Source organism: Camelus dromedarius, chromosome 16 (assembly GCF_036321535.1).
Source record: "Camelus dromedarius isolate mCamDro1 chromosome 16, mCamDro1.pat, whole genome shotgun sequence".
NCBI classification, from domain to species: Eukaryota; Metazoa; Chordata; class Mammalia; order Artiodactyla; family Camelidae; genus Camelus; species Camelus dromedarius.
Window position 1 is genome coordinate 25,292,647 of NC_087451.1, and position 66,537 is coordinate 25,359,183.

Consider the following 66,537-nt stretch of genomic DNA (forward strand, 5'->3'; position numbering starts at 1 on the left):
ACCGGCGAGGACGCGGGGCCGGGGCTGCACGGCGCTCCTGAAGCGGCCCCGCAGTTCTCGCCCGGCCGCGGGACGAGCTCAGGCGGGCTGCAGCTCTGCTCTGAGACTCCTGTCAGCTTCCGTGGGTCCGAATCCTGGAAAACCATGCTGGGGGGGCTGAGGCGCAGCCACTGAACGCGGTGCTGGTTGAATTTGCAATCACGGCACCCAAGAGGAGGGAGTTCACTGAAAAAGGCTGGAGGCGCAGTGGTTTACAAGTCGACCTCCGGGCGCACCGGGCGGCCCCCCAGTGCAGGAGGAGCCCCAAAGCCCCGTGCCCGGTGGGAGCGCGGCGCTGGTGGAAGGTCCGGAATCCCTAGGTCCCGCTTTGGTTCCTGACCAGGCCTGAAAGGGGCGTCGGGAAGCCTCCCCGGGAGCAGTAGGAAGTCGTGAGTTCACATCGGAACAGTTCCGGGGGCTGTTTGTGGGCCTGGACTTGGAGGACTCTCAGCCGAGGCCCTGCCCTCTGGACGATGAGCTGACCTCGAGCTGCCCAGCACCGCGGGGACCCCAGGGACATCCTGACCCCACGTGGTGAAGCTGCTGCAGACCCGTGCACTGAATGCCTTCTGGTTGGAGGGGCAGAGAGCATTTGCCCCTCGTTAGAATGGGCCCTGGGTCCCTGCCCCTCCTGCCATTGGCCCCTGGCTGGAACCCTGGCTCTGTTGCTGCATCTCTGAGTCTCCATTTCTTCATCTGTGAAGTGGGAGTCCTGGAGGCCCTTGTGTGCTGAGGTGTAAGGCACCCAGCACCTCAGCCCTGCCCCACACCTTTTCCTCCCGGGCCTTTGCCGCTGAAACCCCGGGAAGAGGTCAGCCTAATTGACTGCCGGGGGCCCAGGGCTCTGTCCTGTCCTCCCTGGCGCTGGGGCCAATGGGCTAGGCGGCAGGACCGCAGGGCCCGTCCCACAGGTGGCCGTGGAGGCCCCTCCTCCGGCCCCTTACTCATTAGCCAGGCTGCAGGGTGACCCGGGCCAGCTGAGCGAGGCCGGCCGAAGGAGCGCTCAGGCGTGGAGGGCAGCTGGTGGCGGGGCTTGGAATGGACAGTCTCCCAGACACGGTCCCCCCAGACCAAGGGCGCCTCTGCCCTGCCCTCCGCTGGCTGGTCCCTGTGGGCTTCGGGGCTGAGGCGTGGACACTCTTTGTCCTTTCCGGACCCCTGGTAAGGAGGCGGGGTTGGGGGACTGGCTGCCGTCCAGGCACGACGCAGGGGGCCGGGGCACTCACAGGCTTCCCCAGAGACCCCCCCCCCCACCTTGACCAGGTCCGGGTGGTGCCAGGGGCCGACCCCTAGAGCCTGGTGATGCAGAACAGCTGTCCCGGGACAGTCCCTGGGTGCAGGGGGGTCTGGCCTCCCTCAGCAGCTGGCGGTCCCCCACAGAAGAAGCAAGCATGTCCTTCAGAAGCCCACGGGAAGTCTGGTCCACTGATGCAAGGAGCCTGGGGGTCTCCCTACGGGGCGTTTGTAGGGGACGGGGGGCCTCTGCCTGTTTTGTTTCCAAAGGAAAAGTGGTTTTTGGTACTTTTTTTTTTATGACCGTAAGGACTAACGTGTGCTTCCTGTAAAAGTTTCAGACAAAACAAAAAGTTAGAAGAAACTTATTTCTAATCCCACCACCTGGGCGGGGCCGTTCCTAAGGCTTTGGTGTGTGCGAGTCCCTCTTGGTTGGCGGCCTGACGAGACGGCCACAGCAGCCACATCCCGAGCGTGCCCGCTCCAGCCTCTGCGCTGGGTGCGCCTCACGCAGGGAAACTGGGGCTCAGGTTGACGCGGCTGCTGCCGGGGGCGGGGGCAGGGCCTCGGCCACATGCTCGCTTCTCTGCTGGGGCGACTCCCTGGTGGCTGCGAGGGGCTTTTGCGGGTCTTGAGCTTGGCCCCACAGGCCCTGGAGAGCCTCCTGTGTGGGTCGGGGTATGGGGTGTGCTGGCAGCTGGGACAAGACCGGGCAGGTCCCTTGACCCCGGCCACCGGCCTCCAGTTCCTCTTCCAGATGCTGAACTTCATGATCTACGTCGTGAGCTCCATGTTCTGCGGGCACCTAGGCAAGGTGGAGCTGGCAGCGGTGACCCTCTCAGTGGCCGTGAGTACAGCCGGGCCTGCAGGGACCTCTCCCTTGGGCTCCTGGGAGAAGACACAGCCTGAGACCTGCCAACTGCAGTCACAGCCGGACCTCAGGGCCTCACACACTGCAGGCACCCAGCGTGTACAGGCAGGGCCTGGCCAGGAGGGTCTCTGGGTGCTGAGTGGCCCCTCAGGTGCAGGGTTCCCCCTCGGCTCCACCTGACAGCCTGTGTTTTCTCCCATGTGGCTCCAGTTTGTTAATGTCTGTGGAGTTTCCATCGGATTCGGCTTGTCCTCGGCCTGTGACACCTTGATGTCCCAGGTAGGTGGGTGTCCAGGAGCTGGGCAGGGGCAGAGCCAGTCCCTCAGCTGCTGCAGAAGCGGCAGGGCTGGTGGCCCACCGAAGCCGTCTCAGTGTCCCTGGATGTGGGAGCCTGTCGGTAGGCTGCGGGGGCAGTGGGGGTTGGACAGGAGAGCTGTCCAGGAGAGCTCACCCCCGAGGACCACGTGCCGTCAGGGACCAGACCCTCCCCTTGAAAGTAGTCTGGGCAGATGGGCAAGAGTGTCATGGGAGGGAGGACAGCCCCTGACCTTGGGTGTCCATGCTGAGGGTGCACGGATGGGGCCTCCCACCCCTGGGGGCCCACAGCCCAGCGGGGCTCAGGGCCCGGGGGTTCCGGGCTCAGGGAGGGTCTGGGACCTGGGCTTGGCCCTGGCTCCCTCTCACCCCAGGGAGACTTAGCTCTTGAGCCCCTGTGGCCTGGGCAGCGCCTCCCATGTCGGGTGTCGTTGGAGGACAGGCTGAGCCCACGCGGAGGAAGCCGCTGGGTGTGATGGAGGGGCCGCCCAGCACGGCGCAGGCACAGCCTAGCCGGGCTCACAGAGGGCGGGGGAGGCAGGTGCCGGGGCGCAGACGGCCTGCCCGGCTGTTTTCCAGAGCTTCGGCAGCCCCAACAAGAAGCACGTGGGGGTCATCCTGCAGAGGGGCGTGCTGGTGCTGCTGCTCTGCTGCCTCCCCTGCTGGGCGCTCTTCCTCAACACCCAGCACATCCTGCTGCTCTTCAGGCAGGACCCGGCCGTGTCCAGGTGCCAGACTGCCCCCCACGGGACCCCGGGGACCCCCTCCCCTCCGCCCCCAGCTTCTCCAGGGCGGAGCTGTCACAAGCCCATCTCCTCTGGGGACGTTTCCGTGGTTTGGGGATTCTCCCGCACAGCCTGCTGCTCTAGCTGTGACCAGCAGGGGGCAGGCAAGCGACCAGTTTTAATTGAGGAGGAAAATCAGGGATCGGCAGGGTGCTTGCAGCCGGGGCCTGTGGCTGGGGCCTGGCGGGTGCTTCTGAAGAAGTGAAGTGCGCACCACCCTGCGCTCCAGGCAGGAGAAGGGGCTGGGCTGACGTCTGATGAGTTAGATGGCTTGTTACTAATTTTAGATGTATCTCCGCATGGGCACCCCTTGTTTGCTTTATATTATGTGCAGTACATCTTGTTCTTTCTTAATACGATACAGCCTTTCCCCCCTTACAAACTGCGTGTCCCCCTGAGTCTGGGTTCCCCAGCCCAGAGGCCACGTGGTGGGGTCCCTGGGCCCCGCCTCCTGGCACCTTCCTCGCACACGGCAGCAGTGCCCTGCCTGCTGAGGCTCCACTTGTCTTGGCCAAGGCCTTCGGGGTGAAGCCTCTCCTCAAACCTGGGGTACCCAAGGTGTCCCTGGGGCGGCCGCCCAGCCCCCAGCCGCGGGGCGCAGGCTGGGCCGCTCAGAGCTGTGGTTGTCGCGCAGGCTGACCCAGGAGTACGTGCAGATTTACATCCCGGCGCTCCCGGTAAGTGCCTGTGTCTGCTGGGGTGCTCACACTCCCCTGGGTTCTGGCTTGTTGCCTTTCCCCCCATCAGCTGGGGAAGCCATCAGCCCCCATGCCAGTGACTGGAGAAAAGTTCCTGTTCAGGTCGGTGCAGTTATTGAACGTTTAAAAAGCAGCATAACACATTTTTCTGATTAGAAAACTGTTTACTGGAGAAATTCTGGAACGCATAGGGAAGAAAAAGCTCAACTTTCCTGTAACTCTACCACCCAGAGGGAACGCAAGTGAATGTCTCTCTGGGGTTATGTCTGTTCGTAAACACACAGGCACACGTGCAGTTTGAAACGGGGCCGTGTGTGTAGGCTGTTTTATAATCTTCTTCCCTTTCAAACATGTCGTTAGTCTCTGCATGTGATTCAATAGAGAAATCTTTGTGAACGTCTGCAGTGACTTCCTCGCGATGCACCATCGGAATTGGAGATGCTCTGTCCGTGGTTCTTGACCCCAGTCTGTCCCAGTGCTGCCCCCGCCAACTACGCCCTCTTCAGCACAGACTATTACGAACATTTCTTTCCGATTAGAGATGCTGTTTCCTCGCTCATCTTATTGCTGACGGAGTTGAGCGTTGTTTCTTGCGTTTATCGATCACTTGTCCTGTTTCTGTGAACTGGCCACATCCCTCGCTTGTTTTAGTGGAGTAATCTTTTAATTGTTATCACTCTTGTCAAACGATACCTCAGCCCTTTGTCATGTACGTCACAAACGTTTTCCAGCCCTTCACTTGTCTTTCAATTTTGGGTATTTCTGGCCTGGAGGATTTTCAGTGCGGACACGACAGACCCTTAGACCCCACCCTTGATGGTGTCTGAGCTCAAAACCACTTAACCCGTCACAAGATTATAGACACGTTTGCCTGCATTTTCTTTGAACCCTTCTATGCATTTAAGACTTTCATCTTTCTAACAAACTTTTTCTAAGACTATTGAATATTCTCTCCTTCCTCTATTTGTTGGCAAGAGGGCCTTGATTTTTTTCTAACGGAGGGACTGGGGATTAAACCCTGGACCGCGTGCGTGCTAAGCACGTGCTCTACCCCTGAGCTGTACCCCTGCCTCTTAATTTATTACCTACTGAGCAAGCAGCACATATCTTCAGACTGGTTTCTGAGACTTCTGGCCCAAAGCAGTGGTCTGCACATCCACCCTGAGTCCGTGCTGCACTGTTTGACTTGCTGGTGCTGAGTGGCAAGTTACCACGTGGCGGGGCTGTGTCTCCACCAGGGCTCACCTTCCCACCTCTGACACCCCCGTGTCCTCCACAGCACAGCCCTGGGCACGGAGCTCTTGAGGGGGGAGCTGGGAAGGGAGGGGCTGGGGTGGATGCCCCGAGGGGACACCAGGCCTGGCAGGGTGAGCCCAGCCACACCGTCCTGTCTGTCAGGCCAGTGCCATTAGCCCTTTGGGGCCCAGCCAGCTCCAGATTTCTCCTGTATCAGTGGAAGCGCCCGGAAAGTCTGGTCTTTTTCCTCCGTGCCTTTGACTCCTCAGACCAAGCGACAGTATCTTATCAGACGAGACCACTGGGGCTGCGTCGGGGAAACAAGTTATCCCTGCGGCAACTCCTTTATCAGATAAACAAAGTCCCTCCCAGACGACAGCGCTGCAAAGCTTAGTCGATAAAGTAGTAATAATGATGATAGTAACGACCAGTGACCCTCACATAACGTTCACCTGACTCCTGGAACATTTAAAAGTGCCAGGTACTGTTTTAAAATCACTTTGCGATGTTAGCGTCGCATATATATGTACGAATGAATATTAAGCACACACACGCTATTACCCCCTTTATAGATGAGGCAACTGAGGCACAGAGAGGCTAAGTAACTTGCCTAAGACCACACAGCTCACAAGAGGCAGGGCCAGTGTCTGAACCAGGCTCCTGGATCCCGATCCCTGACGAGAGGTGGTGGGCTGAGGGGGCGGCGGGGCAGGGGCGCAGGCCCTGGGCCAGGCTTTGATGGAGGACAGGAAAGGCGACCCCGACACACACAGGCACACATGCCCTCTGTCCTCCACAGACCCACCGCTCTGTCCCCAGCACCCACCTCCAGGTTCTTGTCTCTGCCGCTGAAGCCGCCCTCTCCCTGCCTCCCTCCCTGCCGCTGGTCCCCTCCCCAGGGCCTCCCTGGCCAGAGTCAGCACCCAGCCCGCCTGCGGCGCGGCGTCCCTGACACTCTGGCCAAGCGGTTGCCCTAAACTCATCTGAGAAACGTCTGTTCCTGCTGGTTGGGTGTTGTGTTGGTAGCTGTTGATTTGTGTGCGTGTTTTTATTTTATACAGGTGAATTTTCTTTACGGCCTGCTGGCAAAATACTTGCAAAATCAGGTACAGGTCCCTGTTCTGGGGGAGGGGGCCCCTGGGGTCCCTCCTCTGCTATTCCCCTCCGGACCTCTGCAAGGAGCTGTGTGTCCCCAGCCCCTGTCCAACCCCCCGGGTGCCCAGCGAGCCCCCCTGGCCCTGACCCCAGGTAGTGAGGCCGGTTCTCACCCATTTCAGGGCGTCGTCTGGCCCCAGGTCCTCAGCGGCATCGTGGGCAACTGTGTTAATGGCCTGGCCAACTACATCCTGGTTTCTGTGCTGGGCTGGGGGGTCAGGTGAGCCCTGGGGCTGGTGGGCTGCAGGGGCCGGGCCGGGCCGGGAGCACGGCCCACTAAGCACCATCCCTGAGCGGGCAGGCGGGTCACTGTCATGGCCTTACCCATGACAAGGACAGTGGGGGTGGCCCTTGCCATCCAGAAGTGGGGGCTGCTGGGCCCTCAGTTTCTGGGGACTCCCCACCAAGGGGATGGGAGAGGTGCCACAGCCCCTGGGCTGGTCTTCCAGGAGAGGCCGAGAGTGGGAACCTGGCAGGTGGCCCCCAGGACACTGGAGGAATGATGCCAGGACCCTGGTGGCTCCTGGATGAGGCTGGTTCGGGATGGGGTTGCGGATCAAGCCATGCCTGTGCCCCTGTGTCCCTCCTCCCCGTGCCCCCCACTCCAGCAGAGGAGTCCCCTTCTGAAGGGGGCCGTCCTTCTACCCAGCCCTGCTCTCCCTCCTCCTCCAGGGGCTCTGCTTACGCCAACACCTTCTCCCAGTTTGCCCAGACCGCCTTCCTCTTCCTCCACATCGTCCTGAAGAAGCTGCACCGGGAGACGTGGGCAGGTGCAGGGGTCGAGTGAGCGTGGGGTGGCTGGGCCCCCAGGAGGGCCCTGGGGGCTACTTCGCTGGAGTCCGCTGGAGGAGCCTGTCCCAGGCGCACCTCCACTTCCCTCGGGGCCCCTCCACTTGGCTGCACGCCTCTGCAGCCCCTCCCTCAAAGGCCCAGGTCTCCCCACCCAGTGTGCGGGCACGGTGGACCCGCGCCCAGGGAGCTTTCTGGCAGGCTCCCTGGTCTCAGGGTGGAGGAATCACACGGGCAGAATCCTGGGCGGGGGCAGTGGGCCACATTCCTTATCTCAGATGACACCTTATCTGCCCCTTTTATTTACGGAGAGGAAGCACAGACTGAGTTTAAGTCATTTGCCCCAAATGCCAGAGCTGGTGTATGGTGGGGCCTGGACGCGGACCTTCCCCCAGGCTCGGGCTGCAAGCTTTCAGCCCCTGACACCCAGCCCTGAGAGCGGGGCCTCCGCCTCCAGGCATTTCAGGAACAGCTCTCCTGGTCTGGGGCGGAGACGTGGGCGGGGAGGCCCTGTGTTTGCATAGCCCTACTTGCCTTGCGAAACCTGGCGTCCTCGGTGTCATGCCACCCACTCCACAACCCTTCAGGGAGGGGGGCAAAGATGAGAACTGAAATTTTCTGATGAGGAGATGGGGCCCAGAAGGGGCAGGGTAGTTGCCCAAGGCTCTGCAGTGTCCCAGGCTCCCAGCCCCAGCCATCCAGGCGCCAGCCCGGCAGCCTCCTCGCCCCCGACCCGACCCTGCCAGCACCTGAGCGGCTGGCCTGCCCCCCGTGAGCACCCTGCGAGCTGCCAAGTGGAGGGGGCAGGGCCTGGGGTTGGTGGTGGGTGGGCGCAGGGTGGCCAGCTGCTCAGCGGGGGGCCTCTGCTCCTAGGCTGGTCCAGCCAGTGCCTGCAGGACTGGGGCCCTTTCTTCTCGCTGGCTGTGCCCAGCATGCTCATGACCTGCATCGAGTGGTGGGCCTACGAGATCGGCAGCTTCCTCATGGGTACGTGGAAGCGCAGGGAACCGCCTGGGCAGCCCTCTCCCCAGGGTGGGCCACTCACCCGCCCGGCCGTCTCCCCACCAGGCTGTGGGCTCCCAGGAGGCAGGCCTGGGCCCCGCACTGCCCGGCGTAGGCCTGGCACTGAGTGGGCGCTGCTGGCATGTGAGCAGGTGCAGGGCGTCACCTGGACGTCTGTGCTCATCAGCACTCTCGGCACAGAGTCCAAAAAGTCAGGGCTGAGTGGCTGGGAGAGACCTTGCTGTCCACCCCGACCCCCATTTACAGATGAGAAAATTGAGCCCCAAGCCCAAGAGAGACCGTCAGAGTCACACCCTGGCAGGGCTGAGACCCGAACTCAGGCTCCCTGAGCTTGGTCCGGACTCCCCCTCCCTCGCTGTGCCCCCCACACACAGGAAAGACCTGACCCTGACCACACGGGGAGCGGCCTGCGGGAAGTTTCACAGCAACGGGGCAGGTCTTCCCCGAAGGCTGAGGCCAAGCAGGAACTTTTCTTGGAAACTGTTTGCCCCTTGGCCCCAGAGTGAGGGGCGTCCTGTCTGCGCAGGGCCGTCTGCTCACCGTGTGCTCCCCGCAGGCCTGCTCAGCGTGCTGGACCTCTCTGCCCAGGCTGTCATCTATGAAGTGGCCACTGTCACCTACATGGTGAGGCTCCTTGGGGGCGCTTCCCCGGCTCACCCCTCACCCAGCCCCCTGATGGCCTGGGGGTCTTGGGGTGGGGAGACTGTCCCCACAAAGGCTGCCTGTCTCCTGAGGACCCCTGTGCCCAGGAGGCCCAGGCCCTGCCAGACCCCTGCACGTGTCCCATGGCCGCTCTGCCGAGGGTAGCACTGAACCCACGATGCTCACATTTTTTTCTTTTTGAATGAATTAGCACAGTTTCAAATTGGGAGATTTCACCCCGGACATGTGAAAAATGGGACATCCCGCGTGGCAGCGAGCCCACGTCCCTGCACGGCTGGCTGCTGGGCTTTGGGGGACAGCGCCCCTCACACGGTGTCTCCTCGCCTCCACGGAGTGCCCACAGCCCCCCCTCCCCAGAGGTGTGGGTTGTCCCGCGTCACCGTCCCGTGTGTGTCTGCCAGCCTCTGGGGCACGCAGTCTGTGGCCCCAGCTTTAAGCAAGGGAGTCACAAAACTCTACGTGGACAAAACTGATTTATGAGGCGATTCTTATTTTTACAAATGGTTTCCACGGAACCTTTTTTTCCCTTGCAGGCAGCTTTTCTGGCATGCTTGAGACCACATTCACCTCTTTAAAATGCATTTACTCATGAGTTTTTGGCAACGCCTTGATTTTGGTTGCAAGGCCAGTCTGCCTGTGATGTCTGACGGAACAGTGGGGGTGGGTTCGGCTGGAACCCCCGCCACATCTCCCAGCCTCAGGCCTCACTGCCCGTCCCCAGCAGTCACAAACACCCCGTCTCCTCCTGCCGCCTTCCTTGCTCTTGGCCCAGGGGCGGGTGGGGGCTCCGCCGACAGCACCGTCTTGTCTCTGATCCCAGATTCCTATGGGCCTCGGCATCGCCGTCTGCGTCCGAGTGGGGACGGCCCTGGGAGCCGCAGATACGGTGCAAGCCAAGCGGTCAGCTGTCTCGGGCCTCCTCTGCGTAGGTGGGTGGGTCGCGGCCTTCCAGACCCTTTTGCTCCACCTGCCATGGGGCCCAGAGCAGCCCGTCGGATGGGCCGCACATGCGTCTCCCGCCTGCTGGGCCTCTTCCCGCTCCTCCCCTGCCGCAGGTGCTGGGCTGTCAGTTTCCATCACTTAGTGTGACCCTGGGGGGGGGGGCGAGCTTGCCCTCCCCGCATCCCCAGAAGCCCGGGCCCTGCCTGCCCGACCCCGCGCCTGCCTCTGCCCTCTGAGGCTGACAGATCGGAGCCGCCCGTGTGGAGAGCAGAGCTGTCGGGCTTCGCCCCGGGGGCTGGCTTGAAACACAGGTCACAGAGCCCCGCCCGGCCGTTTCTGATTCAGTGGGCTGGGATGGGGCCTGAGAACCTGTCTTCCCAAGCAGCTCCCAGGGGATGCTGGTGCTCTGCAAAAGCATTTTCTGCGTGGTCCTTCCTGCGGGGCCACAAACGAGAGCCCTAGTGCAGGTGAATGCGGGGCTCGGCTGGCCCTCCACGGCGACGCCTTTTGTCTCCTGCAGTCGGCACCACACTGCTCGTGGGGACCCTGCTGAGCGCCCTGAGAGGGCAGCTGGGGCACATCTTCACCAGTGACGAGTAGGTGAACGTCCTCTCCCCTCACTTCGGGGGGATGCCGGGCGTGTCCCTGCTGGTCCTCAGAGACCGGTCGCAGGCCTGGCTCCCTGGCTGCGCTCCCACTGCGGGGAAGCCAGCGTCTCGTCCCTGGGCCGGGGCCTCCACCCCTGGCCTGACCATAGACAAGGCGCCTGTCGAAGGGTGGTGCACAGCTGCGGGGGCTCCCGTGGGTGAAGAGTGTCGTTCGGGTTGGCGCGGGGTGACCACCTTTACTCCGAAAGCTGGGGGGAGCGGTGGGACAGAAGGGCCTTTGTGAAGGGGCTCTGCGGGCATGGGCGTGGCTCGGCTCCCCGCGGGAACGCTCTCTCCCGTGTCTCCCACAGAGACGTCGTCGCCCTGGTGAACAAGGTCTTGCCGCTCTACGTCGTCTTCCACCTGTTTGAGGCCGTCTGTGTGAGTCCCACTCTGAGCCCCGAGCTCGCGGGCCGCCCGAGGCTGGTCAGGGCCGGGGGCATTAGCCCGGCAGTGCACAGAAAGGGCTGACCCTAGAGTAAGTGCCCAAAGCACCTGCCCATCTGGGTCTGTTATTACTCAAGGCAATGACCCGGCTTCTCCTCTGCGATGCCAGCAACTCAGAGACACCGGCAGTTTGGCCAGATGCTAAACGCTCGCCGTGTGTAAGTCCACGGACCCTCTCCTCCCTGCCTCCTTGGGAGCCGGGGCCTCGGCGCTGACCCAGGCCCCTCCCGGTCAGGAGCAGCCACGCCAGGTGCAGCGCAAAGGGGCGTTTCTGAGGGCTGAGTCAAGCCCGGGTACAGGAGGGCTGCCTTTCTGCCCCTCTGGTCGCTCGAGGACAGGCCTCGGTGAGTGCAGTGGGAACTGGGTGAATTCTTCAAGGCAGGACCTTAAAAAAGCAAACACTAGGGTCTCTTTTGGTAAGCAGGACTTGAAGTCCTGCCTTCTGCTTGACATCTCGGGTCGCGTGAGCTCCCCAGGCAGGTACCCCTGGTGTTAAGTCCACATCTCCGCGTGGAGTGTGTCTTCACCAGCACAGAACGCGGAGGCAGAACCCCTGCCAAGGACTGCGGTCAGCTCCTGTGAAAAGCAGTAACCCCGCGGGAGAGGTGGTGTTCACGGAGGGATCTTCCGGCAGTCCCAGCGCGCCCTGTCCCTGTCGCCGTGTGCTCTGGGGCTGGCCTTGCAGCCTCCCGGGCTCTCGGAAGGCAGCGTGCCTGGAGCGCACTTCTGATCCTGTGCTCCAGGCTGGGCTTTGTCATCAGAGCCTTACCTTCTAACGCAGAGCATTCAAGCAGCTGCCTTACGGATTCTGTTCCTGCTTTCGTCCCAGGACACTCGTGTTAAGGACACTAGTATTACTTTTTCTCAAGCTCTGACTTTTTCTCAAGCTTTCTCAGGCTGCAGCTGAGAACTTCCTCCTGCAACTTCAGGTGTTGGGGGAGCTTCGCCCCTCTGCCCGCTCCCAGGGCAGCTCCTCGGTGCGCCCTCTGCCCACCGGGCGGCACGGAAGCCACTCTGCAGCTCGTGGTTGTGAGGGGCGTGGTGCCTTCTGTGTCTGTCTCCTCCTGGCTTTCCTCCCGGCTACGTTATTCTTCATTTATGCTTCCCATGGACCTAATCTTTATATTTTTAATACCGTTCTTGAGTTAGAATTTACATGCCATAAAATTCCCTTATTTTATTTATCAAAAAAATTAGGAGGGGGAGGTAATTAGGTTTACTTATTTATTTATTTATTTATTTATACTTTTTAAAATGGAGGAACTAGGGGTTGAGCCCAGGACCCTGTGCATGCTAATTAAGCACATGCTTTACCACTGAGCTATATCCTCATCTTCAGTGCAGAATTCAGTCATTTTACAGAAATACGTACTCGTGCAGCCAGCACTGCGGCCCCCTTGTAGAGTACTCTCCTCACCGCCCCCCCCCCGCCCCAGTCCCCTGGTGCCTGCCCTGCCCCCAGCCCCTGCTCCCGCGGCCGGAGCGGCAGTGCCCTGATCTGCCCTCTGCCAGCGGGAACTTGCTGTTTGTGAACACTGCACAGCAACGCGGTCTTCTGGATCTGGTTTCTTTCACTTAGCGTAATGTTTTGGAGGTTCCTGCACGTCGTAACATTTTTTGGGACTTCATTCCTTTTCGTGGCTGAGCAACAGCGCATTGTGTGGCTCTGGCATGTCTGTCTCCCCGCTGGTCCGTCACGGGCCATCTGAGCTGTTTCGGGCATTGGCTTTTGTGGCTACAAGCTGCTGGGAGCGCTCCCGGACAAGCCACCGTGTGCACGTGGGTTCTCATTCCTCTTGGCAGAAGCCTAGGGATTGAGGTGTCAGGTTTAAGGGTGAGTTTATGTTTAACTTTCTAAGAAGCCACCGAACTTTTCCCAAGTGGCTGGCTCATTTGGCGCTCCCTCCGGCAACAGGACGAGGATTCCAGCGTCTCCGCTTCCTCGCCAGGTCCTGGTAGTGCTTGTCTTCAAACTTTTTTTTCTTGAGAGACGTTCGACCTTATTAGTAATCAGTAACATTCAAATTAAAGCAATACTATATATCATTTAATTCCCATTAGAGTGGCGAAAATTAAGAAGTGCAACAAAATTAAATGCTGGTGCTGATGTAGCACATGAATGTTATATGTATATGTTGTATTATATACATTGTTTATAAGTTACGTAAACACTATGTTACAACTTGGCGTTGTCAGGTAAAGTTGACAACAGGCCTGCGTTATTGCCATTGAGGTATATGCTCTTTTTTTTTGTTTTTCCTTTAAACACCTTCGTTGTGGTGTGGTCCCTGTACAGCAAACTGCATTTATTTCAAATGTGCAGTTTGATGAATTTTGATTGATGTATACGTCTTAAGACTTTTTAAAAATAGATTTTAAGAGCAGTTTTAGGTTTATAGAAAAGTTGAGAAAATATGGGGCTCTCATAAGCCCCCCCTTCCTCCCCTCGTTTCCCCTGCTGTTCACATCTTGTGTTAGTGCAGCACGTTTAAGCTGATGAAAGAACATTGATACATCGTTGTTGAGCAGAGTCCGCAGTCCACGTTGGGGTTCACTCCTGGTGTGTGTTCTGGGGGTTTTGACAAATGGGCAACGACAGGTACGCACTGTTTCAGTGTCACACGAGTAATTTTCCTGCCATAGGAGTCGTCTGCTCCACCTGCTCATTCCTCCCCTTCCCCCGGTGTCGCCCCTCCCGCAGCCCAGCCATCACTGACCTAACCGTCCCTCCCGATGTCTTACAGTTGGAGTTGCACAACGTGTTGCCTTTCAGATTGGCTCCCTTCGCTGAGTAAGCTCCCTCCGCTGGGTCTTCCAACGGCTCCTGTCTTTTTAGCGCCGATACTTCATGGTCTGGATTTACCGCATGTCGTCCACTCACATGCGGAAGGGCGCTGTGTTTGCTTCCAGCTGGCAATTATGAATGAAGCTCTGAACGCTATTGTGCAGGGTTTCATGCAGACATAGTTCTCAGCTCTTCCCGCCACTGCCTGGGTGTGCGATCGCTGACTAGTGTGGAAATACTGCGTTTAGCTTTGTAGGAATCCGCCCCACGGCCTCCCGAAGTGGCTGCGCCGTTCATCAGCAGCCAGTGACAATTCCCGTTTCCTGTCATCCTCGCCAGAACGCGGTGTCATCAGTGTCTCAGATTTGAGTCCTCCTCCTCAGCGTGTGGTGGTGCCTCACTGCCGTTTTGGTTTGTAATTTCCTGGTGACGAGTAACGTGTAGCATCTTTGCCTGCCCTTAGTTGCCACAGGGACACCTTCTTCGGCGAGCCGCCTGTTCAGAGCTGTTGCCATTTTAATGTCGGGTTGCTGTCTCACTGTTGCGTGTGAAGCACTTTCCTGTGCTTTGGATACCAGTCCTTTATCACTGTGCGTTTCGCCAAGATTCCTCTCCCAGTCCGTGGCTTGGCTTTTCGTCTTCGTGCTGGTGTCTTTCACAGAGCAGCTGTCGTCTGCTTTTAGTGACGTCCAGTTTGACAGTTTCTTCTCTCACAGCACATGTGTTTGGTGCCATGTCTAGAAAGTCATCACCAGGCCCGAGCCGCCTAGATTCTTCTCCTGTGTTGTCGTCTAAGGTTCATCTCACTTTCTTTGTGAAGGGTGTGTGGTCTGTGTCTGTATGTGTTTTGACTGACTTAATGGAGGGACTGGGGATTGAACCCAGGACCTCGTGCAGGCCAAGCACGTGCTCTACCCCTGAGCTACACGGCCCTTCCTGACCCTATTTCCAATTAAGGACACATTCTCATCTTCTGGGGGATAGAATTCAACCCATGACAGCCATCTTCTTAGTGCCGAGTTGTCAGAATTCCTCTCCATGCAAGTCCTGGTGGGACACATGATCTGCAAGCCTGGGCTGCGGCTGGACGTTCATGTCTTGTCTTTTGAGCTGCAAAGGCTTGCGCTTCTCTGCAGCCCAGCTTCCCAGTTTCTTCTCCTTTATGGCTCACGCCCTGGCTGACGTCCAGGGTCACAGAGATCTCCTGCGGGTGAGTGTCAGGCCCTAGACTCCGCTGTGGCGCATCTCTGTGTGAGGCGTGAGGTAAAGGGTCTAAGTTACTTTTTCTGCTTACGGACATCTGTTCTTGGTGGGTGAGAGGTCAGCCTCTCCCCAGTGAATTTTCTTGGCATGTTGGTCAAAAGTCAGTTGCTCATAAATGAAGTGGTTTATCCCGAGATGCGCAGTGCGGTCCCGGTGTTACACCCCTGTCCTGTGCCAACACCTCCACGGCTGTATGGTGAGCTTGGAATCAGGAGGTGTAAATCTTCAGCTTGGTTCTCTATCCTTCGATTTCTTTTTCTCTCCTAGGTCCTTTGCGCTTCCGTATGTACTTTAGAGTCAGCTTGTTAATTTCCACTCAAAGGCCTGCTGGGGTTTGAAAGAAACTGTGTTGAGTCTGTAGAGCACTGTGGGGAGAGCTGTCGTCTCAGCACTGAGGCCTCCAGTTCGTGGACGCCGAGCGTCTCTCCAGCTGTCTAGATCTTTTTAAATTTACCTCAGCAATGTTTTGTAGTCTTCAATGGACAAATTTTGCCCAATTTTTGTTAAATTTATCCCAGAATACTTTGTTCTTTTGGATGCTATTTGGAATGTATCTCTTTTCTTAAAAATTTCTTTTTTGGGTTGGTCGTTGCAAGTTTATAAAAATGCTGTTGGTCTGTATTTACTGATCTTCTATCCTGTGCCCTTGTTGAACTCATTCTAGTAGGTTTTTGGTGTGTGGATTCCTTAAGATTTTCTACACGGAGGACCATGTCATTTACTTCTCCTTTCCATCCGGCCAGAACCTCCCGTACAGCATTGACAAGAAGTGGCAAGAGCCCGTCTTTGCCTCGTTCCCGAGGCTGGGGGAGGGCACTCCGTCTTTCAGCATAAAGACGTCATCTGTAGATCTTCTGTAAATGCCCCTTAGCAGGTCAAGGAAGGGCCCTCCTACCCCTATTTGTTGTTAACATTTTCTAATGAATGTGCAGGATTTTGTCTAATGTTTCTTCATATCTACTGAGATAACCCCGTGGTTTCTCTCCTTTACGCTGTTAAAATGGTGTAATTACATTAACTGACTTTCAGATGTTACACCTTGCGTTCCTGGGATAATCCCCTTGACCTTGGTATATACCTTTCTTTTCTGTACATTTCTGAATCTGGTTTGCTAATATTTTGTTAAAGATTTTTGCATTTAAGAAACAGACTCACAGACACAGAAAACAAATTTACAGCTATCCAAGGGAGAAGGGGGTTGGGGAGGGATAAATTAGGAGTTTGGGATTAGCAGACACAAACTACTATATATGAAATAAACAAGGTCCTACTGTACAGCACAGGGAACTATACTTAATATCCTATAATCAACCATAATGTAAAAAATATGAAAAAGAATATATGTATATACATGTACATGACTGAATCATTTTGCTGTACACCAGAAAGTAACACATTGTAAATCACCTATACTTCAGTTGAAAAGAGATTCTGTGTTCACGTTTGTGAGGGACACGGGTCTGTGTTGTAGCCTCTCCCGGTGCTGCTCTGAGCCGGCGCTGGCTCCCGGGCAACGCCGCACTCGCAGAGGGACTCTGCGTGCTCCCTCCCACACGTGTTGAGCTTGGGAAGGCCTGGGATGATTTCTTCCTTAAATATTTGATAGAATTCGCCAGTGGAGCCATCTGGCCCTGGACTTTTGTCAGAAGATTTAAAATTAAATTCATTTATTTACTTGTTACAGGTCTATTCACTTTGTTTCCTGTTGGGTCAGTTTTAGTGATTTGTGTCTTTCTGCGGATTTGTTCACTTGAACTAACCTGTCTGAACCTTTGGCGTGAAGTTGCTCCCAACCTTCCCTTACAGCCCTCTTCTTCGCGGTCAGGAGGAACGCCCCTTCCTTACTCCTGATTTTGGTAATTCGTGTCTTCACTTTCCTGTTTTCCTGGCCTTATTTTTACCAAGGTCAAATCTTGAGTGTTTTTCAGCTTTGCGGCTCTTACCAAAGACCTGGATCTTTTGGTCTCCTGGGCTTCCTTTGTTGCTCCCTGTTGTCTGTGTCCACCACTGTCACTGTGACCACCACTCCCACCCGCCCGCTGCTTTATTTAGGAGTAGTTTGCTCTGTTCGACTGGTTTCCTAGGATGGAATGCGAGGCTGCCGAGCCAAGTCCTTCCTTCTTTCCTAGTGCAGGCATGTAAAGCTACACATTTCCCTCTGAGGATTGCTTTAGCTACATCTAATAAATTTTGACACGTTTTTCCATTCGAGACATTTAAAACTTTCTCTCGTGATTTATTTTTTGACTCGTGGGTTTAGAAGTGCTGTTCAATGTCCAAATACTGGAGTGTTCCTGGATTCCTTTCTGGTAGGCTTCTCTAATCTAACTCTGTTGTGGTCAGAGAGTGCATTTTGGATGAAGTCAGTCTTCCTGAACATGCCGAGACCTGGCTGTGAACTAGGACAGGCCCGCCCCGAGAGCACCCCTTCCCCAAGGACTGCTGCTTTGTTCAGTGACTCACGTGGACTGTTTCTGTGAATCCTGCCTCCTCCACAGACTGCAGCTGCTGTCTCTGCCCGTTTTTGTATTTTGCTTTTTTTCTTGTTTTTATTTTTAAATGTAGCTTCCTAAGGGGTCACCCCTAGGTCTGCATAGCTCAGTGTTCAGCCAATTACTGGGAGTTATGTTCAGGCAACTTGACAGCTGGTAGGGCTTCCATTCTCTGCCGAAGGATCCAGGTGTGGGCTGGGGCACATTCAGAGTCTGGCCCTGCTTTTTTTTTTTTTTTTTTTTTTTGAGAATAGGAAAGGAGTTTATTAGGGGTTTGTTGCTATGGCAACAGTGGGCCACAGAGATGAGAGGTGCCTTTGTGAGCCCTAAGGGCCAGTTTAAGACGGTCCTGGATCATCCAGGTGGCCCAGTGTACACACAAGGGTCCTGAGAAGTGAGGGGCAGGCAGTGGGGGGCTGTGATGACAGAATCAAGGGTTCAGAGCAATGCCTTTGCTGTTTGGGGCCCACAAGCCAGGAACTGGCAGCTCCAGAAGCTGGAAGAGGCCGAGGAGCAGACCCCCCCGGGGGCCTCCAGAAGGAACCTTTAGCGCAGGGAGCCCCCTTCAGCCTTCTCGTCTCAGGACTGTGAAGTCATACACGTGTGTTGTTTGAAGCCGCTGGTTTGCCGTAACTTGCTGCAGCAGCTGCGGGCGAGCAGCGCGCACACTCTGTGAAGGTCGTCCGAGTTCCCGGCCGGAGGGTGGGTGGCCCCCAGCCTCACCTCCCTCCCAGACCGGGCTCCAGGGCCACTCTTGTGTAGCTGGGCAAGTGGGCCCGGCCCCAGCCCCTCAGAGGGAAGGGGGACGAGGGCACGGCCCAGTTCCAGCGCCACAGGCGCGAATGAGACCCGGTGGCGAGACCCCTGTCAGTCTCATTGTCACCAACCCCTCGCCCCGTCTGCCTCCCCCACAGTGTGTCTACGGCGGGGTCCTGCGGGGAACAGGCAGGCAGGCCTTCGGGGCCATCGTGAACGCTGTCATGTACTACGTTATCGGCCTCCCGCTGGGCATCGTGCTGACCTTCGTGGCCGAGATGGGAATCACCGGTACGTGGCGTGCAGGGAGGGGGCGAGGCCGAGCGGTCGCTGGACACTGCCATTGTCACCTTGTCCTGCAGGCCTCTGGCTGGGCATGCTGGCCTCTGTCCTCCTGGCCGCGGCTGCCTTCGTCACCTACGCCGCCCGGATGGACTGGAAGCAGGCTGCAGAGGAGGTGAGGGGCCGCTCCCCAGGAGGCCTGGGGCCCCGGCAGAGACCTGCGGTGGGAGGTGGGGGCGTGGGGGAGCCACAGAGGGGCTGGACCCCAGACGCTGCCAGCTCCAGTTACAAAGAGAAACCGCGCCAGACACTGTCCCTGGCCACGCCCGCCGGGGAAGACCAAGCAGGCAAGGGGCTCCGTCGTACTCGTCTGAACGCAGGTGAGCCCCGAGGGTGCGCCCCGACTGGAAGGTGTGATGACGCCACCCTGTCCGCCATCCTCTCGGAAGAACTTTTCAAACAGGGCAGGCTGGTGTTTGCTTCCCAGACACAGAAAGGGCACAGCCCAGTCTCAAGGCTGAGCCCGAAAAGGGGTTCTTAGACCCCAAGTCGCAGGGGATGGTTTTGCCCTCGCACGTGGATCAAGCTCTCTTGGCATCTGAGACAACGGATAGATGCAGATTTAAAACAGCACCGGTGTGAGGCCCGCTGGGAACACAGGCAGACCTTGTATTGCCCCACAGATGCCGCGCTCTTTGTAAACTGGAGGTTTGTCGCGACCCTGTGTTAGGCAAGTTTGCGGTGCCACTTCCCCAACACGTCAGCTCATTTCCCGTCTGTGTCGCATTTGGCTGATTCTTACGACACTTCAGGCTTTTCCAGTATCGCTGCGCCCTTTATGGCGATGTGTGATCGCGGATCTCTGACGTTACTATTGCAAAAACGTACCTCCCACTGAAGGTGCAGCGATGGTTAGTCAAGTATTTTTTAACGAAGGCACGTACAATACTTTCTAGACACAATGCTGTTGCACACTTAACACAGGAGGGAGCAAACCTAACTTCAAGATGCCCTGGGAAACCGGAAATGCACGTGACTTGCTGTATCGTGACGTGCGCCTTTGTGCGGTGGCCTGGAGCCTCCGAGGCTGCCCGTGTGTGGACATGGCCTGTGTTAGCCTGCAGGGCTTCACAGGCAGGCGTGGCTGCGGCCAGGGCTGGACGGGAGGCGGCTGGCTAAACCAGGCATGCTCTTCCTCCTTTAGGCTCAGAAGCACGTGGGGCTGCCCCCGCCTAGTGCCGAGAGCACGGCCCCTGGGCCTGGGCCCGAGAAAGCTGTCGCGTCTTCAGGTAACACCTCTGCTGGGTTCTGACATTGCCCCTGGCTGCCCTGAACCATGCGAGCCCCAAGCTGCCTTTCTTCCTCTGCGCATGACAGTGACGTCTGTGCTAATCAGACAGGCACCTCTGGTGTGGACCCAGGGCCTTGGTGATCAAGTGCTGGCCGGGCTCAGGGCTTTGCTGCCCCAAGGCCCTCAGTCATCTCAGTGACCTCCTCTCGTCACCAGCTGTGCCCTGGCCCGAGCAGTAAGGGGCCCGCTGACTCTGGGAGCTTAAACTGTCGCGAGGGAACGTGGGCGGCAGATCGACCGAGCAGTTAACACATGCTCTGGAGTCATGGGTGAAGGCTGCCTTCGGTGCATCACCAGGCAGATCCCTTCCTCACTGATTGCTTTATCTGTTCACCAGACTGACAGTTTAGGGTGCCTTCCCGTGGCACCCCTCCTCTGAGCCTGCTGTGGGGAAAAGGAAGGCCTTTCCCAGCATGAGGCGCGGCGTCCACTGAGGGTCGCACAGCTGGGCTGTTGAGTGTGGCCGCATGGCTGAGCTCGTGCCTCTGTGCCTCTGCAGTGGCTTCGGGCAGCTGCCTGGGTGTGACCCTGACGACATACTCCAGGCCCGGGTGCCAGCTGGACCTCTTCAGGACTCCGGAAGCCGCCCAGGCCCTTGCAGCCCCTGCCAGCAGGCTGCCAGCCAAACAGCTGGCCCTGCGCCGGGGGGCTGCTCTGGGGGCAGCGCTGGCCACACTGATTGTGGGGCTGCTCGTCAGGGCCCTGACCGCCAGGCCCTAGCAAACAGCTCCAGATGAAAGGAAGGAGGGCGGCCGCCCCCACCCAACACCCCCGGGCCCTGACACAGGGGCTGGGGGCAGGCGGGCCCTCGGACCCCTCCGCAGGAGCAGACCTCTGCCGGCGCCTGTGTGGCACGTGCACTGAGGCCCGCAGACCTGCCCTCCTCCTCTGGCTTGGACTGCCCGCAGGACATCAGCATGGGCACCAGACACTCCTGGGGTCCTAGTGTTACTCACTAACGTAAATGGCTTCAAATCAAAATTGCAAACGCCACTGTTACATTAAAAATACGTATTTCCAGGCAGTCTGCCACCCTGGTCTGGTCACAGCCTCTGCGAAGCTCTGCCTACGGGGCCGGCGGGGCCGGCGCATGCCGCCCAGTTCGCTGTGACCCTGTGCGTCCTGCCCCTGCACCCATGGGTCCAGGCCTTCACCTTTGCTCCAGTTCTGTTGCATTTTCCCTTGTCATAGGCCTTGAGAAACACCTGTTTACAGTAGCAATGATAGAAACAAGGGCATTTGGCTGTAGCCCCGGGATGGAATCTGAGGCTGATCCAAATCCTAGGATGCTCGAGGCTGGGACTGGTGACTTCAGGCAGTGGGGGCAGTCCCTTCAGTGTCCATAGCTTATAGCTTTTCACTATACACATTCACTAAACACTTCCTGACTGCGGCAGGAGGAGAAAAGGAAGCAGAGTGCAACCCCAGCACTGAAGAGTCAGCAGCGTGGACCCAGCCCCAGGCCCCGCCCACAGGCAGAGAGGCCTGTGTCCTTGTCAGCAACACACCTTAGTGAGCGTGTGCACTTCAGGGACAGAGCAGACAAGCCATGCCGTGTGTTCTAAGGTTGACAGGCACTGAGGAAAAGGGACTCCCCGCTCAAGTGCACTCAGCAGACAACACACGGGAGCTCCTCAGTTATAGACCCCGACTTGTGACGTGCCGTGTGCTTCACAAACCCCTGCAAGACGGGGTCGGTGCCGGGGCCAGCTTGTGTGTGGGATCTTACGGGCCTGGTGTCCTTGCATGCGTTTACAGGAACACTTGTTTTAGAGCAGCAGATGGGAAAGAAAGAGTTGTAAAAAACCTATTTACTATATAGATAACTTAAAAAAACTCCACAAATAACTAAGTAAATCTTGTGAAAATCTTCTTAGCTAAGAATTTAAAATGAGAACGCATATTTTAAAGTTGACCAATAGATAAAGGCAAAAAATGGATTTTGAGTTGGAGAAAACTTATGCTCAAAGAACTGGCTCCAACAAGGCATATCTGAGTAAGAATATTATTACAGTTCATGCCAATTTTATCAAATATATTTATTTATTTTGAAGCAGAAATATACTAGACAAGCCAATAATTTAGTTTAACTAGAAATTATAACGTACAATTTAGTATACCAAACAAAAATTCCATCTTGACGTTTAAGACATTTTATGATCGATTATTCTGATAGCGAAAGCCATGTTTAAGCAGCTTTTCCCTAAACTAGCCTAGTGATTAATTCCTGACACCTCACCCCGTGATGAAGACGTGACATGCTTCAGGCAGCGGTAATGGAACAGATTCATTCCAGAGCTGATTACACGCAGTGGAAGGTGAGCTATGTTCTCTTGCTGAGTGTTCAGGGCGGGGAGGGTGGGCCCTGCAGCCAGGAGACCCCTCCCCCTGCCCCCCGAGGCTCTCAGGCTGCAGTGGTGACTATCCAAGGCCTCCTGGCCACGATGGGAGATGGTCCCCTCGGTAAGTTCTGTGGACCCAATCTACTCAGAAGCTTGCTCTCAAGTTTAAAAAAGTGAAATTTACTTCCCTTGTGCTACAGAAATAAGAAACAAAGATTTGTCCTTGAAGACCCATTCGCAACTTTAAGGCGCTATGAAGGGTAGGTACTGTTATAAGTACCTTGATTACAGCATGAAAAAATGCCATTTAGGTTTTAATAAGGGGCAGAATTCTGCAACTCCGGCACCATAAAAATGACAGGTGACACTTGCATGAAATTGGCAACTGTCTTCCAGGAGACCCTAGGACTTACAAGATGCTTTGAGGGACGTCAGTCACAGTGGACCCCACAACAGATGGTCACAAATACAAGGCAGGACGGAGAATGGATGAGAAAGGAGGGCTGCCTCCTGCAGGACAGGTCAAGTCCCAGCAGGTGAGGGACAGGGACCCACGTCCCCACCCCCCACTCCTAGTCCTCGAACCTCAAGCGGGGCTGGAAAGACCTCGCCTCACATCCCTGGACAGCTGAGCTCTGGACGGCTTCACAGAGCAATGCCAGTGGGGGGAGGGGTCCCGTGTTCCGTGAACTGGAGTGGAGGAGTCACGGAGCAGGTTCTGGAGCTGGGGTTTACCCAGCACACTCTCCTCCCCAGCCCAGAGCTCCAGGATCTGGGGAGCACCGTGGAATGCGGATCCTCAGAGCGTCCTCGCTTCTGGTGGGGCGTGCTGGGGCTTGGCTGAGATGGCAGGTTTGATTAATGGTGAGTGGCAATGACCTTTAGGTTCGATTACGGTGCATTTGCAAACTTTCTATTTTTGGTAGGATTTAAAAATCATTGGCTCATTAATTATTTAAAAGAAGAATAATTCAGTAGAGACGAGGAGGTGGAACAGGATCGCTCTTCAGCAGTGTCCAGCCTGCAGAGAGCAGAAAGGAATCCAGGTTACTCTGCTGGATTAAAAACCCACCCAGCCAGCCCTGGAAACGAGCCCACTATCGGGACTCTGACAAACACGTCCCGTCCTAAGTGACGCTAAACGCGCTGGAGAAACATGGCCCACGGGTCCCTAAGGAGTCTAAGTGGGGTGGGGTGGGCTGAGGAGGAGAGACTGCACCGCCCCCCGTGCCCCCGACAACAGTAACAAGGCAGGTGGGGCTGGTCGGGGTCTGGCCGGCACCAAGGAGCGCCGTCAGAGTGGGGACAGGATTGAGAATACTTTTTTACTGTCTTGGCATTGTTAAGCAGGAGGTTCAAGTTTCCACATGAAATCTGAAAACTGATACAAAATTCTGCTTCTCAAATTTCCAAGTAGCAATGAATTTAATTGAAACCCCCCGAGGCTGAAGAGGCGAGCCACAACCTGAGTTCAAAGGTCGTATTTAATTTTCAAAGGGCGTATGACATTTATGCATTTTAAACTTTAATGTTCCTCAGCGTTTTAAAGCCTGCACAGTGCCTCCTGTAGCTTACGACAGGCTTCACCGGGGCCTACTTTGTTTCTGTGTATACGTTTATTTACTTCTTATTGGAGCACAGTCGATCTGCAATGCTGTGTTAACCTCTGGCGTACGGCGCAGCGCTTCAGTTGTGCACGTACATACGCAGATGCTCCCCTTATACTCTTTCCGCTGTAGGTCAGACAGTGGACCTTGCTGTTTTGCACTTTGAAATGCACACAGAAAACTCTGCTCAGATTCTACCGTGCTACCTTTAGACTGATCATCGCTGCTTTCAATTTCCCATTTTAAAATGTTCCAAAGCCATTCCAGTTCTGGTAAACTGAAAACTAAAACCACATCCAAGCACAAAGCTAAGTAACTAAGAGCAGAAAAGTAATTACAGAAAACTGTTTGCAATTTTAACCAATAAAAATTTCTCAAGTAAGTGTTAAATTTAGGTTCGTTTCCTTTAAAGGAGATTCGATCAGAAGAGCACAGGGGTGCAGAGAGCAGCGCAGAGCAGCAGCGGAGAGGAGAACCCCAGACCTGTCTTCGCCTCACACTGAGCCCAAACCGCCGCAGCAGCAAGGGGGGCAGGGAGCTGGGTGGGCGCCGGCCGGGCCGCCGGGTGCCCGTGCCCTCCTCCACAGAGGGGCGGGCTGCGGCCGGCGTGGCCTCGGAACAGGCCCTGCCCACAGCCATAATTAGGTCAGCCTCAGAGCTGTACTTTCTTGTTTTCAGCTAAATACGCGTTTTTATAGGCTGCTACTTCCCAGACACTAACAGAGAAAGGCTTGTTTGCCAAACCCTTCTCGGGACTCTGGGCAGGCCATTCTGCCCCCCCCCGTCTGGCATGGGAGTCACCTGTGAGGCCTTCCTGGGAACGTGGCCGGTCTGGGGAGCACGCCTGCCTGGACCACTGAGTTTTCCATGAGGCTGAGAAATTCCATCCTGACCAAGAAGATGCCTGAGACCAATGTCTTAGGAAAAGAGCAAGACAGGCAGATAGTGACCAGTGACCCAAGCACACCCCTCCTCTCAGGAAGACGCAGCAAAAAGAACAGAAAATTCTAAATCCCACAACATGTCCTGATTCACTAAGCTTGCTACTTGAGCTCTTAAGTTGAACTGTTCTTAAAAACCAAAACAAAACAGAAAGTGACTTAGAGCTTTTTATGATTATCCTCAAATTATGGAACAGAATGGAGACTAGGTCTGAACGGGCCAGCGAGCACTTCCCCCAGGACGGCTGGTGCACACGGGACTGTCCGTTTCTGGAAGTGAGCTGTGCTTTGCCCGGACCCAGCCACCGTGCCTGCACATTTCTCAGGATTCCAGCAACCCACCTCACCCTGAAAAGCTGTGGCTAACCTTTAACACTCCTTCCAGGCCCAGGTCCCAGATGTCTGACAAGCAAGGTAAACACCCTTTTCTCAATAAGCTGTAAGCCTCCCAGCGTACACGAGCAAACAACTAGAAGGAAGCGTGCCCCCTGTGGGCCCACGTCACAGAAGGGAGGGAGGCAGGAGCCCCACCTCCTCTCAGCAGATGGAGCCGGGCTGACAGCGCCCGGCGGGCGGCCCCGTCTGTGAACCACCGGGAAAGTCACCAGGGCCCTTCTCTGCAGCCCAGCCTGGTATCTCTGAGAAAATCCAAGGGACTTCAAATGCAACTGGGACCTCCGGTTCCACCAGAGCTGTAATAACTGCAGGGTGAGCCAACCTCCTTCCAGATTTTACACAGAATACGAGATAAACAGCTGTTCGCATTAACTGCTTGGATCTCGCTTCTCTCCCAAGCCTGTTGTTCATGGACGTCATCAGAATCCTCAGCGTGTCTCGCTGGCTGGCCGGGAGCTCCAAGGGCACCACCGCCCCCACCTCATCTCAGCTGCCGTCACCCAGGGCGTTCTCCAAGCCATGGGGCCGCCAGTAGTCCTGGGGACACCAGGTGTCTCAAGGGCCTCGCGGCCTGCCCACGTCTAGGCACAAAGACAAGCTCAACGTGGCCATCAACTTGGGAGGAAAAACATTCAAGCTGCTTCTGCCAAAGCTGCGTCCCCACCGCGCCTGACACCAGCACCCTCCCATCCACGGCGCGGCCTGTGGGTTCATGCACGTCAAAGAGCAAAACTGAAACAGACACCAGCAGTGAAGGATGCTCAGAGTCCCACAGGCGCGGCCTCCAGGGCAGAAACGCTCAGCCCGGGGCCGCACATGGCTCCAGAGGACCGGGCTGCTGGGCCGCAGGGCTCGGCTCTGCCGCTGGGGACAGAAGCCCAGAGATGCTCCCAGGGCTTGGGGCTGGCCAGCAGGCTGCAGCTCACCGGCCCGAGAGGCAGCAGGAGAGAACTGACTTATAAAAGCAGAGGCGCCCCTAAGACAGAAGAGACGTGGCCGGCAGCCCCGGGACTCACCTTGATGAGCACGGCCACCACGACGCCCAGGAGCGTGAGTAACAGGAGGCCCAGCTTCCCTCTGCTGAACCGTCTCAACAAGAAGAACTTTGCCCAGTCCACCTTCGACGGGCTGTTGGGAGGGTATCTGAGTTTGTTAGCACCTTCTCTCTTTAAGCTTTTTAATAAACAGGGACGCTGATGAGAAAAGGTATCGAAGCTGTACTTCCCGTGATAAGCTCCCATCCCGCTGGAACCTGCAACGAGGGAACAGAGGGGACAGGCTCCACTGTGGGTGCGAGCGCCACGGCCGGCCACTGACTCCTCCAGCCCTGCACAACCTCCCCGCACCCCGGCGAGGCGACCCCGTCACAGGGGCCGCAGCTCCCTGGGTCACCATCGCTGTGTCGGCCCAGGCTCACCGTCCCCCCACCCCGCTGTGCACAGCATCGTCACCCCAACTCCTGAGTGGAAAGGGGGCTGGGCAGGGTCAGGTGACCTGCCCAGGGTGAAGGATGCAAAGTCCGAACGTGAGCCCAGGCCAGTCCGACCCCGAGGGCTGCGTACGCCCTTCCCCACCATCACACGTGGCTGGGCCACAGCTCCCTCCCCTCCAGGCTCCTGGGAAGTAACCCAGCCCGGGGTGCAGGCCATACGCTGGGTGGTGCTGAGCCCGCTGAGAAAGCTGTGCCCTGGGCCAGGCTCACTCCTCTGCTCCACGGTGTGCACGGCCCGGGCTCTGGTGCATCCATTAGGGGACAGCTGAAGCCACAGGGAAGTTTGGCAATGTGTATCAAATATAAGCACGTCAAAGAAAAAACTAAACTACGTGCCAAAGTATTACCCGTGCACACGCCTGGGCGGGGTGGTACATTTCCTTATGCCTTTCGGTCCTGTTTTGCCCCCTTTCCCAAAAGGCCTGTATTACTTTTAGAATGAGCATAAAAATGCACTTCATTTAAAACATGTACAGCAATTATGTTTCTAGACGCTTTTCCTAAGGGAATAGTCAGAAATTGCCTCCAAATATATTAGAATCATAATACCCCCCCCCAAAGCCCCTGAAATTGCAAAAAACCGACACAGGAATGAAGTCAAGCAAATGCGCCGCATTCACACTGGGACAGTGAGCAGCCAGGACGACGGAGACACAAGCATGCTGGCGCGGGAATGCCGCACCACTCCGCACGCCCGAGGGGGAGAGGTGACCTTCAGCTAGCAGGGTGCGGGCGACCTGTGCGTTTACTCTCTGGGCTCTTCCATCTTTGCCAAGTTTTCTTGAAAAGGCTATATTCCTTCTGCATTTCAGGGAACAAGGTGTGTTTTGTCAGAGGAGAGGCTACGGCAATGCTGCCACAAGCCGCCTGGTGACAGGGGAGAGGGACCAAACCCACGTCACTGGACGTGCCTGTGGGAGCCCTGGTGCAGCAGTGGTGAGGTGAGGTGGGGTTCGGGGCGGCAGAGTCTAATCCTTTAAGTATCGGGGCAGCAGGATGATGGCCACTCCAGCCCCCACCCCACCAACCTTCCTTCCTTTCAGTCCCCACTCCCTGCATCGCCAGCTCCAGCCTGGTCCTGCCCTGTCCCTGCACCTGCCAGCTCCCCCGCCCCTACACATGCCAGCACAGGGTCAGACGCTGGCAGTATGTTCACATTCCCGGAAGGGACACGTGGCTACCAGGGGAACCAGGGGACAGGCCTGCCTCCATCAGGAGCAGGTGGTCCTGCTACACTGGGCCACCCCACCCCCAGCGAGTGATTGTTTATGCAACACAGAGGGAGAGTTGAAGCAGGAGCTTTTAAGATGGAAGCTTTTATACCGGTTGCTTCTTGTTGTGAGAACTTTGATGTGTTTGTTATTTTGAAATATCTCTATTAGATAACAAACAAGTCTACCACCTTATGGCCTGAAGGAAAAAAAGAAGTTGCATCAATCATCTCTGGGGTGAGAGGAAGACAGGTCACAGCTGAGAGGGGGCAGGGGGCACCAGGCTGTGTCCCTGAGCTTCACCGAGAATGACTCTCCTCCTGCCCGGCCTCCCGAGAGCACGGGGAGCCCTGCTCTCCTCAGCTGTGAAACAGTTCAAGGAGCGGCCGCTCCCGGCGGAGGGCTGGGGGCGGCGCGGTGGGCACCGAGCAGCCAGCAGAGGGACAGCAGAAGCCTCGGCTGCTGTCAGCTCCGGGCAGGTGAGCCTGTCACTCAGTCCCCGTTAGGAAAAAAAAAGAGGAAGCTCATCAACTCATGTGACACCCGATGTCTGCGTGAGGGGTGGCGCGCTGTGCAGGCGGCCGGGGGCACTCACCCACTCCTCCGAAGGGCAGGGAGCTGAGCATGAAGTGCATGATCACGTCGTTGCCGGTGACACCCCCGCTGGACGTGTGGTCGATCAACCACTTGGTGAGCTGGGGACGGAACAGAACGCAGTCCTGGCTCGCGGCCTGCGGCCCCCTCCAGGCTGGGGGCAGCTAGCCCAACACCGGGGACCTACAGTTGGTCCGTTCAGTGACTGTGATGGGTAGCTGATGCTCGGATGCACATCCAGTCCCTGGAGGGAGGCCACGGCTGCAGCCATCTGATCAGGGACAGTTCAGACTACACTCTGGTCTTTAAAAATGTTAGTATTTTTCTATCTCTGCCCTAAATGACAGCACATGATTAACAGATACCATTTCATGTTTACTGAATGTGAAAAATATTTCCAGTTTCAGATTTGGCATCCTGTTTTTGAAGAAAACTGTTGGTTGGCCCAAGACCCGAAGAGGCGCAACGACACCTGACTGGTAAACGTCACATCCCCTGCCGCCAACCAGCCGAGAGTCCTTCGTAGTGAATGCCGCCGCTGACTGTGGCACTGCACGCCCCCCCCCCCACTGCTCTCTCTGGGCATTTAAGCTGTCGGACCGCTGCCTTACCGACCTGTTCTGAACTGAGCCCCGCACGCTCGTCTCACCTGGCGGGCCTCAGACCCAGGTCCCGCCAGCACCGCGCTCTACAAGCTGCCACGCCCACCTGCACGTTGCCATCGGAGGCTCTGCAGGAAACCCATCATTTGGGGACTCCTCAGACCCCGCCTGGCTGCACCTTCCTCTTGAGTTTTCCCCTTTCTTCAGGGGACTCCGGAACCCACTGGCCCACTGTGAGGCCACTGTCCCTTCGCAGCAGCCAGTCACCTCGGGTACGGATGAGCAAGCCACACAGGGGCAGAAGGGCCGCTCGGCCCGGTGTGACGTGGTGTGGCCACTGCTCCAACAAGATAAGGCAGCTGTGGAAACTCGAGTCCGAGCCCTCACGACCACTTCCACAGCGGTGCAGGTGATCTCTGACCCGCACAGCCCCGCCGGGGGGCGTGGACACCACGGGGTGAGGGCACGGCTCTTCCGCAGGAAGGCCTTGTGGATTCACAGCAGAAGGGCTTCTCATCTGGGCCCGTGAAAGTCTCCCAAGTACCGGGGGGTGTTACGGGTCGTAAGACTTGTGACATTTACGCTGAAGACTCGGCTCTCGCCCCAGGGAGTGTGGGAGCGGTTATGGTGAAAACCCCAGGGCCTGGTTACCCAAGGCGGCGCTCCAGCCTCGCTGGCGGGCCTCCAGCGTCACAGAAACAATCACCATGTGCTTTACAGCAAAGAAAGCACTATTTCTGATCGTGGCTCATGACAGCGAGCCACCTGTCCGCTACGAAGTTTACCTTATTGTTCTGAGAAAATATGTAGAGAGCCAGGGGCTTCTCCCGCTCATTGATGAACCGCACGGCCTCCTCGGCGCTCTTCACGGGCACTATCGGAAGAACTGGTCCAAAAATTTCTTCCTGCATCACTTTGCTTCCAGGATCAACGTCAGTGAGTATTGTTGGGGCTGAAAAGAAACAAGCAAAATGAAAGCACTGACGGAGAAGAGGGACAGGCCAGCCCTCAGGCAGCTCTGCCTCATTGGGTCACCACAGCCCCCTCCCACTCCCACCCAAGTGTCGTCTGCTGAACAGAGTCCGAGAGCGCGGAAGAGCCGTGCACAGTCCACGTCTCCAAGCACGTGCACCGGGGGTCCCTGTGCAAACCAAGGCAGAGACACAGACTAGAGTAAGTCCTGTTTGTGTTTCAGCCTGTCAGCGCCACCCTCGCACGTTAACAGGTGCATGTGGTTACATCTTTCTGTGGACGGGTCTTTCTGGGAGGCAGATAGTCCCTCTGTGGGTCCAGCCAACACTTCTTAATTCAAGTGCTTTCCTGCATATGAGCTCTCTGAACTGTACCAAAGCTCTGCCAAGTTTGGAAAACAGTTAAAAGGGTGGGGTCCCCCAGGCCTTGGCTCAGCACTCCGTGCACTGTGGGGAAGCGACAGAGGAGGGCCGCACGGATGCGCAAGAGCTCTGCAGAGCTCCAGCGGCCACACCAAGGGCGCCCCCAAGCCGCAGTGTGCAGAGAGCCCCGTAGAGGGGCGGGCGTTCAACGGCAGGAGAGGACACCCGACACCGAGTCTGCTCTGCTCGCCCTCGGTCTCTACTAGGTTGTCCTGGCCACGTGGCGGAGCACAGCTCCTTCCAGCACACTCCAGGGGTGCACAGCTGCTCCCCCAAATGCACTGCCCGCTGCATCCCTGGGTTGGAGGACCAAGGTGGTCTGGGTGTCCATCCCGCTCTACACAGCCACGTGTAGAGGACCCGGACCCCAGGTCAGGGGAAAGTCCCCAGCTGGTCTGAGCTGATCACGACAGACCTCTGGCCACTGACCAGCGGAGATGTGGGCAGAGTCCACGTGTGGAGGACGGTAGGACACAAGATGAAAGAACGGGGGTCCTGAGGGTGTGACTGAGCCACTGAACTGACACCCAGGAGCACTCTGGGACTGCTCCTCACGCTTCTCCACACAACCTACGTCCTTTAAGTTTGCTTTTCAGAAGCGGGGATTTTTCGTGACGTGTGCATCCTCTGATAAGACAGGGCAAGCAGAGAGATGCAGAGAAGCTTTCCCAGCTGTGTGTGATTCTTCTGTCCTCTCGTATGTTACTTTAGGTAAGTGTGTTTAAGATTTAGAAGTACTGCTTACTCAGGGCTAAAGATAAAAACCACGAAGGCAGTAAACACGCAATGGGGCCGAGCGTGACAGGGGAGCACAGTGCTTCTGGACGGGAACTGCCCCTGCCAGCTGTAGGGTCGTGGCCGAGCTGCCTCCTTCCCTGAGCCCTTTCCCCAGCCCGAAACTGGAAATAATGACACAGTTTAGTTCTGCTTCTCAAGGTTGCCAGGAAGGAAAAGCGAGATGAAGCGTGTGTGTGAATATCAATGGCAGGTGCAACAGAGGTGCAATCATCACACATGCAGGTTTACAAGGGAGCAGCAAACCAGAAAGCAGCGTTAAACACTCCCCGTCCGGTAGTTTGTTTAGGGTCAGTAACCAGTGTCAATGAACCCGTGGAAGTGCCCCCCCCGCCCCGAGCAGGCAGGCTCCCGTCACCTATGTAGCGCGTGGCCTCGTCGGTCTCCCCGCCGAACGCCACCTTCTGTCCTTCCAGCAAACTCAGAATCCTCTTAAAGTGGCGGAGGTTGATGATCCTCTCGTAGTCAGGAGACTCTTTTATATTTTCTCCATAAAATTCCTGTTTAAAATAATAGTGTTTAATTGTCACAAAAGACCCACACGTTAAATTTCTTCAGTAACTATAAAATTCACTCATGCCCCCGAATCGGGTTTTCTGTCCACAGAATACAACGCCCACCCCCAAGTTTTTTGGTAGGTCAAGGATAAGGGCTGAAGCACGCACACAGATCCCCCATCGACCCGGGGGGTGCAGAGGGCTGCACGTGCGCCCGCGCACCAGCCGCGGCTCCGCTCCCCACGCCGGGAGCTGGGGGCCCGCAGCAGGGAGCCACTGCCCCCGCACCAGCAGTGTCCGGGGCGGTCTGCGGGACCCTCCGCCGAGCTCTGCACTTCACTGTGCTGTATCTTCTCTAGACTGGAATCTCCACATGGCACAGATCATTGCGAAACCAGAACACAGTTTTGGTAAATTATTCAAAGTAAAAGAACCTCAAAAAACATTCAATCAGTGTTTATTACATAAAACAAACACCAAGTTTCTGAGTTGTGGCGTCACTTCAAAGCCTCGTGGGAGCTCTCAACTTCCTGCCTGACGGAAGTGAGCACTGCCCGCCGCCCTCCGCCCGCCAGCCTCGTCTGTGCGATGAGAAGGCCCAGGGCAGCCTGGTGAAATGCATACTCCTGGGCCCCAGCTCCGGGGCCATCACAGTGGTTTTCAACATGGGCTGCACCTCAGAGTCCCCTGCAGACCCCAGGCCCCTGAATCACATTCTTTGGAGGGTGAGGACTGGACATTGTCTCAAGGGCTCCTAGCTGACCTCGGTGGAAAAGCCCTGCATTGAGAGCAGAAAGCCTCAAAGGCAGGCAGGGGGCCTCCCCCTGAACTGCATTCAGAACCGCGTTCAGCACCGCACTCTACCAGGCACATCGTCTCTAATCCCCGGGAGTCTCCAGTCCCACAAGTATCCTGGAGCCCCCGTTCCCAGAGCCTGGACGAGCCCCCTTCCACGGTCTCCTTGTCTGGCCCGTCTTCCCCCTCAGACCCCCGCGTCTCGCACAGCTCCCCTCCCCAGTCACAGCCGTGCGCCTCAGGGTCCCAAGCCTCCCCACTGGCGCTCAGGAAGCACCTGGTGGGGGCGCTGCGCCTCTTCCCGCAACTTCTCCCACCCTCCCTTCCAGCCCAAACCCTGCACGTCGTCAGGCTGGGCCTGGGACACCGCCAGGCGGCCTCAACTCCCTCACTCGAGACCGTCACTTCAAACACCCAGAAGGACCGACAGCTGCGTCAAGAGCACGCCGTGGAGAGGTGTTTAACTTAAGTCACTCCTCCGGACTGCTGGCCTCCCTGGCCCTCTGCACACCTGAGAACTGACCCTCGACCAGCAACGGCCACATCTGTCAAGGGCCTGTGCCTGCGCCCGAAGGGCGGGTGACGCCTTCCCGACCACGTGGTTACTGAGCTTGTCTTTAAAGCGTGTGCTACAGCTAATGCATCGATCAGGAACTAGTGCCTGGACGGTCTCAGGGCGCGCGCCACCAGCCCAACTCCGCGCGCGCAGGCCTTCTACGGCAGGTGTGTGGGGCACTGCTCATCAGCCAGGAAACTGACTCATCTCAGGCGCGACTGGAATCTTCCGGGGGAGGGGCCGGGGGAGGGGTGGCGCCTGGAGGAGCTGGCTTCACCCTGCTCCCTAAGGAAACAGCGACTGAGCTGCGCTGAGCACAGACCTTCACGGCGTCCTTCATCTTCTGCACGATTTGGTCCTGGAGGGCTGGCTCGCAGAGGACGTAGTCGGGGGCGATGCAGGTCTGGCCGCAGTTCATGTACTTCCCCCAGGCGATGCGTCTGCGGAAACCACACAGGCACGGCGCTCAGCCACCTGCCCCGGCCCTGCGTGCTCTCATCTGCCACCTAGCTGTGTGCCTAAGCGTGCTTGGTGATCTTTATGAAAAACAAAAGCATTTCAAACACTCATCTCCAAACCAGGTGGCTGGAACTTTGAACGCATTTTCAGCCGACAGGATGTTCTGAGGAGCAGATAAGGCCTCCGCCAGCTCACAAGGGGCGGCTCTTCACCGGCAGCAGCGCCACTCCCTGGGGCAGGGAGAGACAGCAGCCCCACGCCCTCGTCCTCCCTCCCAGCCAAGAGGACGTCGGGGAGGACAGGAGTGGTGCATGACTGCAGCTCTCTGGCTGGGGCTCCAGGGCTGCTGCCAGCGTGTCGGGGCCGAGCAGGACGGGAACCCGCCCCGTGGAAAGCCGCGTCCGAGCACGGATGGGAGTCCACTGTCCCAGGGGCTCCTGTTCCGGCAAGGAGATGTCTACTCACGAGGCCAGCCTGGACCCCAGCCTAAAGCCCACGCCGCCTGCCCGCCTCCCTCGTCGGGGGGTTGGTGTGGGGGAGAGACGGCGCATCGCCCGAGCACGGTCAGTTGTGGGTTCGCTGTGAGCCAAACCTGCCTTAGCAGAGAGACCCAAGACCTTTCATTTCCTAGCTCTCAGACGCAAGATGCTACTCGGAATTAAAACATGAGTTGAACTGGCTTTCCCAACAAAGGACCTCAGTTAAGAGCGCAGCATGACGCCCTTTCTTTGGGAACGTAAGGGCTTCACGAGGCACACCCAGCACTCTGCATCGTCTCCTTGGACCACCTACAAGCAGAACAGTGAAGCTTTCCCACCAGATCAGCGATCCCGAGAACACAGAGAGCTTTTTAGTCCTCCTAAGGACAACACGTGGCCTCAAGACCTCGTGTTCACCTCTCCTGGCGGCAGCACCAGGGGACTTTGTGGAAGAGTGCTATTCTCTGCGAAGATGCCAACCACCTGAGCGCCGGGGTCCAGTGCAAAGAGCCCACGCTAGCCCGTCAGGGAAGTCTCTGCTGAGCTGGGAAAGCCCAGGTAACCAGAGAGCCAGTCCCACCTGCAGGCGACGTCCAGGTCACAGTCTCTGTCAACGTAGCACGGGCTCTTCCCTCCCAGTTCGAGAGTCACGGGGGTCAGGTGCTTGGCCGCAGCTTCCATGACAATTTTTCCAACAGTGGCGTTTCCCGTGTAAAGAATGTGGTCAAATCGATGCTTCAGAAGCTCTGTGGTTTCCTCGACACCACCGTTAATGACAGCGTATAGGTCCTTAAAGAAGGAAAAACAAATCTGTGTGTCACCAGATTAATCCTATTGTCTAACGTGAGCCACTTCTTCAAAAGAGACACGTAGCATTCAGTAAAACCATGAGAAAATGGAGACTGGCCCCTGGGAGAATGGAAGAAGGGCCGACGGGGGACCCGGGGAGAAGAGTCTTGTGGCATCTGAGAACCAAACCCACGTGGGACTGACCAGAGCCCAGTGTTTCCCCCCCGAGCCCAGCAATGGAGACACAAAGGAGAAGAGAGCAGACGAAGCACATGAGACAGCCCATGCAAGTGGCGGACTTTGCGAGAACGAGGCTGCTGTCAGTGACTGTGGCACGGGCCACGGGCGACGGTCCCAGCCTGGACAGCGCGGGGCTCAGCCCAAGGTAGGAACCAACTGGACGGTGTGGAAGTCTGGCCGGTCAGGCCCGGCCCCGTCAGCCGCCAGTGTGACCCCCCGGCAGGCTGCCCCGCACCTCCAAGCCTGCGTTTCCCTCGTCACCGGGGGAAGTCACAGGGCTCTGGACTGAGCCTCGCGTGCCCCGTGCTATTGTGAGCTTCTGGTAGAGGGGAGGGACATCTTGGACAACAACAATGTGAAAAGTGACCCAGAACAGAAGCCAAGGGCGGTGGGCAGCATCTCAGGCATGGGTGCTGACCCCAGCCGACTGGCGACCTCGCGCTGCCACTCGGTCTCCGTCACTCGAAGTTCAGCTGCCCAGCAAGTGCTTCACCTTTTCTCCTGCCCACGGCTAAGCCTACGGAGCACGTGGGGCTGGTCCCCCAGCAGGCAGGGTGGGCAGGGCAGGAGCCGCTCTCCCATCGGGGCGGAGAAGGCCCTGCAACCTCTGTCTTCCAGTTCCCGACCCTGCTCAGTCCATGACATCTCACTGTCTCCGCTATGCCTCTGAGCTGGGCCCCACAGCTCTTAGAGAAAAACTGCCCCGCGGGCTGCCGGAGCAGTGACGAGACAGCAGAGAACGCTGTTTCTCCAAGAGCCGGGGCTGGTCTTGGGGCTGTTGGAAAGTAACCTGTGCAACTGCAGGCATGATGCCGCACAGCCGCCCCTCAGTGCAGCAAACGGAGCCCCCCCGACCCCTGCGTGGAGGGACCACACTCTGACTCAGAGATGGTTTTCTCTACCTGGCTTCTGAAACCTAAACGCTGGCACCTTGACTCTGAGTGAGGGTCCACACTCTGGTTCAGGAAGCCACTTTCTGGAGTTTTCACGCACAAACATGCCCACTTAAAAGCAGAAGTGTTCCTACATAACCACAGGCCATTAAGACAGAGTGCCCAGCACAGTACCAGTCCCTCATTAAGTCATTCACAAAGTGAATGCACCTGAAATCCTGTTAGATCAAACAGGTTGATCCAAATTTCAAGCAGCAGAGGAGGCTCCACGGAAACCGTGTAAGTAAACAGCTGAGCTTCTCACAGCTCGTCTTGAACTTACTTTCTCCTACTAAGACGACGGTGGGCGGCCCCAGGGGACTGCACCCGCAGGCCTGGCCGTTGGCGACAGTGCACGAGCAGAAGGCGAGACGTGGGCTTGCCGCGACAGACACACATGCTGAAGACGGGCCGACGCGCTCTTACCTGGTCTAGGTACTGAGGGAGGAGCTTGGCCAAGGTAGTGGCTGTATTTTCACTGATTTCAGAAGGCTTGACAATCACAGCATTTCCTAAACAAAACAGAAAGCAGGGCAGTGTTGTCTCATTTTTGAGTAACCCTGACAGCCACGTGAGGACAAAGTACTCTGACACTGCCAAGCCCCTCCTCCTGCCCCTGCTCCCGCTTCCTCTCCCCGCCCCCCACCCCATGCCCAGGGACAAGAGGCTCCATCACTTCCCCAAGGCCTCCAGCTTTCCCTCCCTCTTCACTCATGCCCGCCCTTGGAGTTTCCTGCTCACCCCGGAATTACTGGGCAAAGAAGCCTTGTCAACACAAAGCTGTTGATCTAGATCCTGGAGAAGTGAGAAGCTAGTCTCTCGCAGGTGCTGTACATCTGAGCTAGCAATGCTCCCACAGCCCTCACCTGGATGAGACTGGCCAGGCAGAACCAAATGGTTCATGCAAATGCAGAGCCGGCACCGGAAACCACGTCAGAGTACGGACGCCTGACTCCAGACTCCTGGGCTGTCAACTCACGCATGCCTCTACACCCTCACAGGTTCATCCCCATGTGCTTCAAAAAATAGTCACTGTGCAAATCTCTGGAGCTCACGGAATGCGTAATACTAGTATTAATGAATTCTCAATACACTTGTATAAGCAAACCAAGGCAAGCCACCAAAGCGAATATATTTAATTACACACTATCCTTAATTTACAACCACCTTGAGAGGACAAGCCCCTCCCTCTGAGAAGGCAGGAGACACACTGACACCAGACCTGCAGCGATGGCGCCTATCAGAGGCTGGATGGTGAGAATAAATGGGTAGTTCCAGGCTCCGATGATCAGCACAACCCCCAGGGGCTCAGGCTGAATGTAGGCCTCGTCCAGCATGGTGAGCAGGTTCTTCCTGGCTGGGGTCGCAGCAGCCCATTCGGGAAGCTTCTCCAGCACGAGATCAATTTCCCCAAGAACACTAATGACTTCTTGACTGTAAGCGTTGAGTTCACTCTGTTGCGAGAGAATCACAGCCAACCTTCATGAGTGTGATAAACAGCCCTGCGCGTCAGAGACGCGCGGCCAGGCACACTCGCGGGGACAGCTGGCGTAGGCAGACCAGGTGGTCTGCCGGGCAGGCTGTGCCTGCCCTCTCCAAGCCCACAGTAAAGACTTGCTAACTCCCTTTGTAACACGTCCACGCTCTCTACATCGGTCATTTAAAGCCAGGCTTAAACAGTAACTCTTTCATAACGTACAGCACAGGGAACTATATTCCGTATCTTGTAGTAAGCTATAATGAAACAACATGAGAACAATTCTATGTATGTACATGTCTGACTGAACTATTATGCCGCAGGCCAGAAACTGACATGATGTTGTAAACTGACTACACTTCAATTTAAGAAAAAATGAGCTTTCAGGGAGACTTCCCTAGTTCATAAGTGTGCCATTTATCAATCACTGCAACTATGCTTTCACTTGTATCTTAGTATTTCAACCTTAATACGCTGGCTTACAGCTACAATCACATTTACCTGTGTATGTTCTGTTCCCCAGCCAAATGTAAAACCCTCAGGGGCAAGACATTTATTGTGCTTCTTTGTTATACATATGCTTACAAACGCTTGGAAAATAAACAATCCAGACTTTCTGGAGTCTTACTTAACCCACCTTGTTTATTAGATGTCACAGTCTCTCCACCCAAACTACCACAAAGGAAATTTCATAGTTACTGTTGTTACTACCCACGTTTACTACCCCTCAAAATAATCTTTGGGGGGCCAGTGAGGAAGGGGGTCTCACAAAGCCAGAGCAAGGCTTGTTACCCCTAGAATGAAGACAGAAAGTAAAAACAAAATGGTAACAATATTATTACAAAATACAGGAGAATATATTTAGACCCTAAACACTGACCAAAACCTTGCTACTCAGAGCATGGTTCCAAAACAGGCAGCAGGTATGCCCTGGGAGCTCCTTAGAAACTCAGGTTCTCAGACCCCTGCCCAGACCTACTGAACCGTCATGCGCACTTAAACAAGATCCCCGGGGGCCTGGCCAGTGCACTGGAGTCGGAGGAGCACAGGCCAGAGACACAAAGTCCTGGGGGAAATGTGAGTGCCACAGCGACCACCCCAAAGCCTCTGCCTCTGTAGGAAACCACAGACAAAGGGAAGACAAGAAACAGTCCTGGAGGAAGGTATCTGCTGTACACGAAGCTGACAAATTACTGAGACCCGGCACGTACAAAGGACTCCTATGAACGCCAGGGAAGGGACCGTGAATGCAGCAAGAAAACGGGCAAGAACGGGAAAGGTAATCCACAAAGGGGAACCGCGGAGGCGGGAGGCCCGGGGAGCGGGGGGAGGGGGTCCGGGACACCCGGGGGCGCGGGGCGGGGGGATCGGGAGGCCCGGGGGCGTGGGGCGGGGTCCGGGAGGCCCGGGGAGCGGGGGGAGGGGGTCCGGGAGGCCCGGGGAGCGGGGGGAGGGGATCCGGGACACCCGGGGGCGCGGGGCGGGGGGATCGGGAGGCCCGGGGGGCTCGGGGCGGGGGGATCAGGAGGCCCGGGGGCGTGGGGCGGGGTCCGGGAGGCCCGGGGAGCGGGGGGAGGGGATCCGGGACACCCGGGGGCGCGGGGCGGGGGGATCGGGAGCACCGGCGGGCGCACCTTGCTCAGGTCGGCGGTGATGGCCGCCAGGATGTCCTTCTCGCGCTCTTGCACCATACGGCGCAGGGCCTCGAGCTGCTGCCGCCGGAACGTCAGGGGGCGCGACCGGCCGGACCGGAAGGCGGCGCGAACCCGCTGGACCTCGCGCTCCATTGTGGATCCTGAGGGTAGAGGGGAGACCGGGCGTCGTGGCGGGCGAGTGGACGCCGGGGCGAGGGTGCCTCCCCGCCACCCCCAGCCTCGACCCCGGTCGCACCTCCGTCCCCGCCCGCTCGCTCGCTCGCTCGCTCGCTCCGCCGCCAACTGCCGGACTGCTGCCCCTCGGGCCGGCTCCACCCCGAGCCGCGCCCCTATTGGCCAGAGCGGCCCACGTGACCCGCAGCCGGCCGCCGTCGTGCCGGGACCCCCGCCCGCGGAGGCCGACAGAGTCGGGGCGGCGCGGCGTTCGGCGGGGGCGGCGCGGGGCGCGGAGGGGCCGGGGGAAAGCCGCTCCCGCTCCCCCTCCCGCCTCACCCGGGAGCCGCCGCGGACGGCCTGCAGCGTCCCCTGAAGGTCAGTGCGCGCGCGCGGAAGCCGGGCCCCTCGCGTCCCCTGCGCCGCGCCCGCCGCGCCCGCCCGGGGCGCCCGTGGAAGACCGCCCTGCCAGGCCTGCGCTTACTAGCCGGACGCGCGGGGGCCAGGCCGCCCCGCCCAGACTCTCCCCCGCCCCCCCGGCTCTTCCCGCGGAGGCTCCCGCGCGGTCTTCCCGGGGGAAGACTGCGCCCGTGGGCCGGGGCGCCGTGGCCTGTGTGGGCGTCGTCGCTCCTCCCGCACCGTCCTGGGGGACAGGCTGTCCGCTCGGGCGCCAGGGGCAGTCGGCTCCCCGAGAACCTGCCCTTCGGGCTCTCCTGAAACCTCGACGCACGTGTCCCGTCGGCTCTGGGGGTGGCTCTTTGTCCCGAGGAAATGCAGCTCTGCGCCGAGGAGCACGTGGAGACCGCGCTCCCGGACGCCAGTCCTCAGCGTGGCTGGAGGAAAGCTCGCTTCTGTTCTGGGTATAGGCCGTTTGGCCTCGCCTGCGGGGTCCACCTTCCGGAGACGCTGCCGCAGCTTGGGTGCCATCACCCTTCGCGCTGCCGGTTTTCTTTTGGCCTTCCTGAGTCCTCTGGGTTTTCCTTTTCTGGGACGTTCTCCCCTTCCAGGCCTCCTTAAGTGTTCAGGTGCCCTAAGCTCCGCCGTTGGGCCTCTTCTCGTGTCAGTCACGGCCTCATCTAATCCCCTCGATGGCGCTCAGAGGAGGCTTCAGACCCGTCTCTGGGCCCACTCTTCCCTCTGACCTCCCGCGGGTGTGTTCTGCTGCGTCCTGCTCATCTCTCCTGGGGTTCACAGTCGGCATCTTATGGGTAACCGTCCGTGGAACTTTTGGTTTGTCCCCACCCACTAAACAGATTCGATGCAAACTTCCTCAGGTGTTCCTAGTCCCAATAAATGGTACCATCCTTTATCCCACGTACTCGGCCAAACTCCTTGCAATCACCCTTGACCCAGGCTCGAGCTTCAGAAACTACATGGAATGCAAGCACTTCTACTTGGTCCAAGCCAAGTGCCTTTCACCTGCACTTCATCCTGCGCATTTCCCTGCGTCTCCTGTGGACTCTGCAGGTCACTGCTGTGCCATTTCTCAGTCCTACACTTGCCCTTTTATAAGCTGTCCCACCCAGACCCAGAGTGTTTTCGCGCCCGCTGGCTTCCAGTCGAGGCCTGCCAGTAGGAGGCGTGGGCAGGGGTCAGAAGGCCGCAGGAGCACAGCAGCTCTCTGCTTCTGGATCTGGCAGCGTGGCGGTTGCCGGCCGTTGCTGGAGTGGAAGTGGTGCTGGATGATCCCGGGCTCTGGCAGTTCCTTCCTCGGTCAGGGTGGCACCTCTCCAGGAAATCCAGGGTGACCATGACAGCACCTCCAGGTGGCACAGGTGCTGGGGCAGCCCCTGTGGGTTCCACACAGGGGTATTTCTAGCAGCTTCTAATCTTTGACACCACCGCCGTCTTCCTTTTGACATTAGTCTCCAGACTCGCACTGCCTGCAGTGATTAGAGTGGCTTCTCTTCCTGGCTGGACCCTGACTGGTACACTTTGCTAGAGCCTATCCCCCACCCAGCCGTCAGTGAGCCTCACACGAGATTCTTGACCGTGTTAGCTCCCTTCTCAGAACTTCCCAGTGGCTTACCCTGACATTTAGAAGAAAACCCAAAGCCACACCGAGTCTGGCGAGCCTGCGCGTCCGGGCCTGCAGCCCTCTCTCCAGCTGCATTTTGTATGAGCCTCCCATGTGGTGGGAGCGCTGGCCTTGCTGTTTGCAGAGCACAGAGCCCCTCCCCACGTCAGGGCCTTCACTCTCTGCTGTCTCCTTGGCCTGGAGCGCTCAGCTAACTTTCTCATTTGATTCAGTCTCTGCTTAAATGTCACCTCCTTGGAGAAGCCTTTGCTGACCACCATGCCTGAGATAGCAGACCCTGCTCCCCTGCCCTCACCCTGTTTCAGTTCATTGATGTGCATCTGTCTTTCCCATTCACTGTAGCGTCAGGACCTAGTATAGAACCTGGCCAGTAGTAGGTACTCAGTAAATATTTATGGAACGAATGAATGATACTCTCTCAGATACTCTGGTCTTGGCCTGGGCACTGTCCACGTTTGTGGCGTTCTCAGCAGCCACTGTAGTTTGATAATTTTAAAGAGATTCTTGGTGAGGGAAGGAAAGAGGTTGGCATGACCATCAAACTCTCCTTCACCTTCTCCCTTGCCTTCTTTTGGCAGGAAAAAAAAAATGGAGTCCACATGGGGAGACCGTGGTGAGGGGGGGAGGATGCCAGTGAACAGGCCTTTGACAGCACCGGGCAAGGGGTGGCCTCCAGCTCGTTCCACGTCTAAACCAGCTCCGCACCGCAGGGTCGCGTGTGCGCCGCAGGCCCGCCGTCCAGTGTCAGCACAGGGTGCTCCTGCCGTCCCGCAGAGGAGCGTTCCCGTGCAGCCCTTCCTGAGCTGGAACGGGGTGGAGTGAAGAAGCAGTCACAGGTGCTGAGGGCTGCCTTCACGCGCCACTTTTTCTCATAAAAGCAAAAATCTCCTTTGGCTTTCTTCTTAGTGAAAGCAGATACCAACATAGGTCTTTAGCAAAAGCAAAGCGGTGCAAAGCGAGCTTTTGAAAAGCAGGAGCAGCCTGTGTCTAGAATTGTGTAGCAGTGTTTAAGTTGGCTCAGAGCTCACCCCTGGGTGTACTGCACTGTCCTTTTCATCCGCTCTAATCCGAGTGATCATTTTAAACTCTGAGCTAGTAAACATTACATAAGGGATTAGACATGAATTGAGATACTAAAGACACTGAATTGAGACATGAATCACGCTACGATTTTTTAAAATGTAGACAACACGCGTAATTCGCTGAGTGAGAACAGAGCAAGAATCAGTGTCACCTACGGCAGCCTGGCCGGAGTAGCAGGCCTGCTTCTCCTGCTGCTGACTAGACGGAGGGTTTCCCTTGTTTTCTTCTTTTTTTAGTGGGTGAGGTAATTAGGTTTATTGATTTCTTTATTCTTAGAGGAGGTGCTGGGGATTGAACCCAGAACCTAATGCATGCTAAGCTTGTGCTCTACCACTTGAGCTATGCCCTCCCCTCTTAAGAAAAATCTGTTGTGATTCTAATGACACAATGACCAAGAGTTTGACTCTCACTAACTCTTGGACCTTTTTTCTATTAATTGAAGAAATCAGTGGATGGCATTTTGATGGGCATGTTTTAAAACCACGTCCAAATTCTTCAACAGAACAAGGTGGTGTGTTTATAAAACTGAAGATAGGACCGCTCCCAAGTTGAAACATTCTCCCTTTGGAGCTCTGGGTCAGGATGTGCTCACTGAGCGAAGCAGCTGCGGGCCAGTGAGAGCACTAGGGCCGGACCCAGGAGGCTGCGGTGAGTGTTCGCACGGCGTTCCTTTCAGGGACCGCAGTAGACGGGATTTGAGGATGCCTGGCCACCACCCTTTTCCTAGCCCTTCCTCCTTTTTCTGTTGTTAATGTTTCTTTACCATGGGTGGTCCCCACCATGACCCCTCCCCATCACAACCTCAGGGTTTCCGCAAGGCCGCCCTGGTCACCTGTCTTGTCAGAGTGTCCAGTCTTCCTCGCCGCATGATGGATTCGGGAGTGTGCCCCGCGCCTGACTGGTCAGCCCTCCCTGGGACTTCAGTTAGAACTGTCGTGGAATAGACGTGCTCCCCCCGTGGCATCGCTAGCTCTGGGGTTGCGGTGTTCCTAGAGCCGCCTGGGGCTGACTGGTCGGTACTCCCAGGGGAGTGGCTTGCTGAGGATAAAGCTGATCAGGGGAAGGCAGAGCCCAGAGACAGTCCTGGTGAGATTATTTGTGTCCAGGTAGGGCTTGACGCTAAAAGCACTTCCGTGAAGTTCATCTTCACGGCTCCTCAAGCCAATAATACATTTCCAAATGTTAGGGACCTACAGTTTGAATTGAATTTTTTTGCTGCTTGCTACCAAAAGAGACGTAAACGCCATAGAGTGGCCACACTTCACTTAACGATGTCATCCAGGGCCTCAGATTAAATCCACTGCGGAGTGGAAGATCTTAAAGCTTTAAAAAATAGAGGTAATGCTGATGTTTCTCTGCTAGGTAGCATGCAGGGTCTCAGACTGACGCACGCACTGCGGACGCCAGTAATCAGCAAACACTGTTGGGGAGTTGGGGAGAGTTTTATCTGCGGCAAGTCGGGAACTCTAGCCTGGGAGACACAGACTACACGCTGGGGGAGGCTCATAAAGCCACAACTGCACTGTTACGTACGTTGTTTGTCAAGAGTGAGGACTGGACTGGCAAGAGGTGAGGGCAATGGTTAAGCAAGGGTGGTGGAGGTCTGTATGGTGGCACAGTTCCAGAGGGAGACCTGAGAGCCATGAGCTGGCAGCTGGCAGCTGGCAGCAGGTGTTGCTGTGAGAACGGCTGGTGGTGTCCTTGGATGTGGGACGGCTCAGGAAATCCTGGCTGTCAGTGCTGCAGGAGCCTGTCTGAGACCACATCCCCGGAGGGCACCCGGCTCTGTTAGGGGCCTGAACCATAGTTAGTCTGTTTTGATTTTTAAATGATCCTAAGTGTGTCATCACACAGACATAGACATACACATGTAAGTAAGTTTGCGTCTTTTTAAAAATCACATTCAGGAAGTGTCCATGGAGTCTGCTTTATTGAATGTTACCAACAAGAATGATTGAGGATTTTGTCAAATGACTTTTTTTTTAGTTTTTTTTTTTTTAGGGGGGATAATTAGGTTTATTTCTTATTTACTCTTTTGAGAGGCGGTACTGAGGATTGAACCCAGGACCTTGTGTACACTAAGCATGGCGAGCACTTTGGACGACACCCTCCCCCTCGGGGGACGTCTTAAGGCCTGTGTGGACGGCCCTGTAAGTGTCTCCTTCTCTCTGTTATGTGGTGAGTGAGATTAATTGGCTTCCTCGTGTTGAACAGTCTTGATTGTTATGTGCATTATTATGTGCTGTTCTTTTATTGAGCTGCTGGATTCTGTTCATACTTTAAGAATTTTGCAGTGGTGGTGTTTGGCTCAACCAGGGAAAAACCAGCTTTGAAAATATTTTGCTGTTTTGGTGCAATAACCTTAGTGAAAACAAACACCCCTATTTTTCTGATTTGTTGTCTAGGCGCCTTTAAAAAAAGTCGTTTGGTCCCTGCTCTGCTAAAAGCAAACTGCTGAGTCCCTGTGGTCAGTGGCAGGTCCTGGGGGCAGAGCCACACCCTGCGGGTAGCGGGCTGGGCTCCTGACCCTCCGGGCGTCTCTGGGTGAGCCTGGGCCCTGTTACTGCGTCGGAGTCTGAGGAGGGGGCGGGCGGCTGGCTTAGGGGAGTGTTCTGATGAGGACGCCTGGGGTCTGACCAGCCTCGACGCGTCTTGTCCCTGTGGACTTTCCTCGTGGTGACGTGGCCTGTCCTTCCCGTCTTCGGTTTGCCCTGCGGAGGGAACACAGTGTGCGGGACATCCCGTTGCACCAGCAGCCACCCGTCAGGTGACGGGACCTTGGACTTTATTCCTTCTCTCCGTGCTCAGGGACGCAGAGGGCCCAGTGCAGAAAATACGCTACGTCTGCAGCTACGGGAACAAGCAGCCTCCAGTGCTGAGTAGCTTTGGCTGCTGCTGCACTTCTAACACAGACTTTAGCGAGTTCTCAGAGACCGCGAGCCCTCCTGCGGCGTCTCCCGCCCCCCCCGCGCCCTGGAAGCCGCAGCCCTGCGCTCCGTCTTTGCGGCTCCGACTGCCCTGAGCGCTGTGGCTGAGGGCAGTCGTCTGCACGTTGTCTTGTTGTGACTCGATTGTTTCACTTAGTGTAACACCCTCAGGGTTCATCCACGTGGTAGCCTGTGTCAGGATTTCCTTCCGTTTTAAGGCTGAATGATATGCCGCCATATACACGCGCTGCATCCTGCTTGTCTGTCCCCCCGTGAACACAAGCTTGGTTTGCGGTCCCGTTTCAGCTGTTGTCAGTAGTGCTGCTGCGCGCGTGAGGGTCCTGCGGGCCTGGGTCTCTGCCTCAGTTCTGCCCCGTGTGGGCCCGGACGTGGGGTGCCGGGCCACGTGCAGCCTGCGTTCAGTGCTGTGAGGAGCCGCTGCGCTGTCCTCCACGGTGACGCCCCGCTTTGCACTCCGATCAGCGTCCCACGTCCTCGTCAGCGCTTGCTGTTTTCTGGTCTGCTTTGTTCTGCTTTGTTTAACGATGGCCATCCTAACCGGTGGGCGTGAGGGAGCATCCCAGTGTCGCTTTGTGTTTCCTTAATGACCAGCTGTGCTTAGCACCTTTCCGTGTGCTTCCTGGCCATTTGTATATGTTCCTTGGAGGTGTGTCTGTCCAGGTCCTTTGTGCAATTTTTTTAACCAGGTTGGTGGTGGTGGTGGTGAGTTTTTGGAGTTCCTTATATATTCTGGACATTAGCCCCTTATTGGATAAATGATTTGCAGATATTTTCTCCCATTCTGTGGCTTTCCTTTTTACTTCGTTGATACTGGTTTTTGTTGTTCTGTATATATGTGTGTGTATATATGTGTACATATATTTTTTCAGTTGAAGTATTGTCAGTTTACAGTGTGTCAGTTTCTGGTGCACAGCTAATGCTTCAGTCATCACGAACGTACACGTATTCGTTTTCATAGCCTCTTTCACTGTAAGTCACCACAGGATACTGAGTATAGTTCTCCGTGCTGTGCAGTTTGAACTTGTTTATCTATTTTCTATATATCAGTATCTGCAAATCTTGAACTCCCAATTTATCCCTTCCCACCCCCTTTCCCCCCTGGTAACCATAAGTTTGTTTTCTATGTCTGTGAATCTGTTCGTTTTGTAAATACATTCATTTGTCCTTTTTTTTAGATTCCACATATAAGTGATATCATATAGTATTTTCTTTCTCTTTCTGGCTTCCTTCACTTAGAATGACGATTTCCAGGTCCATCCATGTTGCTGCAAATGGCATTACCTCATTCTTTTATATGGCTGAGTAGTATTCCATTGTGTAAATATACCACAGCTTCTTTATCCAGCCATCCATCAATGGACATGCATGCTGTTTCCATGTCTTGGCTGTTGTAACTAGTGCTGCTATGTGATAATGTCTTTTGATGAACAAAATTTTTAATTTTCATGATGTCTAACTTGTCTATTTTTTCTTTTATTGCTTGTGTCTTTGGTGTCATATCCAAGAAATCATTCCCAAATCCAGGGCCATGGAGATTTTGCCTTATGTTTTTTCTTCTAAGAGTTTTATAGTTTTAGGTCTTGAGCCACTTTGAGTTAACTTTTCTATGTAGTGTTAGGTAAGGATCCAGCTTCATTCTTTTACATGTGGTTACCCAATTTCCCCAGAAACATTTGTCAAACAGTCTTGGCATCCTTGTCAAAAAATCATTTGACCGTATATGCAAGGGTTTGTTTATTCAGTGCCCTTTATTCTGTTCCATTGGTCTGTAAGTCTGTCTTTATGCCAGTAACATACTGTTTTGATTACTGGAGCTTTGCAGTGTGACCCCCCAGCTTTCATATTTTTCAAGATTGCTTTGGGGTGCAGCAGTGGAGGGATATAGCTCAGTGGTAGAGCACATGTTTGGCAGGCATGAGGTCCTGGGTTCAGTCCCCGATGCCTCTGTTAAGGGTGAAAAAAAGATTGTTTTGGCTATTCTGGGTCCCTTGAGATTCCACATGAATTTTAAGTTGGATTTTTCTATTTCTGCAAATAACATCCTTTAGATTTTTATAGAGGTTGGCTTTGAATCTGGAGTGCTTTATGTAGTATTGCCATCTTAACAATAAAAAGTCATCCAGTCCTTGAACGTGGGATGCAGTTCCATTTATTTATGTCTAGTTGAATTTCTTCAAGATTTTGAAAATTTTTGTACAAGTCTTTCACCTCCTTGATTAAGTTAATTTCTAAGTATTTTTTTTCCTTCTGATGCTTTTGTAAATGGGATTGTTTCATAGCTTCCTTTTCTGATTGTTCACTGTTTGTGTATAGAATGGAAATACAACGTGTGTGTGTGTGTGTGACACTGTCTCCTACTACAGGACTGAATTTATTTATTAGCTCTCACAGCTTTCTGTGGAATCGTTAGGGTTTTCCTCACGTAACGTCATAGTATCTTCAGACAGAGATGCTTTCCCTTCTCCCTTTCCAATTTGGATGCCTTTCATTTCTTTTTCTTCCCTAATTGCTCTTGCTGGAAATTCTAATGCTATATTGAGTGGAAGTGGCCAAGGTGAGCATCCTTGCCTTGTTCCTGATCTTAGAGGGACAGTTTCAGTCCTTCACCATTGAGTGTTCCGTTTGCTGAATTTTTCATGTTTGGCTTTTATCATGTTTGGATACTTTCCTTCTATTCCTAGTTTGTTGAGTATTTTTTTAATCACGAAAGGTGTTGCATTTAGTCAAATGCTTTTTCTGCATCAGTTGAGAGAATCGTATGGTTTTTCCCTTCATTTTGCAATGTGGTGTATTACACTGATGGGTTTTCCTATGTTGAACCTCTCTTGCATTCCAGGAAAAATCCCGCTTGATCATGGTGTATAAGCCTTTGAATACGCTGTGGAGTTTCACTTGCTATTTTGTTGGACGTATTTTTCATTAATGTTCGCAGGGGATGATGGTCTGTGCTTTTCTTTGTCTGTAGTGTCTTTGTCTGGCTTTGGTATCAGGCAATGCTGGTCTCATAGAATGAATTAGGAAATTTTCCCTCCTCAGTTTTTGGGAAAAGTTTGTAAAGATCGGTTACTCTTGAAATGTTCAGTTGTATCCACCAGGGAAGCCGTGAGGTCCAGGGCTGCTTGTCGAGACTGTTTGATTGCATCATTCCGTCTCCTTACTAACTACAGGTCTGTTCACAATTTGTCTTTCTTCGTGATCTAGTCTTGGTAGGTCTGGTGTTCCTAGAACTTTGTCCACTTTAAATAGGCTGTCCGGTTTGGCACCGCACAGTTCATCACAGTGCTCGCTCGGAACCTTTTCTATTTCTGTAGCGTCAGCCGTGGTGTCCTAATTTTCTTTTCTTAGTTATGTGAGTCTTCCTATTTTTCCTTAGTCCATTTAGCTAAAAGTTTGTCAGTTTTGTTGATCTTATCAGAGAACCAAGTTTTGGCTTTATTAATTTTCTTTATTTTAGTACATTTTCACTTATTTAATTGTCATGATTTATTTAATTTATTATTATACTATATTTTATTATAGCCATCCTAATGTGTGTGAAATATGGTTTTAATTTGCACTTCTAATTAATGCAGATTAATGCTAAGCATCTTTTCATTGGTTGGTTGACCAAAATCTTTCTTTGTAGAAATGTCTGTTCAGGTCCTTTATCCATTTCGGAATTGAGTTGTTTCTCTTTTTGTTGTTGATTTGTAAGAGGTTTTTAATACATTCTGGACCATTATTAGATGTATGGTTTGCAGGTATTTTCTTTCATTCTGTGTGCTGTTTTGTCCCTTTTTGATAGTATCCTCTGTTGCACAAATTTTTTAAAAATGTAGATAAAATTGACATAAAATTATATTAGTGTCAGGTTTACAACATAATGACTTTTTGTATAGATATATTTTTTATTGAAGTATAGTCAGTTTACCTTGTTTTTCACCATAAGTTACTACAAGATATTGAGTATAGTTCTCTGTGCTGTACAGTTTGAACTTGTTGTGTATCTATTTTATATATATTAGTATCTTCAGATCTTGAACTCCTATTTTATCCTTCCCACCCCCTTCCCCCTCTGGTAACCATAAGTTTGTTTTCTATGTCTGTGAGTCTGTGTTTTGTATATAAGTTTGTTTGACTTTTTTTTTTTTTTAAGACTCCATGTGTAATTGATATCATATGGTATTTTTTTTCTCTTTTTGGCTTACTTTAATTAGAATGACAATCTCCAGGTCCATCCATGTTGCTGCAAATGGCTTTATTTTATTATTTATTATGGCTGAGTAGTATTCTGTTGCATAAATATACCACAACTTCTTTATCCAGTCATCTGTCAGTGACACTTAGGTTGCTTCCATGTCTTGGCTATTGTAAATAGTGCTGCTATGAACATTGGGGTACATGTACCGTTTTGCATTAACATTCCCCTCTGGATATATGCCCAGGAGTAGGGTTGCTGGATCATATGGTAAGTCTATTTTTTAGTTTTTTGAGGAATCTCCATACTGTTTTCCATAACGGCTGCACCAAACAGTGTAGGAGGGTTTCCTTTTCTCCACAGCCTATCCAGCATTTGTCATCTGTGGACTTTCGAATGATGGCCATTCTGACTGGTGTGAGGTGATACCTCATTGTAGTTTTGATTTGCATTTCTCTAATAATTAGTGATATGGAGCATTTTTTCATTTGCCTATTGGCCATTTTTAATGTCTTCCTTGGAGAATTGCTTATTTAGGTCTTCTGTCCATTTTTGGATTGGGTGGGGTTTTTGTTATTAAGTTGTAAGAGCTGTTTTTATATTCTGGAAATTAAGCCCTTGTCAGTTGCATATTTTGCGAATATTTTGTCCCATTCCATAGGTTGTCATTTTGTTTTGCTTATGGTTTCCTTTGCTGTGCAAAAGTTTATAGGCTTAATTAGGTCCCATTTGTTTATTTTTGCTTTTATTTCTATTGCTTGGGTAGACTGCCCTAGGAAAGCATTGCTGAGATTTATATCAGAGAATGTTTTGCCTGTGTTTTCTTCTAGATTTATCATGTCTTGTCTTATGTTTAAGTCTTTACACCACTTAAGTTTATTTTTGCGTATGTTGTGAGGGAGTATTCTAACTTCATTGATTTACATGCAGCTGTCCAGTTTTCCCAACACCACTTGCTGAAGAGACTGTCTTTACTCCATTGTATGTTCTTTGCCTCCTTTGTCAAAGATTAATCGACCAAAAGTTTGTGGGTTTATTTCTGGGCTCTCTATTCTGTTCCATTGATCCCTATGTCTGTTTTTTTTTTTTTTTTTTAATACCGTGCTGTTTTGATTACTGTAGCTCTGTAGTATTATCTGAATTCTGGGAGAGTTATCCCTCCAGTTTTGTTCTTTTTCTTCTGTATTGCTTTGGCGATTCTGGGTCTTTGTGATTCCATATAAATTTTAGGATTATTTGTTCTAGTTCTGTGAAAAATGTTCTGGGTAATTTGATAGGGATCACTTTAAATCTATAGATTGCCTTGGGCAGTCTGGCCATTTTAACAATATTAATTTTTCCAATCCAAGAACATAGAATATCTTTCCATTTCTTTAAGTCATCTTTAATTTCCTTAGTGTTTTATAATTCTCCACATGTGGGTCTTTCACTTCCTTGGTCAGATTTATTTCTAAGTATTTTATTTTTTTGGACACAATTTTAAAAGGGGTTATGGCTTTACTTTCCTTTTCTGATATTTCATTGTTACTGTAAAGAAATGCAACTGACTTTTGTATGTTAATCTTGTATCCTGCTACCTTGCCAAATTCTTTTATCAGCTCTAGTAAATTTCATGTGGAGCCTTGAGGGTTTTCTATATATAGTATCATGTCATCTGCATGTAATGACACTTTTACCTCTTCTCTTGCAATTTGGATCCCCTTTATTATTCTTGCCTGATTGCTGCGGCTAGGACTTCCAAGACTATGTTGAGCAGAAGTGGTGAGAGTGGGCAGCCTTGTCTTGTTCCAGATTTTAGTGGGAAGGCTTTCAGTTTTTCACTGTTGAATATTATGCTGGCTGTAGGTTTGTCATAAGTGGCTTGTATTATGTTGAGATATGTTCCCTCTATACCCACTTCGGTGAGAGTTTTTATCATAAGTGGGTGTTGAATTTTATCAAGTGCTTTTTCTGCATCTGTTGAGGTGATCATGTGGTTTTCGTCCTTCCTCTTGTTGATGCGGTGTATCACATTGTTTGATTTGCGTATGTTGAACCATCATGGTGTCCCTGGGATGAAAGCAACTTGATCATGGTGTGTAATCTTTTTTATGTGTTGTTGGATTCTGTTCGCTAGTAGTTTGTTGAGGATTTTTGCATCTATGTTCATCAGTGCCGTTGGCCTGTAATTTTCTTTTTTGGTAGTGTGTCCTTGTCTGGTTTTGGTATCAGGGTGATGGTGGCTTCACAGAATGAGTTTGGGAGTACTCCCTCCTCTTCAGTCTTTTGGAAGAGTCTGAGAAGGGCTGGTGTGCGTTCTTTGTATGTTTGATAGAATTCTCCAGTGAAGCTGTCTGGTCCTGGGCTTTTGTTTGCAGGGAGGCTTTTTATTGCTGATTCTATTTCACATCTACTGATTAGTCTGTTCAAATGATCTATTTCTTCTTGATCCAGTCTTGGTGGACTCTGTGTTTCTGGAAACTTGTCCATTTCTTCTGAGTTGTCCAATCTATTGCCATATAGTTGTTCATAGTATTTTTTTATGATTTTTTTGTATTTCTGTGGTGTTGGTTGTAATGTCTCCATTTTCCTTTCTTATTTTATTTGATCCTCTTTCTTTTCTTCTTGGTGTGCCTGGCCAGAAGTTTGTCAATTTTGTTTACTGTTCCAAAAAACCAGCTCTTGGTTTGATTGATTTTTTTCTGTTGTTTTTTTAAACCTCTCTTTTATTTATTTCCTCCCTGATCTTTATTATTTCCTTCCTTCTGCTGACTTCGGTTTTGTTTGTTGTTCTTTTTCTAATTCTTTTAGGTGGGAGGTTAGGTTGTTTATTTGAGATTGTTCTTGTTTTTTGAGGAAGGCCTGTATCGCTGTGAACCTCCCTCCTGGGACTGCTTTTGCTGCGTCCCATAGATTTTGTGTGGTTGTGTTTTCATTGTCTTTTTTTTTTTTTTTTTAAATTTCTCCTTTGATTTCATCATTAACCCATTGGTTTCTCAGTAGCCTGTTGTTTAGGCTCCATGCTGTTGTTTTTTTCTCATTTATGTTTTTCTGTGGTTGATAACGTAATGATTTGATATTTGTGTATACTGTGAAATGATGACAGTAAGTCTAGTTAACATATATTACCATACAAATTTTAGTGATGAAAAATTTTAAGATTTACTGTCTTAGCTACTCGCATTCAGTACAGTGTGATTAACTCTAGTCCCCATGGTGTACATGACATCCCCATGACTTGTTCGGTTTTTTTGCAATTGAGTTCTTGCACAAGTTTTTAATTTTGATGAAATCCACTTTATTTTTGTTGTTGTTGTTATTGTTGTGCTTTTGGTGTCATGTCTGAGAATCAATTTCCAAAATTGTCAAAAAAAATTAAGTGCTGTTGGAATATAAAAATATTACGGAAGAAATAAAAACTAAATAGAAGACAGTGCATTTTTCCATCTGACGGGTTAGGTGGCCCAGAAGTCATCGCGCCTGCAGGGGAGGCAGAAGTTTACTTCCACCCTCTTAGAGTTTTTTATCTGGGCCTGAGAATTAAACTGATATTAAGGCAAATTAACAGGAGGAAAGTGTACACATTTGTGTAATTTTTATGTGACATGGGAACTCTCATAAGGAAATGAAGATGCAAAGATGGGGCAAAATCCACACGTTTTCATGTGAAGTTAAACGGAGAGACAGTTGTGGGAAAGTATCTAAACTGTGTGGAGAGGCTAAAGGAAGGTGAGAATTATTTTGCAGGGTCTGTTCGTATAGAGGTCTCTCAGCTTCAGCTCCCCTCCGAGGCACATTTTCTCCTGGTACAGGAATGGCATCTTTCACACATGAGCTTTTATGTCCTCTCTTCAAAAAGAAAGTGATCTTCTAATGCCTTTCCAACAACGACAGCAAAAAATCTGCTTTTTCAAGTACCTTTAGCTCAGAATAATCCTGTGCCAAAGCAGTGCATTTGGGGTGGCATCTTCCGGTGGCGTCTTTCTTCCCCTGTGCTCCCACCATGGAACGTGCTCAAGAAGCTTCGCAGTCCAGAAGCGGGGCTGGCAGGTTGTCACTGAGCTCGCCACACTGGTCTGTTAGTCTGGAGCACGGGTCAGTGCCGTTTACCTGTTGTGTCTTACTCCGGAGGCAGCGGTGCAGGTGGGAGTCCGTGTCCAACAATCTGGATTTGAACGTGGAGCATCTTCAGATCGTGGAATGAGGATGGCAGGTGTAATTGGATGAATCTCCTGGTTTGCAGTTTGAATGTCTCTGTCGATGGAATTGAGTGTTGTAGTGAATTTTCTTAGCGACCCACACGGCAGCAGGTGTGAAGGCTGCCCATACGTGGCTGGTTGTGGCGATTTCTCTGAAGGTTGTGTCATGTGATCCAGCTTTAGCTTCTAGTGTTTCAGGAAGAGGACAGTCTCAATTCTTAGTGATTTCAGGTTTGAACAGTGGAACCATAATTGGAATTGTTAGTTTGGGCAGTTGTGGCTAGATGTTGGAGGAAGCTAGAATAATCAGGATCCAGTCCAGTTTACAAGTAGGTAACAAAACATCAAAGAAAACAGACAGGGCTGTGATCTGATAACCACAGTGGGGTGTGTGACCGTTCTCTATGGAAACATAGTTTTCTCCCTACAGTCACCTTACTTTTCTCAAATGAAATCATTGTAAGACTAACTTGTTTGTAAGATAAGTTTAGTCTAGTTATCCTGGCCTGATTATTTACATAAACACAGCAAGAACAGAGATTTATCATATGGGTTCTTTTCACGTCGCCCTTGTTGGAATGTCTAATGAGGAATGAGGATTGGACCCTCAAGAGCCTTTCAAGTTTAGGCTGACAAGCCAGACATTTACCACCAGACTTCACCTGTGCACCTGTAGACCTGGGTGAATTCCTTTCTTCTTGAGGTCCCCAGTATATCTTAAGTTTCCTGAGCCTGCCAGGAAGTGACCACCCTTACTCACCTGTAAGCCTGAGAATTCTATAAACAAGACACTAGGCCAGGATTTCAAGGGATTTTATATGCGTTGGCTCTGCAGAGTCAGCGTTAGTTCCTTAAATCTGTCTGATCATGTCTGATTCTGTGTACATGTAGGTCAAATGGGATGTTGTAGTAAAAACCTCGGTAATAAACCAATTTTTCCAATGTTGTGCTGTTACAAGGAGAACAGAGTATTAATGAACCTAAAACAAATATACTGCCGTAGAAATGAGAATATTCACTAAGAGCTTCTGAGTCCTGGAGGGATCAGGTAGAGAGAAAAGATGCATGTTTCAATTTTTATTTTGTTTAATTTTGTTTTGTTTTTTTCATTTTTGAATTTTACTTTTTAATTTATTGACTTTATGCACACACAATTTTCACATATTTCCCAGTATACCTATACTTGGCATTTTTAAACCTAATATTATGAACATTTCCCTATATTTCATGCATTTCTATAATTTAATTTTTATTTTAAATAGTGTAATCTATTAAATTGTGGTGAGTTGTAGATAGCTTAAGAAAAAGAGAGGGGAGAGTTTCCATAAATCTGGAAAACAAAATATTAAAGGACCAACAGTGCTTCAAACAAAAAGTGCAAAAATTATAATCACCCACATCAGTTCACTCTGTCACATGTAATTTTTACTTTGCTCTATCTTGGGTTAGCAGTGTTATGAATCAGTTTCTTGATTAGAGTTCTAGAAATTCTTACCCAGGTCAGTAATACGATCTTAAAGTTACCAGAAACCGATATTCTTGAGTACCTGTCAGGGTCCTTTCCATGCCTCTCCTTGAGGATGAAGCAACCCCTGTAACTGTGAATGCTTTCAGAGAAGCATCAGAGGTAAAAACTGTCAGTGACAAAAGACGTAAAAATAACCATGGTTAAAGATTCGGTGAGGAGTCACAATTTTAAACGATAGATGCAATTGGCAAGGAAGTTTGACAAGGAAATGTGACATACAACATTTTAAAGTAATAATTGGAATTATGACTGATGATTTAGACAGTAAAGATATTGCCAAATTGAGAGTTGGACTTCATTAAAATTAAAAACTGCTCTGAGAAAAGCACTGTTAATAGAATGAACAGACAAGGCCTAGGAGAAAATCTTTGTAAAAATATATCTGAAAAAGAACTGGTTTCCAAGATATACAAAAGAAAGGACACTTGAAGTTCATCAACATGAAAACAACTCAATTAAAAACGGGCAGAAGATCTGAGCAGAGATCTTGCCTCAGAACATGGACAGACGGTGAATGAGGGGGTGCGATAGGAAAAGACTTCAAGGAACTGCAAGTTAAGACAGCGAGACACCACTGCGTACCTATCAAAGCGGCCCGGACCGGCGTACTGACAGCACCCACTGCTGTGGAAGCTGTGGAACGACAGAACTCTCATGCCCTGCTGGCAGGACCCCAGGCTGGGGTGGCCACTTTGGAAGAGTCTGACAGGTTCTTACAAAGCCAAGCGTAGGCTGAGCATGTTGTCCAGGGCTCATGGCACAGTTGTTTACCCAGATGAGCTGAAAACTTGCATCTACACAACAAAACTTGCACACAGATGTTAATAGCAGCTTTGTGCTTAATTGCCCAGACTTGGAAGCAGCCTTCAGTCAGTGAGTGGAAAGACAAACTGCCCTACATTTCGTGCAGCGGGGCTCTACTCCGCGGTGAAAAGGAAAGGGCTGTCAAGCCATGAAAAGACCCGGAGGAACCGTGAGTTCGCGTCACTGCGTGAAGGCAGGCGGTCTGAGGAGGCTCCATGTTGTGCATGTGACTGCAGCTGGGCGACAGGAGGGGCGGCAGGGCGCGGAGAGGCCTCCCCGTGGCTGCCGGGGCGGGGCAGAGGGCGTTTCTGACTCCGCACGGTACTGTCCTGGCAGGTGCCCCGCACACATCTGCCAACAAAAGCCATGGCACTGGGGGTTGCAAAGACTCAACCCCGGTTGACTCACTGTGGAATTTAGTTAATAATAATATAGCAATATTCATTCAGTGATTGTAACAGATGTATTACTCTAATGCACAACGTTAGTAATAGAAGAAACTATATGGGTGTGTGGCGGGCGGCATTTATCAGAACTCTACTTCCTGTGAAATTTTTCTGTAAACCGAAAACTGGTCTAAAAACCATCTGCTTTTAAGATGGGTTGAGGCTCTGCATCAGCATGCCTCTGAAGGCAACATGAAAGGGGACAGTAAGCGCACGCGTGAAGATGCTCAGTACCTTAGCCATTCGACGCGCACAGTGAAAACTCAAGGAGACGCCGTGCGCACGAGGTGGCAGTGAGGAAAGCACACCCGCACAGGTAACAGCCAGTGTTGGCACAGATTTGGAGAGAGGGTGTGGCCGCTGCGGAAGACAATTTCACAGCTCCTGAAAAGGTGAAGCAGAGTTCCCGTGTGACCTGGGTATGCATCCAAGACAGCAGAAACTTCTCCGTGAATGCTCCTAGCAGCACTACTCAAAGTAGCCAAAACCCGTGTAAGAAAATTCCTGCCACATCACCAGGTGACCACTGAGGTGCTGGACCAGAGACTCTGGCCGTACACAGTAAAGAATACTGTTTTAACAAAAGTAGTTTTAAAAAGTAAACAACCATCCAAAAAAAAAGTCCTGTCTAAGTGCTGGGAGTGGAGAGTGTCCGGTAACAGAACTGCCAGATTGTAATAGTAAAAATTCCTAATTTTCAACGCAAAATTACTAGGCATGCAGGAATCGAAAGTGTATGGTCCCTTCACAAGAAGAAAAGGCTCGTAGACACCGTGCCTGAAGGAGCTCAGACGGTGACCTTCCTTGAGAAATACTCCAACGCAGAGTCTTCAGTATGTTCAGAGGACTAAAGGAGACCACGAGCATGGCGTCCCGACAAGTGAAGAATATCGATAAGACAGGAAGTGTGGGAGCCAGATAGAAATCCTGGAGCTGAGTAATGCCGCAGCTCGGTGGGTGTAGGAGCAGACGGCAGCAGGCTGAAGACAGAGTCACCAAACTTGAAGGAAGGACTCTTCGGGCACAAACGATGTGACACCAGCTGAGTTTTTTTCAGCTCGGTTCAGTTCTGACACCAGCCAGCTGGAGTCAGCCTCCGACCCCACAACTAACGGGCAGCGTCCTCAGCAGGCTGCACTTCCTGCAGATCCCAGCCACCAGTGGGCTCCCAGGACATCCACCGACTGCCCAGCCGGCTGTCAGGTCAGCACGTGCCGCAGCCTCCTCCGGGCTGCAGCTGGCCAGGACGTGTCACAGAACTCGTTGGAAATGCTGTACTGACGGCTATGCGTCTTACAAAGGATACAGCCCAGGAGCTGCCGGGTGGAAGACTCGCAGGAGGCAGTCTGGGGGCCACAGATGGCGCGGAGCTTCCGGCCCCCTCCCCCAGGAGCCTGGCCCGTCACCCTCCCGGCTGACCGAGTGTTCCCCAGCCAGGAAGCTCCTTTGTGTCTTCTCGTCCAGGTTTTTTATATGGAGTTTTATTACATGCACATGTTTTTTTTCTTTTATCTCATTTATTTTTTATGTATTTTTATTGAAGTATAGTCAGTTTAAAATGTGTTCATTTCTGGTGTGCAGCCCAGTACTTCGGTCGTATGGGAACACGTTCTCATATTCTTCTTCGCCATAGGCTGCTACAAGCGACTGAATTCGGTGCCCCGTGCTGTGCAGTGTGAACTTACTTATCTTACGTTCATAGGGTTGATCGCACCGCTGGCCCCGTGACAGCTCAGTCTCCAGCCCTTCTCCCTGCCCTGAGGGCTGGGGCGGGGAGGCTGAAACTGCAACCTTCTAAATACGGGGCTGGCTTTTCTAGTGACCAGCCCCCATCCTGAAGCTCTCTGAGGGTCCCACCACGTGCCACCTCATAATGCAGACACGCCTGTCACTCGGGATTCCAAAGGTTCTCAAAGCTCCGTGCCAGGAACTGGGGGTCAAAGTCTAGACATACTCTTAACTGTATCAGAATAGGTCAACAGAGGTTATCCAGCGTGAGGGGAAAGAGGATAGACTGAAGACTAAAGACGACTAAGCCGACCCCGTGAGGACAGCGGGCCAGCAGAGCCCCGTCCAGCATCGCAGCGGGTCCGCGGCGAGGGTGCCGGCGGAGATGAGACGGGAGCTTGGAAGAGAAGTCAGAACCCGCCCAAAGCGGTGGAGCACAGGGGTCTGCAAATCAGGTGGCCTCAGCCAGCCCAGAGCAAGACAGAGTCAGAGACCACGCCGAGACATAGTCAGACTGTCCGAAGACAAAGAACTGTGCAGGCAGGAGAGACGTGACTGGCCGTGTAGACAGGAAGCCTCAGGGGCGTTGACAGCCACTCTCCCAGCGAGTGCCACGGAGGCCAGCGGCTGGGGGACGTGTTGAAGGTGCTGGGGAAGGAGCTCTGTATCTGGAGAGCTATCCAGATAGAGCTCTGTATCTGGATATCCAGCTATCCAGGAACAGCAAAACACTCCCGGATGAACGAGAGCTCGGGGCTCTGTCACTCGTAGGCCCCGCTGCGAGAGATGCTGCGGGGGTCTCTCAGGTTGGAGCGAGCGGCCCTGGGTAGTGACGCAGAGCCGCAGGGGAGCGACGGTCGCGGACGCAGGTGACTGCGGCGTTAAGTGTGAAAGGCAGTGTTGCTGTGTCTGCTCTGCTCTTGTTCTGGTATAATTTAAAAGATAAACGCATCAAAGTAGCGCTACAAACATGCGCTAACAGGCACACCGTGTGTGAAGGTGTGGTTCGTGGCAGTTACAAGGAGGGGGCTCTGCTGTTCAGGGGCCGCCTGCGTGTAGAGGCAGACCTGGGGGCCCCTGCGGCTTTGGTTCCGAACGCCTCTGGGAAGTGGATGGCACAGAGCTGGGGCTCACGGAAACTTCTTGTTTCTGTGTGCACGAAAGTTGTGTTTACACAACGCTGTGCTCTTGTAAGTGTGTGATAAGCAGTAGTGTGTCTGAAGAAAACTTACATACCTGAGTTTTAACATCCTTTATTGCTAAATAAATGCCAAAAGAATTACAGTAGTGACATCAGAGATCACCGTGACAAACACAGCAGTGATTTGTAAAGTTGAACATGTTGTGGGAACTACCAGCACGGTTCGCAGAGGCGGCAGGCGGGCCGGCGCTGTGGGAAGTGCCACTGGCAGGCTTGGCAGACCCGGGCCTGCGGCGGTTCAGGTTTGTATTGCTTTGTTTTCACATTTTGTGAGTTTTCAGGTTTTCCTTCTGTCACTGATTTCGAGGTTCATTCTGTCCTTGTCGTGGAAGATACTGTGTGCTGTGTCTGTCTGTCTACTGTGTGCGGTGTCTGTCTGTCTGGTGCGTGGTCATTGGGTCTATCTATTTATTTTTTTTTTTTTTTGTTAAATGGAGCTGCTGGGGCTTGAACCCGGGACCTTGTGCGCACTAAGCATGCGCTCTACCATTCGATCTACACCCTCCCCCGCGCCTGATATCAGTCTTTTTAGCTAAGAATTGTCCTAAGGCCTGACTTGTGGTTTATCCGGGAACACACCCCGTGTGAACTAGGAAAGAGCGTGTATCCTGCCACGGCTGGTGCAGGATGGGTGTCTGTCAGGTCTGTGGGTGGTTCGTGTCCCTCCCTGGTCCAGAGAAGCAGTCACAGGGGAGACTAGAAGCCGGTTTGACACAAACAACAAAGCAACGCTTAGAGTGCGCGGTGAGAGCAGTTCCCGCGGGGGCGTCCCGGCTGCGAGTGTCCGTGTTGGGAACGTGAAAGTCCTCGAGGCCGCGGCCTCGCTTCGCCCCTTGGGGACCAGGGGAAGCGAAGGCCTGAGGAGGGAGGAGGCCGTGCAGGCCAGAGTCCAGGCGGGCAGACAGCAACTGTGCAGCCAGCAAAACCGCAGGTTGCTGCTTTGAAGAGAGAAGACTTGACAGACCCTTAGCTAGACTGACTATGAGAAAAAGAGAAGAGACACAATCAGATCAGATATGAAGGTAGGGACATTGCTCTTGATTGACCTTACAGAAATAAAGATCATTTTAAGAGAACACTGTGAACAATTTTATGCCAACAAATTAGATAATTTAGATGAAACAGAAAAATCCCTGGGACAGACCAACTACCAAAACTGACTCAAGAAGAACAAAGTCTGAGGGGACCTGTAACAGGTAAAGAGGTTGATTCAGGAAGGAAACAGACTCGCATTAAAAGAAAAAGGACCGAATGGCTGCACTGGTGAGTTCTACCAAACGCTTAAGGAAGAGTTGACACCTGTCCTTCTCGAAGTCTTTGAAGAGAACAGAAGAGGATGGAATCCCTCCTAAGTGATCCTGTGAAGCCATTGTTACCCTGGTATCAAACCAGACTGAGGCATCACGAGAAGACTGCAGACCAGTGTTCTTTACGAACATTGACGCAGAAACCCTCCGCAGAATACTAGCAAACGAAACCCAGTAGCGTGTTGAACCATTTACTAAGGGAGGTTTATCCCAGAAATGCAACGTACAAGAATTAATCAATACACCACATTAACAGAACGAGGGGGGAAAACCCCGCACAGTCATCTCAACTGATGCAGAAAATGCATTTGACAAAATTCAGTACCTGTTTACGGTAAAAAAAAAAAAAAAAAAAAAAAAAGCAACACTCAACCATCTAGGAGTGGAAGGAACTTCTGATGTGTCCCCTGCCCCCGGGGAACCGCCTGCTCTCCTGCAGAACTGGTATTCGGAGAGCTCTGCTGGGGTGGGCGGGGGTTTGCGCTTTGTCTGTTCTGCCCCAGGGCTGCCAGGCTTCAGGCATCTGTCCATTTTACAGATGCATGTTTAGTAAATAAGGATGTCCTAAGCAATCATTGCTAGCGTTTGTTTCTGCTTTGCTGTAAGCAGTTTGCTGAAGAGCTTGCGCGAATCCTCTCGTGTAATGGTCCCTAAAATGCTGTGGGGTAGGGAGTACATTGTCCACACTTTTCAGCTGAGCAAACTGAGAAAGTGAGGAACTTGTATAAAGACACGGAGCTAAGAACTGATGGAGTCAGTATTTGGAGTCTTCCTCTGAGCACAAGTGCCAGACTCTGGGGACCGTGGTAAATCTTACTGTTTTCTTAGTAACGGCACTGGCTGAGATGACCTAGAAACTTGGGTGAAAGGAGGTCAAGTTAAGACTACAGGTAATCCTACATGCCTGTGGCATTTAGATCACTGACATTTATAATTCTGGAACAGCTACTAAGACTAATTGAGACAGAAAAACGTTCAGTAATTTTCCAGAGATCTATTTCTGGCTCTACCGATCAACACCACCTATTTCCTAAGAAATTCTGCCCAAGTAGTAGAGTTCAGTGTTTCACTTGACGCTTGATCTTAGAACTGTGCTGTATGAACCAGGGAGCAGCCAGGGAGACGGGGCGGGGAGCAGAGGTGTGCAGACCTCTTCCCGTCTGCTTCTCCAGGGGTGGCCTCCCCAACGCTGCTGTCCCTGCATGCGGCGCCCGAGCTCGAAGTCCACAGGGCAGGCCGCGGGCCCCAGGCCGGGCTGGGAGGAGGGACGGAGACGCCTGTTGGTTCTGTTGCCTTTGACCCCGGGGACAGAGGCAGAGAGCTGAGCACGTGTGGCTCAGGGCAGGGGAGCCAGGGGCAGGGGTGGCGCCGCCACGTGGCCCGGTGAGGGGAGGCGCCGCGCACACTGACACGGGTGTCCCCACGCTCTGCCTCTGCGCGCTGGTCGCGCTCCTCGGCATTCAGGCTTGCTGCTGGGGTGTTTTCACTACCTTGAACGTGATTTTTTTTTTTTTTTGCCGGTTTCTAACTGGTAACTGATGGTGTGTGGGAAAGCCGTTGGTGTTTGGAAGTTGACCTTGTCTTCTGACAAGTTCTGTGGAACCTCTTGTTCACTCTAGTGATTAATTGTTGAGCTTTTCCGCATTTTCTCAGTGGCGAAATGCTTCCGTAACAAGCTGTCCTCTCCTTTGGTTTTGCCTGTTCTTTCCTCTTTCCTAAATGGAGCCGTTCTTACATACTCTTCTTCCTTATTTATTTTATTTTATAAATAAATAAAAAATTTAACACCTCTATTGTGGTACAGTTCCTGTACAGTAAACTACATGTATTTCAAATATACAGTTTGATGAATTTTGATACATGTCTACACCCATGAAACCACCACCACAATCACGACGGCTAACATTTCCATCACTCCCCCGGACGTGCAAGTTTAGAATCCCCTATTTATCTTTTCTCACCCCCATACCCCTCTGGTAACTATAAGTTCTCTGTGTCTGTGAGTCTGTTTTTGTTTGGGAGTTAAATTCGTTTGCGTCCTTTGTTTTTAGATTCCATACGTAAGCAATATCATATGGTGTTTTTCTTTCTCTGTCTGACTGACTTCACTGAGAATGACAATCTCCAGGTCCATCCATGTTGCTGCAAATGGCAGTGTTTTATTGTTTTATGGCTGAGTAGTATTCCGTTGTATAGACATACCACAGCGTCTTTATCCAGTCATCTGTTGATGGACATTTAGGCTGTTTCCATGTCTTGGCTGTTGTAACTAGTGCTGCTGTGAACATTGGGGTGCAGGTGTCTTTTCGAATTATAGTTTCCTCTGCATGTGTGCCCAGGAGTGGGACTGCTGGATCACATGATAGCTCTATTTTTAGTTATTTAAGGAGCCTCCATACTGTTCTCTATAGTGGCTGCACTAAACTGCATTCCCACCAGCAGTTTAGTGGTGGGAATTTCTCCCTTTTCTCCACAGCCTCTCCAGCATTTATCGTTCGTGGACTTTTGATGATGGCCATTCCGACTGGTGTGAGGTGATACCTCATTTGGATTTAATTTGCGTTTATCTGGTAATTAGCACTGTTGAACATCTTCTCATGTACTTGCTGGCCAGCTGTCTGTCTCTTGTTCCTTATTTCTTTAACCTGGCTTTACGTTTGTGAAATCCACCCATGTTAGTGCACATGTCCGAAATTCATCATTCTGTCTTCTGTGTAGGGTCCCACTGAGTGCGGACACCACAGTTATCTGTCCCACCGCAGACAGGCTGTGGGGTTACCCTGTTTGGGGCTGTTACAGCCAGTGCTGCAGTGACTTCCCGTACGGGCACACGTGGACAGCTTTCTCTGGAGGCTGCACCTAGCAATGGAATTAGTGAGTCATAGGCTTTATTTATTTATCTTCAGTTTTACTAGGTAACACAAACTGCCTTCCAGAGTGGTGGTGAAAGTTAACACTCTCGCTAGTAGTGTGTGAGTCCCTGTTATGTCACATCCTTGACAAACTTGAAGTTGCTTTAATCATTAACTTGGGGTATCTGTTAGCTGCCTAGTTGTTTGTTTTTCCTGATTGTAAAAGTAAAGCATTTTTTTTTCAATAAATACAGGAAAGTATAGAGAAGTAAAAACTATCTGTGACACCGTCACGCAGCAGTTGTGTGCTGTATACTTTGAGACTTTTTTCTTTGTATATACTCACAGAGTTGGTTCCCAAACTCTGGGCCAAGGTGCTGTGGGGACAATAGTGAATTCACAGGCACATTTCAGGGTATTTTAAAATTTCAGGGGAAACAGAATGAGGCTTGATGCCTGTCAGACTCCATGCGAGCTCTCAGCTGAAGGTACATTCACGGTGCTAACAGCAGAATGCAGTGTGTACTTTTTAATGATACCGTGTCTTTGTGAAACCAGGTTTTTGGCATTTGCTGTGATGAAAAGTCACTGTGTGAAAGTCAGTGTGAAACAGCCAGTGTGGAAGATGAGGGTGGCAGTGCCCAGCCTGACTTGAGTGTTTGTGAAGTTGTGCAGGGGCCAGCCAGTGCAGGCGCCATAGTGGTGGTTATTGAAGAATGAAACAAAAAATACTGGGTTTTTTCCCCAATTTATGTACACTATTTAACCCCCTATTAAGTTGCTGGGTGTAAGTGAGTGAGTTGCTCAGACCTAACCGCTACACAGGCACTGCTTTTGGCCTAGGGGCGCCGTGAAGAAGACACTGAAACAGTAAAGGTGCCGTGAACCAGGAAATTTTGGGAGCCTCTGTCATACAAACTTAAAAAAAAAAAGGAATCTGAGATCACATAGTGACACTCTGGCTCTCAAAGTGTCAGGGGACCGTCACCAAACTGTGAGTCCCTGCTTGGGGTCAGCGCAGATGGAGGGATCTAGTGTGGTCTTTGTTGCCGCCTGACTCTTCGTTTCTGTGAGAAATGCTGCCTCGAAAAGTTCCTGAATACTTCACGGCCTTAAACACATTCTCCTGGGGCATGGAGGGCAGTTCTTTATAAGGAAATAACTTTGGTGGTGGTCGGTAAAAACGACACAGATCTATTCTTTAAAACGTAAGTAATACACAGCCGTGCAAAGCAAAGGGAGAAAATCCCAGACGCCCCCGGAGAGGCAGCTGTGCTGACTGCCGACGCCGGCGGCCGTGACGGCGGGCGCGGCTCCTGCGCGCGCGGGAGGGTGGGCGGTAAGTGCGTGGGGGGGGGGGCGTTCGGTTCACCCTTGAACCCAGTGGGCGAGGAGGACTAGGGTGAAACTGGATTCCTGAATTTCACGTGAGGTTTCATAAGAAGAGGCGGGTTTTAATTAAAATACCAATTATTGAAAAACAAAGTTACTTTAAAAACAAGCAGTCGAAGCTTGTTTGCACCGCAGGTCTCAGCCTCACACAGGATTTGTTGATGTGAAGACGTAGGAGATTAGGGGCTTCACACTTTATCCCGCTTCCCCTTCCCCTACCTCCTGGCTTTCAGAAAGCGTTGCTTCCCATTGTCAGGGCTCAGTGACGCTGAGGTCTGCTCTGCGATCACAGTTCAGTTGCTTGTGAGCCTTGTTCCCTCGTTCCTGCATGGCTGGCCCGCCTACCAGCGAGCCCAGTTCTTGAATGGTTTTGATTCATGTTCTCAATCACAATGAGTTCTTTTGCACACATAAAAAAAAAAAAAAACTAGGGGTGCTGGGTTGCTGCATGTCGAGGACATTTATATGCGGCTTCATTCAGCATCCGAGGGACGGGTGGCCCCGGCTTGGTTTTCCTGCCTCCGAACTTCACAGGCGTTGCTGTGCTGTCTGCTAGAAACTAATGCAGCCATGTGGAGAGCCCAGAGCCGCCCCGACTGTTTCCTTTGTAGGTGATTTGCCCCTCCTTCCTAAAGGTCGAGAAGTCACCCATCAGAGAACACCGCTGTCCTCTGGCTGCACCTGGGGACTGACCTGTCTGTGCCGGGCACCTGTGGTCGCACTTCGTGCTGCAGCGTGTTTGAGTACTTTTCTCCTCCATTTGTTCTGTTCCTTTTTCCAAAAACAGCAGTATGTACATTGGCATTAATTTTTCTGCCTTTCATCTTTTTTGTTGTGCTACAGTATACAGAGCATAAGAAGCCACGTTAGTCGTTTTTAAGTGTAGACTTCAGTGGCGTTAAGTACATTCAGAATGTCGTCCAGCTATCACCGCCATCCATCTCCAGACCTTTCTCACCATCCCAAACAAAAACCCCGCGCTCACTGAGTGACAGCTCCCCACGCCTCCTCCCACAGCCCCCGGTGCCTTCTGCTCTGCTGTCGCTGTGAAGCTTCCTGCTCTAGGGACCTCGTGGAAGTGGAATCCTGCAGCGTGTCCTTCTATATCTGGCTGTTTCACTCCGCGTAATGCTCTGCAGACGTGCCCGCACTGCAGCACGTGTCGGAGGCCCCTTCCCTCAGAGCCGAGTGGCGCTCCTTCGTGTGCGTTTAGCACTTGGGGAAACTCGCCTTCTCCAGGATAGGCCCACGAGCGGGATTGCTGGATCGCATAGTAAGTCTGTTTTTAGTTCTTTAAGGAACCTCCATACCGTTCTCCACAGTGGCTGCGCCAGTTCACATTCCCACCAGCAGCGCAGGAGCGTTCCTTTTTCTCCAGTCCCTCTCCAGCATTTGTCACTTGTAGACTTTTTAATGTTGGCCATTCTGACTGGTGTCAGGAGATACTTCATTGTAGTTTTGATTTACAGCTGGATAATACGGTATTTTTGTGTTTACCTTTTTGAGGAACTCCAGACTTTTTTACAGCAGCTGTGCCATTTTACATCCTCACCAGCCATGCACAAGAGTGCAGATTTCTCCACATCCTCGCCAACACTTATATGAAAGATGTTTACTTTCTGATTATAGCCATCGTAACAGGAGTGCGGTGGCATCTCAGTGTGGTTTTAATTTGCA

General features: G+C 52.9%; 2 protein-coding genes across 2 annotated transcripts; one reads left to right on the forward strand and one right to left on the reverse strand.

The window, feature by feature from the left end:
- The first annotated feature begins 1,012 nt into the window (after positions 1-1,012).
- LOC105085107 (multidrug and toxin extrusion protein 2) lies at positions 1,013-20,796 on the forward strand. Its single transcript, XM_031467528.2, has 17 exons — positions 1,013-1,200; positions 2,018-2,119; positions 2,354-2,422; positions 3,038-3,186; positions 3,878-3,920; positions 6,239-6,283; positions 6,455-6,552; positions 7,005-7,102; positions 7,995-8,108; positions 8,701-8,768; positions 9,628-9,736; positions 10,270-10,345; positions 10,708-10,777; positions 18,298-18,430; positions 18,502-18,596; positions 19,626-19,710; positions 20,272-20,796. The coding sequence occupies exons 1-17, from the start codon at positions 1,078-1,080 to the stop codon at positions 20,490-20,492; spliced, it is 1,698 nt and encodes a 565-aa protein (XP_031323388.1). The 5' UTR covers positions 1,013-1,077; the 3' UTR covers positions 20,493-20,796.
- A 996-nt stretch (positions 20,797-21,792) lies between these two features.
- Positions 21,793-39,340, reverse strand: ALDH3A2 (aldehyde dehydrogenase 3 family member A2). The gene is made up of 11 exons (XM_031467532.2): positions 39,261-39,340; positions 39,005-39,165; positions 37,116-37,347; positions 36,320-36,405; positions 34,513-34,721; positions 33,317-33,434; positions 31,505-31,646; positions 29,743-29,909; positions 28,357-28,456; positions 26,075-26,310; positions 21,793-23,135 (listed from the first exon to the last, which is right to left on the reverse strand). Exons 2-11 carry the CDS (start codon positions 39,155-39,157, stop codon positions 23,121-23,123), a joined length of 1,458 nt encoding a protein of 485 aa, XP_031323392.2. The 5' UTR covers positions 39,158-39,165; positions 39,261-39,340; the 3' UTR covers positions 21,793-23,120.
- Between the last annotated feature and the right edge of the window lie 27,197 nt (positions 39,341-66,537).

Coding starts and splice junctions, on each gene's coding strand:
- LOC105085107 (XM_031467528.2), top strand. CDS start 1,078: ATGGACAGTCTCCCAGACACGGTCCCCCCAGACCAAGGGCGCCTCTGC. Junction 1,201..2,017: donor TTGTCCTTTCCGGACCCCTG/GTAAGGAGGCGG, acceptor ACCGGCCTCCAG/TTCCTCTTCCAGATGCTGAA. Junction 10,778..18,297: donor ACCTGTTTGAGGCCGTCTGT/GTGAGTCCCACT, acceptor CCTCCCCCACAG/TGTGTCTACGGCGGGGTCCT.
- ALDH3A2 (XM_031467532.2), bottom strand. CDS start 39,157: ATGGAGCGCGAGGTCCAGCGGGTTCGCGCCGCCTTCCGGTCCGGCCGG. Junction 29,910..31,504: donor CGAGGCCACGCGCTACATAG/GTGACGGGAGCC, acceptor GTTTCTTTTCAG/CCCCAACAATACTCACTGAC. Junction 28,457..29,742: donor TATTTTCTCAGAACAATAAG/GTAAACTTCGTA, acceptor TTCCGTCCCCAG/CTCACCAAGTGGTTGATCGA.